Below are 72089 nucleotides of genomic sequence, written 5' to 3'. Positions count from 1 at the left end.
GGTAATATTCTAAAACCAGTGTCAAGCAAACTCTCTATCACGGGTGCGTATTGTCCGTTCGACTTTTGGTCAACATTCTCCAATTACACATCAGAATATCATAACTCCACAGAAAGTCTCCTTTCTGTGTTTCCTTATTAATTAAGTGCAGACAAGTGTTTTTTTTTTTCCCCACTACACTAACCTCTGATACATTGCTGTTTTCATTGGCTGCAAGAATGGAGAAGAATATTGATGAAATAACCCTTACTATCTCCCTTTCCCATGTTGATACCCGCTCTGTAAAAAGTAACACAAAACACTTCGTCTTTAGCTGCAGATATTTCTATCAGATTCAACATTTGTATAGTTGTTTTCCATATCCAACAGTTCTCTATATTCTACGTGAAAGCCAAATCCTTGAACAGACGTCTACCTGAGTTACCTGCAATTGTACATGTCCCTCCTCATATCATTTCCATTGACAGTCGCAAGCAATTCAATATCATTTGTTGATATTAGCATTAAATCGTCAAATTTTCTGCTTCGACTCAGAAAAAAAAAAATCAACGTTTTGGCACTAGTGGAAAAAACATCACCTTCACCACGCCCCCGATATTGTCATGCCACATCGTTAAACTATTGTTTCAAAATTGGGACAGTGTGGAATAACAAGCTAAACAATCGGACCATCTTAAGTGTGAACTCCCGGCTTCCAGAGAGAAAAAAACTACTCTCTTCTCTCATTATTCATTTATTTAAATCCAGATAGTTCACTAGCAAAACTAGTTTTTCACCACTTTCTGTCACACAGTATTTGTTTGGTGTGATAAGGTACTTCCATTTAACTTATGCAACTTACGCGTTGGACCTTCGTTTAGCGAGAAAGCACACGCAACCTTCCGAATATCGCTCTCCCACGAGAGTATTAGTCTTTCCTCATTGAAGTAGTTCATCTGCACAAAGCACATTGTGCAACTGGGACGGCATCCTCGGCTATCTTCCCTTCTGTCTTCCCCAGAAGCCGTCAAACCAGACTTTCTATTCCGGGTTTTCCGTAACCTCCTACAATCCTTCGCATCCTGATAGGCTGATACCACATCCTCAGTTAAACTACAAAGTCTCTTATCGTATTTCAAAGACAAGCAGGCTGAAAGCAGAATCCACTGCTCTTACAGATCTAATAAAATTAAATACCTGGAGCAGAACTGTAAAAATCTTAATCTCTCCCAGCACCTAAAAGAGTCATGTCCTAATGTCTTTTAAATTTATCAACCAATCTTCATCACCACAGATTTCAAAGGAATTTGAATATGCCAGGACTTCCAATGCATTTGTAAATTGAGGTTACACATCTCACCTTGGGGGTAGACGTAGTACTCTGTATCCCCGGGGCGTCAAACGCCAGCCTGAATGTTCCTACCTGCAATTGTGATTTCTTCCTCTCTACTAGAGGGTGCACCTCCCTATCTATCACACATGCCTTCCAGTGTTTCAGATCCCCCCTGCTCGATGACCCCATTTCACTTCTGTCAGTTTAAACCAGCCCAGCCAAACATCCTCATCCTCCGCTGTTGCTAACTGGCGACACCTGTCGAGGAAAGGGATGACCTTGGTCGATCTAGTCGTGTGGCAAGTTTTCCTGGAGTAATCTGCAGCCTACCTGTCAGCAAAAAAACAAAACAAACAAAAAAAAAATCTTAATGTCCCGACGTCTTCTGATTTTTTTTTTCTACTCCTCTGTCGCTTCGTCTGTTCGGGGGGGGGGGGGGGGGGGTTGTCACTCTAGCTAATCTTCCAGAGCGTAACATGCAAGGTTTAGACTTGGTGTGCAACACTGTTCCTCGTTTCTGCTCATCATCCTGCTTGGGAGGATCGTGCATATTATCAAAAGCAGATCTGCACAGAGTGTGAGCGAAGAAGGTTTTCGGATCTTTTTTCTCCATTTCTCTCCCTGCATGCCCTCAGGAGGCTTCTCACACGGCGGTATTTGTTCCTGCAGAATGGAGACTCCATACTTTTGAACCGGATCCGGGCAGACCAACACTAGTGTGCGAATAATCTCAGATATTCCAACATCTGTTTCCGGAGACTCCAGTTTCAACGACAAGTAACCGTCGTATGGGAACTCTTCGGTACGAAGCCACTGAATCTCGAGAGGTCTGAGCGGCATCAATAGTGAATGTGTCAGTTAAGTGCTGTAAACGGATGTATAACACAAAGTAACTTGACAACCCGTGTGAAGTATGGGTCAACATAAACACTTTTAATCCGGAGGAACACAGCAGAGCTTTGTCCCAGTAATCCAACAAAAATAGTGTTCTTTCCTGTAGTGTTCTCCATGATAGAATGATAGAAATCTATCCTGTCCGAAACGTCAGTCCTTTCCTTTACTGGGACCCCTCATAGTCTCCCTATTTTCCTCTCTGTCTGATTAACCGCAGATTGACTTTCAGAAGCATTTACTGCCCTTCGTATTCCAGCTTCAAATGTCCATCTTCTCCACAGATTTAGCAGAAAGTACCCATCACTTCCCAGGTAAAAGGACCCCACTCGGTAGAAGTCATCGCCTTGGTACGTCCCACCAGTGAGTCCGGCTTACTATCCTCCTTATCATGCTTGGTGGTAGCACCAACCAATATCATCCGAAATATAGCGGCCCGACAATCTTTCATAACATCCTGCAAAAGCACCGCTTCTGTTGCATCTGGGGTCGCTTTATCAACAGAATTTCTACCAAAGACTCTCTCTTGTTGACAGAGGACTGCTTGTCCTCCATGGCGTTTTCCTTCTCTGCTTCTTCAACGAGTAACACAGTAAAAGATGGAGTAGGATGCATCTTGTTGGTTATTCAAATATGTAGGAAATCATATCATGTGACAGCGCACCCTTCACAAACTGCTCCACCTCAAGCAATTTCTCTCAGACTGTCGAATTCCCCCCTTTGCAAATCAAACAAAAAATGTTGCTTTTTCTCTCCAACCTAAATAGTTTGGCTGGCCACTGTTCTCCTTCTTCCCGAAATGTGTGTCTGAACTTTATCTGAAGATCGGTCGCACTTCAAACAGTGCCACAAGTACCTACTAGATCTTATACGCAATTAGATATTCTGACTAATGATTTTTTTCACTGTAAGAAAACTCACTATATCAGCCAGCTGTTCCATTAAACTCTTTACCAGGCTTACTTATTTATTTATTTATTCATTCATCTATCTATCTATCTATCTATCTATCTATCTATCTATCTATCTATCTATCTATCTATCTATCTATCTATCTATCTATCTATCTATTTATTTATTATTTTGAAAATAGCAGAGCACTTACAACCATCCATTAACTGCTCAGGCCAAGCCTCGAATTCATTTTCCCCATGACATCGCTGCCTGACCCCTGAGAACTCTCCCAGCCTGCAATAAATTTGGCTCTTCACAAATATACTTCCGCATTAATCAGCCGGCGATGTAATAACCGAAAAGAGGTCAGAATTTATATTAACACCAGTAGGACGAGCATATCACGTAACTTCTTCCGTTCACTCTGCAGAAACGAGAGCAAATGTATATCAAATTCTCCGACGTCAGCTGCGGGAAACTCGGCTTCAAACTCGGCACCCTAGCTAACATTTCCCTCCTCTGTTAAAGTATGGACAGCTCATGGCCCCACCTCTCCGTGTAATCCAATTCTTTGAGGCAGACAGACTACTGTCGCAGCATCGCTAGCCTGAACTATGAAGACATCTTTACCCGCGTCGAAATTCGTTCCTTAGTCGTAACTTTCCCTTGTGCTTTAAGAGTGTTTAAAATCTTAGTCAAGTATACAGATGGACGGTGGATATCTACCCCGCTCAGAACATAAACAGTAGTTAAGATAACCACATTGGATGGAAGCAACGTTTAGTCCCTGCAGAGTCATAACCAAGTATCTTAAGCACATATCACCTTCCGACAGTCGCTCGAAATGCACATTAAATACACGTGTTCTGTCATGGGAGTACTGGTCCTTCGACTTTCAAGCTTTTTTATCTCCACAATTTACCTTTTACAACAGTGACTGCATTCTCAGTCATCACCCCATACCCCAGCCCCTCGTCTTCTCCCAGCTCCTGGCGAGGTAAGCGTCTCGGTCCCGCATTCGCTAGAGCCTCCTCCCAATTCTCCCTTCCTGAATGGCTCACACCACATTCCCAAGTTTCATAGTGTAGACCCTTAGCTTATCTCAAGGTCAAACAAACTGAAAGTACAACAGGTGTAGGGTTCTCAGTAGTATTGATTGTAATGGTAATTGTGAAGGCTGACAAAATAGCTTCTCTGCAATGTCATCTGTTGAGGCAAGGGGTTCTCTGTAGCAGCATGTTTGGGTTATAATTAGTGATAACGGGACATTTGTTCATTTGCCAGCCAATGGAAGTCATGTTATTCTATCTGTATGTTTGGAAACAGGAGAGGATGCGCGGGTTTATCCGCGAGGAGAAGAGAAGCCGTCTGACGTGAGCTGAGCGCTCTGAAAGATCAATGGGAGTGATCCCAGGAAGTGTCGACGAGTTCGGAGGAGATCGATGGGTTTAAAGGATACCGGATTTCATGAGCTTCAACGAATTATTTGTGCACGGAACGGATAAACTTACTGACTTGGTGCCTTTACTGTATGTGTTTCTACTAATCCATCACCGAGTAATAACTATAAAGTATAATAATATAAGTGTATATTGTGTATTCTCTGATATTTTATGTTGTGGGCTTGCACCAGGGTGCATCACAAAGTATTTACACCAACACGATTACAGTGTTGGCGAGGTGAACGCCAGTTTACCCTAGACAAATTGGTGCGAATTGGACAATGGCGTTATATTGTAGGTTGCTCGTCCGGGAATTGGATTTTGACTGACACTATGTATTTCGCCCGGTTTAAATTAGTGGAGATGGACCCAGATACGATTAAGCGTTGGGTGTGAGATCGAGGAAGTACTGGTTAATCATCCTGCTTATTAATTGTGGTGGATGTGCGTCAGACGTTGAGAGTTGAGGGCGAGGACGATTATGAAACATGGTTTGTGAATGTCTCTCAGTTGCTAGGTGAGTGGCAGTGTTCTGAGGATGAAAAGAGACAGCGATTTGTTGAATGTTTGAGGGGGTGGCGGCTGAGGGAGTAGGAGGCGTGAAAGTTAATCAGACTTGTCCCTCTCTGACTGAGTATCTAAAAAAACATTTGAGGAAGCTTTTGGTCTGACGGGGAGCAAAGTGGAGCTCGTAGCGGGGCTTCGGAAACTACGTCAGGAGAAAGGGCAAAAGCTTTCTGTTTATCTTTTCCGGATAGGACGAAGGCTAATATGTTTGAGGCGCCGGGGGGTCATTTCAGGGTCTGAGGTGGATAGGATGAGGATAGATTACTGAGCAAGTGGCGCACAGAGGAATGACACGATTGCTATGGGGCTCCGGCCGACCCGTATAACGCTGTTTGCCCCCGCCCACCCCCCCCCCCCGCACCCCCCGTCCTTCGTTCAGAGAGGTGAGGGAGAAGGAGGACGCATTGGAGTCGGAAGAGGGCTCCGTGAGTACGGTGCAGTCGTCAGTGGTATCCCCTTCTGGTGAAGTGACTGGGGCCAGCTCCACTCGGGAGATAGTAAAGGCGTTCGCGGATTTTTCCGCGTGAAGGGACTAGCAGAGAGAACCCCTCCCAGAGGCGGCGAACTACACAACGGCTTGTGAGAGGCTGGGGTACCGCGAGACTAGGCGTGTGTTATAACTGTGGAGAAGAGAGGCGCTTCAAGCGGGAATGTGAACGGCAGGAGGCCCCTCGGAGCGCGAGTCCATGGTAGTCCGAGCAGGGAGAGGGGTCGGAAAAGTTACAGGAAATCCAGTGAGGGAACGGCCTGGAGTCTCCTGGAAAATACGTTCCCAGCAATGTGTCACTGGATGGCCGGGAACGAATGACCCTACTCAAGAAGGATTCGTAGGACGCCAATCCAGCGTGTCGTTTCGGATAAAGGGAATAGGTGCAAATCTATACTCGAGACTGGGTCGCAGGTCACATCACTGTACCATTCATTTACGATCAGTATTTGCAGCATTTATCCTTGACCCTTGACACCCTTCAGAGCAGTGGAAATTTGAGGTATCAGCGCTGATGATTACCCGTACTACAGTTATTTATCAGTGAAGCTGAAGTTCTTGGAAGACGAGGTGGGAGAATTTGCAGCTCATGAGGCCTTGGTGCTCGTTTGCCCGGACCTAGCTGAGACTGGGGGTGTGTCCATTGTGGTGCAGACCAACACCCCTATTGTACGGAGGCTCCTGGGGGCCTGCAAGGAGCAGGCAGGTGAGGACTTTTTGGAGACCCTGACGGTGCACCCAGCGTTTCAAGTTGCTTTTGATGAAGTATGTGGCCACTGTGGGCTGAACACGGAATTTAAAAGAGGAGCAGTGTGGTGTGCACAGTCGAAGTCCGGGGTGATACGACCCCGGGATGTAGCGAGAGTGATGGGGATCCCCAGGTTCCCCAGTGTGCTTGAGGGTGACGCCCGTTTCGTGGACGCCTTGGAAAGTCTCAAGGGAGAATCGAGGTTTCCGGCTGGGGTTCTGCTGAGACCCGATTTGCAGAAGCCGCTGGTGGGATAAGCACGCAGGCTGGTGGTGATCGTCACGAATACTACGGAAAGGGAGGTGACATGTGTGCAGGTTTAATTATTTGGCACCAAAAAAAGTTGGGAAGCAGGATCTCAAAGGTTTTTCATGTTATCAATTTCTCGTTGTAACATCTGACAGCGCTCCACACTATCCACTACACCCCCAGCCTTTCCTTTATCAGCAAATTTACGAATCCATCCCTCGACTTCTTCATCCAGGTCATTTATAAAAATCACGAAGAGTAGGGATCCCACAACAGATCTCTGAGGTATACTTCTGGTCTCTGACCTCCATGCAGTAATTGACCCATCTACAATCACACGTTGCCTTCTGTGGGCAAGCTAGTTCTGGATTCACAAAGCAATTTCCCCTTGGATCCTATGACTCCTTACTTTCTCAAAAAGCCTTGCATGGCGTACCTTATCAAATGCCTTGCTGAAATTTATATACACTACCTTTACGGCTCCACCTTCATCAATGTTTGTAGACATCGGCGGTTATAATTTTATCAATAGGAAAAGATCACTTACTGTAGTGCGTGTTTTTATAGGTCATCCAATAATAACAGGAACATTGAATAACAAATAGGGGACAGAATTTGGGAATGTGTAATGATAGCAGAGCTATTGTGATGAGAGATTTTAATTTCCCAAATATTGATTGGCATCTCCCTAGAGTGAGGGGCTTAGATGGAGTAGAGTTTGTGAGATGTGTTCAAGAAGGTGTCTTGACCCAGCATGCGGATATGCCTTCAGGCGAGAGGCTGTACTTGATCTTCTATAAGGAAATGCATTTTCCCAGATGTCAAGTCTCAGTGACGGATCATTTTGGAGATATGATCACAATTCTATGTGCTTTACCATTGCATTCGAGGGGGATATGATCAGATAAGTTATGGAAACGTTTAATTGGAGTAAAGGGAAAAATGAGGCTACCAGGCGGGTATTTGAATGCATAAATTGGAAACAGCTTTTCTCCAGGAAACGTGCGGATGGAATGTGGCAAATGTTCAGGGGATATTTGCATGGGACTCTGCATAGCTATGCTTGAATAAGACGGGGAAAGGATAGGGCACAGGAACGGTAGAGTATAACAACTTTTGTAAATATAGTCAAGAAGAAAAGGAAAGCTTGAGAAAGTTTCAAAAATGTAGGTAATGGTAGAGATCTAGAAAATTATAAGGCTAGCAAGAAGGAGGTTAAGAATGAAATTAGGAATAATCACTATGGAAAAGGATGCTGACGACTGTAGGGATGACGTAAAGCGGACTGAAAAACTTGAACAAATAGATATTAATGAATAGGATGTACTGGAGCTTTTGGAAAGCATCAAGTTCGATAAGTCACCGGAAGCAGACGAGATGTACCCCAAGCTCCTGTGGGAAGCGAGGAAGGTGATTGATGAACCTCTGTCGATGATCTTTGCACCATCAATGGAGACGGGAGAGGTTCTGGAGTATTGGATGTTTTCAGATGTTGCTCCCTTATTCAAGAACGGGAGTAGCTATAGCCCAGGAAATTTAGTCCAATGAGTCTTACTTCAATGGTTGTTAATTTTATGGAGAAGATCCTGCAGCCAGGATTAATTAACATTTTGAGAGGCATAATATGATGAGCAATGGTCAGCATGGTTTTGCGAAAGGCAGGTCGAGCCTTACGAACCTGTTTTTTGTTGGGGGGGGGGGAATGACTAAACATATTGATGAAGGTAGAGCCGTTGATGTAGTGTATATGGATCTCTGCAAGGCGTTTGATAAGATACCCCATGCAGGTCTTATTGAGAAAGTAAGGAATCATAGTATCGAACGGGGCATTGCTTTGAAGTTTCCAGAACTTGCTTATTCAGAGAAGCAAACGAGTGGTTGTAAATGGGAGATAATCTGCATGGAAGTCGGTGACCAGTGGTTTGTCTCAGGGATCTTTTCTAGCACCGCTACTCCTCGTGATTTTTATAAATAACCTGGATGAGAAAGTGGAGGGATGGGTTCGTAAATTTACTGATGACGCAAAGGTTAGTGGTGTTGAAGATACTGCTAAGGTCTATCAGAGTTTACAGCAGGACATTGATCGGATACAAAACTAGGCTGAGAAATGACTGATGGAGTTTGCCAGAATAGCATGAGGTGGTTCATTTTCCTAGGTCAAATATGATAGCAGGATATAGTATTAAAGATGGGACGCTTGGCAGTGTGGAGGATCAGAGATATCTTGGGGTCCGAGTCTATAGAGCACCTAAAACTGCTGTGCATGTTAAGAAGGCCTACTTTGCATTGGCCTTCATCAATAGTTGGACTGAGTTTAAGAACCCAAAGGTAATGTTGCAGCTATAAAGGACCCTGGTCAGACCCCACTTGGAATAATGCGCTCATATCTGGTCGCCTCACTACAGGAAGAATGTGGAAACCTTAGAAAGGGTGCAGAGGAGATTTTCAAGGTTGTTGCCTGGATTGGCGTGCATGCCTAATGAGATGAAGTTGAGTGAACTCCGTCTTTTCTCCTTGGTGTGGCGGAGGATGAGAGGTAAACTGATAGAGGTGTACAAGATGATGAGAGGCATTGACGTGTGGATAGTCAGATTTTTTTTTTTTTCCAGGGCTGAAATGGCTAATCCGAGAAGGCATAGTTCTAAAGTGTTTGGAAGTAGGTACAGAGGAGATGTCAGGGGTAAGTTGTTTTCCTTTTACGCAGAGAGTGGTGAGTGCGTGGAATGGACTGCCGGCGACGATTATGGAGGCAGAAACAATAGGATGTTTTAAGAGACTCCTGCTTTGATACATGGAACTTAGAAAAAAATAGATGGCTATGGGTATGCCGAGGTAATTTCCAAGGTAAAGGCATGCTTGCCACAGCTTTGAGGGCCAAAGGGTCTGCCTTGTGATGTAGATTTATTTTCATTTGAAACAGCTGCGTACCTCAGCCTCGGAAATGGCCAAGTTGCGTGTGTCTTCGGCAGCTCTCCTAAGGGGTTCAACCTGGCACCGCAGAATCGAGTGTAAAAAGAAAAAGATTTTGCTCATCTGGGAGAGGGGCATTGATGTTGGAAATCCACCGTGTTTAGCTTTGGAATCTGGGATGGTGTACGGAATTTGCCAAAACCTATGTTGTTGAAGGTTGGCGCAAAGTGATTTAAGTAATGACCAGCTAATTTTGAGTGTATTCTCAGACGATTAGCTATTTATTATGTAAACTGTTACATCTACCAAAGACGTAATCGGTAATCTCGCTATGCAGTGTGTGGGCCGCCTAGTTTAGCTGGTTTGAACATGTTAGAGTTGAAAGAAACAAATACACAATGCTGCAGGGCACAGCTAAAACTACAACGTTGGTTGTAGCCTTGCACTGGAGCTGGCCATAATGTGACCCATTTAGGCCAAATAACATTGAACCAATGTGATGAAGATCTCTCAGTCCAAATTCAAACGATGAAGAACACCGTAAGTATCAGAGTTCCTAATACATAACGGCGATAACTCTACAGCAACAGGACACCACCCAACGCGGATGACGAAGGCACCACGGACACGCAAAGATTAGGATCACGAGGAACGGCTGGCAAGCGTATATCCTTTTCTCTGGAACAACTTATCTCGTCACTGAGTATTCATGGAGATTGAGGGAGTTTTAGTAAGTACGCACGCAGGTAGTTAGTTTGTGACCCAACGTGCTTTTAACTGAGAAAACATTTTTTACTTTTCGGTAAATTCGGATTGTCTGAGTGCTTCACTGATGATTATTACAAGCGTGATCCTTATTAATACAATTTACAATCAAATATATACTTCGATAATGTCTCATTCCGTTGAGTATCTGGAACAGTTATTGGACCCATGAGGTTTTTCATTCGTAATACTACAAGTTTGTAAACATGTTTTCAATATTTCAGAGCAGAAGTTAAATAAAAGATAAGTGAAACAAATGCCGCAATAACAGGTGTTTCCTGCCACACTCGTGAAAAAATAATTTTGCAGAGACTTCGATGTGCTGCTGCAAGATGTTGCAAGCAGTGTTTTTTTTTTAGAAAACGACTGAAATATATACAGATCATGCCCATTTCACCATTATTCCTCTTCAATCATCCCTTGTAAAAACTTTATAAGTAAAACAGGACGTAGTTTACCATGTTGAAAACATTAAATTTCTATGAACAGGGCTCCTGGTGATTACATTTTTGAAATCCATGGCAAATTGACATGTTTTCTGAAAATGGTTATATTTGTCTTGTTCTGAAACTGTTCTATGAGTCCGCCCTCCGGCAAAACAAAAGATGGCAATGGGAATTTTGGATTCACAACAATTCTGCGAATGAGCAGAGCAGATTAAACTCAAGTATACATTCTGGCAAAGTAAAAGGTGTCTCCTTACGGGAACGTTCCAGGAAACTGTCCACAAGCCAAATTAAATGAAGAAGAAAAGAAAAATATCCGATTCACGTTGGTGATATGAAGATTTTTACAAGAAAACAGCGATCAAGGCGTCATCTTATGGATAATGTGGTTTGTTGAAAGGTTTCACATGGAGAGGGGAGACCGAAGTTTGTAAGAGGCTGGAAGTATCCTGGGTCATTGTCAGATATTGTGTAGGCATAGTTCTCATCCTGATTTTAATTGTTCAGACCATTCAAAGAAACTTGTAATCAGGAAGCTTCATCTCTATTATTGCTGTTGTGTAGATGGAAGTAAAACAATACGTAATAGATTTGACAGAAATGACATAGGGTGAGGCAGTGCCAGAAATTGATATAAACTGGCAGAATTAGGCCAGTAAATCAATCTAGTCTGTTCGGCATTCTGTCATAGCGGATCCCATCAACTCAATATACGTACTTTCTCCTGAAATCCTTTGATCCCGTGAACAATCAGGACATTATCAACTTTTGCTTTAAATATATCCACGAATCAGTATTCCACCGCAGTTTGTTACAAAGCATTCTATAAGGACAGTCCAATCAGCCAAAAAATCTCCTCCTTACCTCTGCTCTAAAAAGTCGCCCTTCGGTTTGGAGGGTGTGTCCTCTGGTTCTGGTAATCACAACATAGAAAACAATCGCTCCACATCAACCTTGCGACATTCATTAGGTTCCAATGAGATCTACTCTCCACCCTGCAATCTTCTAAATTTAATGAGTATGGTCCCAAACCTGAATGAACCTGAAGAAAAAAACACTCCGAATAAATATTACCCTCTTCGTTCATAGAATCATCCTTGAACCACCTCTGGACTATCTCCAATGACCTGACATCCTGTCTGTTATATATGACCCAAACTCTTAACATTGCTCCAAGTGCGGCCTGATCAGTGTTTTATAAATCTTCAGTATTTTCCCCTTGCTTTTATATTCTATACCCATTGAAGTGAATCCCAACATTCCATTTGTCTTCTTTACCACAGATTCAACCTGTAAATGATTCCTCTCGTGACCTTGCAAGAGGACAACTGAGGTAATTTCATTTCTGTTTTTTTTTTCCCCTGATTTAGACAATATTCTGCACTGTTATTCCCTTTATTAAAATCTACTATCACATATTTTATGAACTTCTATTCCATCGGCCACTTTTTTGTCCGTTCTTCCAAATTGTCAAGGCACTGATGAAATGATTTTTTTTCCCTCGGTAATACCAACTTCTCCAACTATCACCCGCATTCTTTGCTACAAATTCATTATTTCCATTACCTAGATCATTGATAAACAATATGAGTGTACCTGACACTCACTCGTCACCTGGCCCAATACTAGTGTTTTCCACAGTGAAGGCAGATTTAAGGTACTCATTAAGTGAATGTGACGATTCTTTGCCTCCATAACTACGTCAACAATATCAAGTTCCCGTTGAAAATGTCAACCATCACCACCATCTTAATCTTTATATAAGCGAAAAAGAAAACAATTTTGGTTTGCTGCTTGATTTTATTGGCTTGCTTGATCTCGAATCTCTTCTTTTGCCTTTTTTATCGTTTAGTTTTTTTTTTATTTTAATTTCTTCCCATCATCCAACATCCTACTCAAATTTGCTTCCTTACATGCCCTTTCCATGGTTTGTCTCACATTTTATTTTCCCTTGTCAGAAAGGTTACCTATCCCTACCGTTTGAGAAATTATTCTCCTGTGAGACATATCTCTCCTCGACTTATCAATTGCTGACAGAAAGTTTAGGCATCAGTTTTGCCGTCATCTCCGCCAGTATCCTCCCTCAATCCGTAACTGCATGCTCCTCTCTCGTGCTTCTGTAATCCACAGCGATGCTGATACATGTAACTTTTTGCTTCTCTCTCCCATATTGCTTTATGAATTCAATCATGCTATGATCACTGCCTCATAAGGGTTCCTTAACGATAAGCTCCCTGTTAAGATCCGGGCTAGTACACAATACCCAATCTAAGATATCCTTTCCCCATTCATCTCAAGCACAAATTGATCTAAACAGCCATCCCGTTGGCGTACAGCACATACTCTCTCATGTGTTCCGACACCAACTCGATTTTTCGAATCCCTTGCATTTTGAATTCCCCTGTTACAATTGTAGCATCACCCTTATTACCTGTCTTTCCAACGTCCTTTACAATATCCAACCCACATCTTGACTGCTGCTCAGATGCCTGTATATGATTCTTATAATTCTCCTATGATTCTCTAATCTGTCAATCTGGTGACATAAAATCAACCTCTTATTCAACGTCAGCAGGACTATGGACTTCAGAATTAGAAAACCGAGCTAGTGTTTTTCAGGCGATCAGAAGTGGTTAGAACCAACAACTTTAACTTCCTTTGTGTTATAATTTCGTTCTTGACCCAACATGTATGTATGATGAAAGTACAGCAGAGTCTTTGCTACCTTAGAAGTTTGTTAAGATTTAGCATGACATCTAACTCTTTAACCATCCTCCACAGGGGTTTGGTGAAGTATAAATTAACTGCTTGCATTGTGGCCGAGTATGGAAACACTAATGGGACTGAACGTAAAATCCTTCTATATAATTGGATGTGGCCCATTTTTTCTCTCGTAAAGTTCTCCACAACCTTGAGCATTACTAGGTGGACTGTTCTTCAGTGAGCAGAGAATCCAGTACCGAGGACCTCCATCATCCAGGCCCTGCTCTCTCACGATTATATCATTTGGAAATAAACTGATAGAAGATCAAGACCCATCACTTAGTTATGGAAGAATGTGTTACCCTACAGACTTCCAGTTCTTTAACCACACGGGATAACATCCTTCAACATCACGGAACATCGCTGCACTATTCACACAAACTATGCATTATGTTTATCATCTCATGGTGTTAATATTCATTGTTTGTTTATTCATTTTATTTACTATGTAATTTTACATTCTCGCAATTTGTTGCCTTTTACACATTGGTTGCTTCATGGTCCTGCTGGGTGCAACCTTTCACTGATTACATTATTTATTTTTTTCTTGATTCGCACAGTTCTGGCCAAATGCATATACATAGGAAATTATTTTCATGGAATTCTGAACTTTGAGGAGTATAGCAGATGTATAAGCATTGGAAAATACGATATATAATGTACATAGAAACACAGAAACATAGAAAATGGGTGCAGGAGTAGGCCATTCGGCCCTTCGAGCCTGCACCGCCATTTATTATGATCATGGCTGATCATCCAACTCAGAACCCTGCACCAGCCTTCCCTCCATTCCCCCTGATCCCCGTAGCCACAAGGGCCATATCTAACTCCCTCTTAAATATACCCAATGAACTGGCCTCAACTGTTTCCCCTGGCAGAGAATTCCACAGATTCACCACTCTCTGTGTGAAGAAGTTTTTCCTAATCTCAGTCCTAAAAGGCTTTCCCTCTATCCTCAAACTGTGACCCCTCGTTCTGGACTTCCCGAACATCGGGAACAATCTTACTGCATCTAGCCTGTCCAATCCCTTTAGGATCTTATACGTTTCAATCAGATCCCCCCTCAATCTTCTAAATTCCAACGAGTACAAGCCTAGTTCATCCAGTCTTTCTTCATATGAAAGTCCTGCCATCCCAGGAATCAATCAGGTGAACCTTCTTTGTACTCTCTCTATGGCAAGGATGTCTTTCCTCAGATTAGGGGACCAAAACTGCACACAATATTCCAGTTGTGGTCTCACCAAGGCCTTGTACAACTGCAGTAGTACCTCCCTGCTCCTGTACTCGAAACTTCATGCTATAAATGCCAGCATACCATTCGCCTTTTTCACCGCCTGCTGTACCTGCATGCCCACTTTCAATGACTGGTGTATAATGACACCCAGGTCTCGTTGCACCTCCCCTTTTCCTAATCGGCCGCAATTCAGATAATAATCTGTTTTCCTATTTTTGCCACCAAAGTGGATAACTTCACATTTATCCACATTAAGTTGCATCTGCCATGGATTTGCCCACTCATCCAACCTATTCAAGTCACCCTGCATCCTTTTAGCATCCTCCTCACAGCTAACACTGCCGCCCAGCTTCGTGTCATCCGCAAACTTGGAGATGCTGCATTTAATTCCCTCATCCAAATCATTAATATATATTGTAAACAACTGGGGTCCCAGCACTGAGCCTTGCGGTACCCCACTAGTCACTGCCTGCAATTCTGAAAAGGTCCTGTTTATTCCCACGCTTTGCTTCCTGTCTGCTAACCAATTCTCTATCCACATCAATACCTTACCCCCAATACCGTGTGCTTTAAGTTTGCACACTAATCTCCTGTGTGGGACCTTATCAAAAGCCTTTTGAAAATCCAAATATACCACATCCACTGGTTCTCCCCTATCCACTCTACTAGTTACATCCTCAAAACATTCTATGAGATTCGTCAGACATGATTTTCCTTTCACAAATCCATGCTGACTTTGTCCAATGATTTCATCACTTTCCAAATGTGCTGTTATCACATCTTTGATAACTGACTCCAGCAGTTTCCCCACCATCGACGATAGGTTAACCGGTCTATAATTCCCCGGTTTCTCTCTCCCTCCTTTTTAAAAAGTGGGGTTACATTGGCCACCCTCCAATCCTCAGGAACTAGTCCAGAATCTAACGAGTTTTGAAAAATTATCACTAATGCATCCATTATTTCTTGGGCTACTTCCTTAAGCACTCTGGGATGCAGACCATCTGGCCCTGGGGATTTATCTGCCTTTAATCCCTTCAATTTACCTAACATGACTTCCCTACTAACATGTATTTCGCTCAGTTTCTCCATCTCACTGGATCCTCTGTCCCCTACTCTTTCTGGAAGATTATTTACGTCCTTCTTAGTGAAGCCAGAACCAAAGTAATTATGCAATTGGTCTCCCATGTCCTTGCTCCCCATAATCAATTCACCTGTTTCTGTCTGTGGGGGATCAACATTTGTCTTTACCAGTCTTGTCCTTCTTACATATCTAGAAAAGCTTTTACAGTCAGTTTTTATGTTCCCTGCCAGTTTTCTCTCATAATCTTTTTTCTCCTTTCTAAGTAAGCCCTTTGTCCTCCCCTGCTGAACTCTGAATTTCTCCCAGTCCTCAGGTGAGCCACTTTTTCTGGCTAAATTGTATGCTTCTTCTTTGGAATTGATGCTATCCCTAATTTCTCTTGTCAGCTACGGGTGTGCTACGTTCCTTGATTTATTCTTTCGTACAGAAGAGGGATAGGTCCTTGTGATCATAGGTCAGTTCCGAGCACCGCACCAAATTATGATAATTCCTTCTGCCTTTAATTGTTATTCACTCTAACGCCTGCATGTTCATATCTCCAACTGAGAGACTCTCATGGACGCCTAACATATCTACTTTCACTGCTAGCAAAGGCAAAGTGCGGAATGCTGTTACCCTCGTTGCGTAAACAACCTACCCGGCACAGTCTCCTAAATCATCCCTACCCTTACCTTTAAATTATGTAGCGTCGTACTTGAAGTCTCTAACATGGCAACGAGCCTTCGGCTACTGGGTCGATCTATGTCCCCCATGTTTATAAATTTTATTAGGCCTATCCTTGGAATGATAGCAATTTATCTAAGATGACCTGTGAGGGGATTCGCTATAATCTGGGCAGGCTCCTGGTAAAACTCTTCGACGTCATATATATAAAAGAACCTTTCACGTGTTTCTAAAGTCTTTGACGGTAATGAAACGTTGTATTCCCCGTGCGGCCAAACAAATGACTTCTACAGCTACACCTGTAGAATACATGAAATCCTGACTCTTGCGATCGTTGCCAACAACGATTCTCATATGGATGCCATTTGTGACCCTTTACTCTCTGGCATAACTTTATAACTTTAAGGAAGCCATGGACCCCAAGATCTCCCCTAAAATAATGCAGATAAACATCTGTTATTCTCAAGGTACTGCACACGTACTACTTTCCTCACTGCCTGCAATAATTCATACTTGCCCAGGTTGTTATCGATTTGCCATTTTCCAGCCGTAATTGTAAAAACGTTATGCCCTGTTGAATCATTTGATGATTTTCCTCTTTCTTCAAAACTTCATAATTTTGTGTCACCCACTAAACTGAGAACATAACATCTGTTATATCAAAATGAACGGACGTCCTAGCATGTTAACGATGGACACATACATCTCGCCGGAATATTATTCTTCCACCATTGATGATTGGACAGCTGTTGATTGGTCACAGAATTCCTCGATCATCTCTCTTTTATTTTAAATCATTTCAAGCATATTTCAATCATCTTACTGTGTTCTAATCGCAGGCGCATCTCTGTCATTAAAACAGCAGCATTGTCTGATGCGGGAATTCAAGCTCTAAGTTCACCTACTTTATGCATAATAGGCCTTGAAATCAAATTGACTCTATATTCCTGAAACTGTTCCTGGCTGTCCTCGTTTTATATATACTTCTTAGCAATTCTTAACTGCAACACATCTCTCCAACATGGTATATAGCTATGGTTCCCAACCTCTGGCGTTGTGATTTAATCCCTCCCAAGCAAAACTTGTACAACACTCTACAAGTAAATTACTACCCTTCCTGCAGATCAGCAGTGCATCCATCCTATACTGGTATTCCGCTGCCGAGAATAAGAACACATCTCTGAAGCTTCACTTGCAAGGCCAACTCCTAATTAATGTACAAATCTGCCATTTATTCCAATTACTTACCTCACCAGTACATGGCACAGTTTGTAAGCCTTCAATTAGTAACCTGGAATTCGTTTACTTTTCATTTTTTCAGGCCTGCCGAACTCCCGAAATTTTATTTGATGATGTACAGATGGCGACGCGCTTAGCGCCAAAATGAACAACGACCAACTGCAGAACGCACCCATCAGCATTTATTTATTTATTTATTTTCCCTGCGTCATTGAGCCTCGTAACAATCAGACAAAATTCATTCTGGAATCTGTTTTACGATCACAGAAATAAATAAACAAACAAACAAATAAACAAACAAACAAACAAATAAATAAATAAATAGAACTCGATAGATAAATAGATAGATGGATGGATGGATAGATAGGTAGATAGATAAATAAATGGGAATAGCTTCGTATTCTTCAACATTTCGAATTTCTTATCGCCTTTCTATCCTAGGATACTACAATGACAGTTGTGGATCCTCTGTCGGATTGCTACTGTTATGTTCTGGAGGGAACACTCCCACTCAGTAACGCACAAGTGGTGCATACCTTTCAGAACAGAGCGGATCAGGAGAATACTACCCTTGTCAGTCACCATTCTATATGGCTGCTGCCTCCGCGCAATCGTCTCTACCTCCCTTATGCCGCTCAGGTGCTCTAACTGACATAATCTTTGGATATCATTAACGGCTTCTTCATTTTCCCCATATGGCAGGGGCACATGAAGCGCTCCATATACTGGTCTGATTGTCCATCGTGCAAAAAAATGTCGATAAGACCATAAGATATAGGAACAGAAGTAGGCCATTCGGCCTATCGAGTCTGCCCCGCCATTCAATCATGTGCTGATCCAATTCTTCCAGTTATCACCACTCCGCTGCTTTCACTCCATACCCTTTGATGCCCTGGCTAGTCAAGAAGTTTCCTGCCTTAAACACGCCCAATGACTTAGCCTCCACCGCCGCTCGTGGCAACCAATTCCACAGATTTACCACCCTTTGACTAAAGTAATTGCTCCGCATCTTAGTTCTAAAAAGACGTCTTTCAATCCTGAAGTCGCGCCATCTTGTCCTAGAATCCCGTACCATGGGAAATAACTTTGCAATCTCTCAGCTGTTCAGGTCTTTTAACATTCAGAATGTTTCTATGAGATCCCCCCTCACTCTCCTGAACTCCAAAGAATACAGCGCAAAAGCTGCCAGACGTTACACATACGGTAACACTTTAATTCCTGGAATTATTCCCGTGCATCTTCTCTGAACCCTCACCAATATCGGTATATACTTTCTAAAATAAGAAGGCCAGAACTCTACACAAATCAACAAGTGTAGTCTCACGACTGCATTACAGAGCCTGAATATCACATCACTGCTCTTACATTCTATATCTGCAGAAATGAATGCCAACATTTGCATTCGCCTTCTTCACAACCGATTCAACTGCGAGGGTAAGCTTTAGGGTATCTTGCAGAAGGACTCTCAAGCCCATTGCATCTTGGCATTTTGAATACTGTCCCCATCTAAATAATAGCCTGCCCGTTCATTTCTTCCACCAAAGTGCATGACCATACACTTTCCAGCATTTTATTTAATTTGCCACTTCTTTGCGCATTCCCCTAAAATATTAAGGCTCTCTGCTGGCTCTCTATTTCCTCAACACTAACGGTTCTGATATTTCTCTTTGTATCATCGGTAATTTAACCACAAATCCATTAATAACGTCGTCCAAGTCACTGACATACATCGAAAAAGCAACGGTACCAGCACCGACCACTGTGGAACTCCATTGGTAATTGGTAGCCAGCCAGAATAGGATCCCGTTATTCTCATTCTCTGTTTTCTGTGGACAAGCCAATGTTCCACCCACCCTGGTAATTTTCCCGGAATTCCATGGGCTCTTATTTTTCTTAGCATCCTGCTGTCCGGCACCTTGTCAATGTCCTTCTGAAATCCAAGTTCACCACGCCTACCGCACCTCTTTTGTCTATCCTGTTTGGAATTTCCTCAAGGAACTGAGTAAATATGTCAGTCCGTATTTCCCTTTAAAGGAAACTATGCTGGCTTTGGCCTGTCATGTCATGTACCTCAACTCAGTCTTTAAAGTCATCCCTAACAATTGATTCCAGTAACGTCCCAACCACTGATGTCAGGCTTACAGTTCTATAGATTCCCTTTTGCTTCCCACCCTCTTAAATAGTGGAATAACATTTGCAGAAACTGTCGTTTCCTGAAAGATCATCATTACTGCTTCGTAGTCTCTCCAGCTATTTCCCTCAGAACCCGTTGGTGCATTCCATCAGGTGCCAGAGATTTATCCACCCCCCAGACCATTAAGCTTCCTGAGAACCTTCTGAGTCGTAATTTTCAATGCATAAACTTCACATCCCTCACACTCTTGAATGGCCGGTATACCTCAGACGTCTTCCACTGTCAAAACTAATGTAAACTATGAATTCAGTTCTTTTGCCATCTCTGCATCTCTCATTACAATATTTCCAGCGTCATTTTGTATGGCTAGTATATATACACTCGTCTCATTTTTTTTTTTTTACCCTTTATGTACGCAAAAGAAACTTCCAGTATATTCCTTGATATTAGTCGCCAACTTCCTCCCACTATTTCACTTTTCCTTCCGAATGTCCTTCTTTGTTTCCTGCTCCATGTTTTTAAAAGCTTCCCCAACTTTTATCTTCCCACGATCCGGCTTCCTTGTATGCTTTGTTTTTTTTTTTTTTTTGTTTTGCTTTTTTTTTTTACTTTGGCTTTCACTTCACTTCTCAGCCCCAGTAGTCTCCTTCTACCCTTTGAATATTTCTTCTTATTTAGAATATATCTGTCTTGCATTTCCCTGTTTTTTTTTTCGCAGAAATTTCTGCTAACCTTCCTGCAAATGTCCCTTTCCAGTCAACTTTGGCCAATTCCCCTCTCATGTCATTGTAACATCCATTATTCCACTGAAATACTGACACGTTGGATTTTTATTTCCTTCACAAATTTCAATGTGAACTGGATCATATATTTGATCACTGTTCCATTAGGGTTCTATACCCCTAGCTCTCTTATCAACTACAGATCACTGCACAACACCTAATGCAGCACAGCCCATCCCCTGATGGGTTCAACCGTAACCTTTTCGAAAAAAAAAACATTACTGAGACATTCGACAAATTCTATCTCTGGAGGTCCAAAACTGACTTGTTTTTTTGTGTTTTCCAATCCACTTTCATGTTTAAGTACTCGACGATTACCATGCCATTGCCTTTATAACACCCCTTTTCTATTTCCGGCTGTAATAGTAACCCACATTCCAGCTGCTGTTTGGAGGCTTGTATATAACTGTAATTGTGGTTCTTTTACCGTTGCCATTTGTTAACTCAACACATGCGATCCTACACCTTCCAATCCTATGTCATCACTTTGCACTGAATTAATATATATTTTTTTTATTATACAAAGAGCCACTCCACGCCCTCTGTCAACTAATTTATCTTTCTGATAGACCGTATATCCTTCGACGTGCAGCTCCCAAAAGCAGACATCCTTTAGCCAAGTTTCAGAGATGGCCACCTCCTCATATAAGATTAGATTTGGTTAGATTATGAGGACACTCAGTCCTCGTTTATTGTCATTTAGAAATGCATGCATTAGAAATGATACAATGCTCCTCCACAAAGATATCACAGAAACACAGAACAAAGCAAGACTAAAACTGACACACATGATCATTATAACTTATAGTTACAACAGTGCAAAGTAATACCGTAATTTGATAAAGAGCGGACCAAGGTGCCGTAAGAAAAAAAGAAGTCTCAAATCCCGATAGACCCATCATCTCACGCAGACGGTAGAAGGGAGAAACTCTCGCTGCCATGAATCTCCAAGCGCCGCAAACTTGCCGATTCAGTGGAAGCACAAGACTGCAGCCAACTCTGAGTCCGTCCGAAAACTTCGAGCCTCCGACCAGCCCTCCGACACCGAGCATCGAGCACCATCTCTGCGGAGCGCTTCGACCGCGTCCACTCCACCGAACAACAAGGAAAGTCGAGGACTCTGCGCCTTCCCCTCCGGAGATTCTGAGTCACACAGTAGCAGCGTCAGCGAAACAGGCATTTCAGAAGATTCACCAGAAGTTCCTCCGTGCTCTCACGTCTGTCTTCATCAAGTCAGGATTGTGCACGGCACCGTACTTGACAGATAACAGATATCATTCACCGGAGTGGCCGCTACAAGCTGCGTCGCACCCCCATCTTCTCCTCCTATTTGCTAATCTATAGCTGAATTTCAAGATCGTCCATTTTATTCTTTATACTGCGTGCATTCACATATAACACTTACCGTCCAGTATTTGTTGCTTTCTGTTTTAACTGTTCCACGCCTCTATTTCCCAGTAACTAATGCGACTGGCTGTGATTAAGCCACATCTCCTGCCTATTATTTCTATAATCTCTCTTGAACGCAATCGAAACATTAATGAGGATAAAAAATAAGCAAACAAAGCATAACTTGCGCTTACTTTGAAGCTCCTCGTTCATTTTCTGAAGTCCTATGGGGTCCAAACCCGCACTGAAAACCCGAGCAGGACATCCGCCACAATTTCGTCAGGCTGAAAATGGCTGCAGTGAGACTGCAAGCCTTCCATTATTTTCTCTACAAACAAGGCATAGCTGAGAAGCAAACATCCAAGCCGTTTTAACTCCTGACATCTGCTGTATTTTCTCTCTCAGTCAGCTTTCTACATCATATTAGATTGCCTTTGCCTCCTCGTATATGGATCTCTCTTACTGCACTATAGGAATTGTTGGGATGTATTTATTTATTTATTTGTTTGTTTGTTTGTTTGTCTGTTTGTTTATTCATCCGAGGAATGTGGCTTCAGAAAAAAAAAAAAATCTACCAGATCAGAAACAGTCTTTGGAATGATCTGAACAATCTCTCTCAGCATGGTCAGCTTCTTGGACTGAATGTTTTATAAACTATAATTATCTCGCCAGTGAATCATTCCCTTTGCAGATTCTCGCAGCTGATTGTTTTCTGAGGGGAAGACCAATGGAAAATGATCGCCCAATCAAGGCCATTAATGGGCATGTTATTTCCTATTGGTGCGTTTCAGCTAATTGCAATGTATGCGTCACTGGGTGAAAATCGATTGGATGCTGTGAGAAAAAGTGAATACTCAAAAAACAGAGTTCTTTTCAGAAGATGCTATTCTTTGTCTACGGTGCCTGTTCGTATAATATACTGGAACGATTGCTCTCGGCCATAACGGACCGAATGTTGCGTTTTTTCTTTGTTATCATGTTGCTGTTGAACTGGAATTGTGAGTGTGTTGACAGTATTGAAAGTATTTAACAACCAATTGACATGTTCATTATCATTGATATTTACATTCTCGTAACCGGATAGCATTATTAGTGAAGTTGAATCGAATGAAAGTGATGTGCCTCTCTCCTTTCTACCTTTGTGATAACACAATGTTGAACTAGGAAAACGTGTAACTTTTTTTTTTCTGAAATTAGATGTCAAAATCAATGTTTAATGTCCTTCTATAAATTGAGCATAGTCGTTGAATCGATCAGGGAACACGTACATTTGTATCCAATAAATCATGATGGAAATGTGGCGTTGAAATTGGGAATTTACTTTGCAGTTTATTTGATTGTTCTCGCTTATCTTGTATAACTAAGCTTTCATTGCTATTAGTGGCGACACAAGTGCTTATCTACATTTTATGCACTTCCCATTGATTTTCTGTCCAATAATTTCACCCTTAAATTGCACCTAAATTGAGATGACGTGTTTCACCTTGGAAATACTTCGTCTGAAAATCAGATGTTTCTGTCAAATAATATTCCATAGAAATAACTAATCGGAGTTTCTTATAACTAGAACGTATTTACTTAGGGAACCAGCACAGCAGAATCCGAGGTGCATAAGCCACGGAATGCGAGCAGCAGCCAAAGCTGCAGCTGTTCATGGCTGTATCTTTTTACAGATTCCTATCGCAGGTAAAGATCAGTTACAGCTCTTTCTACTACCATGCTGAACGCACAGTCAAGCGAAAAGTTTGACTAATGTACTTAGACTCTGGCTTGTGAAAGCATTTTCACATTTTACATCATTGATATAATTCTGTAATACAGAAATGCCTAAAGGTAATTTTGGTATTGATCTTTGTTCATTCAATGGATTGCAAAACACAAAATTCTAATCAGAAATGGGTTTGATTTGTTATCAACTATCGGCATTTGAGTGACACTTTATATATAGTTTTTTTAATGCAGAAATTCGTATATTTCTACGCCAGGAATAAAGCAAGCATGCGTTTTTTTTTTCTTTTTCCCATTTCCCGCGTTGCATAGTATAGATGCAAGACTTGGCAGATTTTATCATTTTCAAGTATATATCCATTATTTTTGTCCTGGTGAAACTTGTCGTGTGCAGATTTTATAGACAAATGTATTCTTTATAACCTTCCTCGGACTTCATTTGTATTATCGGGAAATACATGAACAGTGAGTTAAGATGGACGAGTCTGACAAAGTGATAATATCATGTTGTATCATTTCTAATTTTAAATGTATTACGAGAGGCAGAGCCTAAGTCTTCAGGGCCACAAACACAATGAATAAAACGGGGCAAGAGTTCAGAAGTGTGAGGGTGCGGGTTGTAGGCGGCTGAGGTGCGGTGCGTAAATTACAATGCATATATGTATTTTTCTCCTTTTCATTGGAATACGTCATCAAATATATTCAACCAGTTAGATGTGTAGAACAATTTTCCTGGGCTATGTGGAAAAAAGAAGTGAAGTTGTCCTAAATTGGGAAGGCACAAAATATCCCATTCGGCATAGTGGACTTTGGTATAACTTTTCATGAATCTAAGACGGAAGATCAATCACCCGCACGTGAATGTTAACCTATCAGACACCAATCGTGACCATGGACCTGAAATTAACTAATCTGAACAAAAATCATAATTTCAGGAATGAGCAATTCGAATTAACAGCTGCCGTGATATATTTAACGAGTTATTGAAATGGATAAAATTTAATTCACTCTCTCTAATGGTTTATTATACTCCACATCAGTTTACTGTTGAAATATTTCCTTGGTAGATATACAAATTTGATATCCCGCCTACCATTAACTTGTCCCTTCCCAAAACCCACTTCTGAACTTCACAATCACATCTATTCTTGTATTTCTCTTTCCAGGCCGCCGGGTGGATGGTCACCGCGAACCGTCAGGTAAATTTACGAAGTTTTCACTGAAAACACTGTTGTGAGGTTGACACTAATTGTTACCGAAGATGTAGCTGAGAGATGACTGTCCGCCCATGGATCGACAATCAGTAAGCTTCGGCCTGAGCATTTAGCAGAGAAAGAACCTCGTTGCTTTATCCTTGAACACAATTAACCCCCCCCCCCCAACACTTTTATTTATGCCAACTTTTTAGTACTGAGACCGACATAGCGAGAAGGATCAGATTGATCTTTCCCTTATGGTATCCTGTTCCAAAAATATTTGCACACCTACTAAAAATTGTTGGATTCAATTATGGGATTGACGAGAGCTAAGTGCAGTGGAACACTGACAGGGCAGCCATTGGGAGCTTTCCAAAGCATGAAAATAAGCTTCAGTGACAATTCCCTTTGATCTGTGCTGTACAAAGCAGCGTATTCAGCCTTTCCTTGTAAAATGTCTTTATCAGAGCGACGTTTAGTCCTGGAAACTGCAGAAAAGAAGAAAAAAAAAATACAGCTTACGTCCGAAAACTTGTTTTCCTGAGAATCACTATGTTTCTTTCCCAGGTAGAACCGGCTGACTCTCAGTTGTCCAGTCGTTCGCCAAATTGTTAAATGTATTTCCCCCAAATAAGCAGCGCAAACGGGGATTGCACAGCATCTCCGTTGGTTATCACAATGTGCATGTGCAGTGTAAATATTTGAGGCGGCATTCAGCAGAGTCAGCGACTTTGCGAGCGCCGACTGCCTCCAGGCTTAAATCTGTGCTGACCTTCGACATTTTTTTTAATGATATATTCCAGAAAGCGTGAATTTAAGGTTGGTGAATGGGGACCGTCGATGTGCTGGGAGAGTTGAGATTCGCTACAACGGAAAGTGGGGGACAGTGAATCATCATAATTGGGACATGCCCGATGCGATGGTGGTGTGTCGAGAGCTGGGCTGCGGTGCCGCACTGAAAGCCCTGGCATGGGCTCACTTTGGGCCAGGATCCGGACCCGTTTTGATAACGGATGTTCAGTGCCAGGGGACGGAGTCTACCTTGAAGGATTGCAAATCACCTCCATGGGGAAACACTGGAAACAGCCACGCTTGGGATGCCAGTGTTATCTGCAATGGTAAGAATCAGGTTTTTGTTGCTGCGATCCCACGGCTTTGATATCTTCAGCTAAGTACTCGATAATAAAAAAAAATAAAATCCAGCGTTTCCAACCGTTAATTAATACAGCACAGAAACGGTACTCCCTCCAACAACTCCCCCAACCCACCTGATACTCATCCATGATGACAAAATATTAATCTACATTAGTTTCGTCAAATGGCTGCACAAAAGCTCCAAAATATTTCCTTCCGTTTACCTGGCTAAATGGTTTACAAATATTGTTATCACCGCGTCAACGACCGACTTTCTCCGTCATTGTCCATTCATATACTATTTTTTCTTGTGTGTGAGTAAGTCGCTCTCCAAATCCTTTTCAAATAGTTCCTATCTCTGCTAACCGAAGTTGTTTTTTTTTTGGTTTTCATTGCTACTCTGGGAAAAAAAAAAAAACAGAATGCGTCTACTCATCAATTTACACCGTTCATATTTTGTATACCTCTCCAACAGCACACTCCCATGTGACCGTATAATAATAGAACAGATACCAGTTATGCATAACCTGTGAATTTAGCATGACGACGAATAGGGTTCTTGGTTTTCAGCAGAAATTGCGTCCCTGGTTAAAGGAAAAAGGGCATTTATAAGGCATATGCTGGTAGGAACAAATGAGGTACTTATAGAATGTAAGGAAAGCAATTGAGCACCTTTAAAACCCGGAGCACAGTAACTTATTTGGTTGCTCTGCCAGACAAAGTAAAAATAATCAATTTAGAAAGATGTTAAGAGCATGAGGATTGCAAATGGCAACAATGGTCTCTGGATTCCATGCGTGGAGCCAAACGAGAAGGGTTACGTCTAAAATAGTTTCTTTTTCTTTTGAGTTTGGATTTGTATTTATTCATGGGATGGACACAGAGTTCATGTATGTGTGTCAAATCAACAACGAGGCCAGGGCTTCTATACCGAATAGAGAGAACGGGATGTTTACTGCCTTAAGTTCAGTAAAAGTGGATAAATCCCCAGGACCTGACGAAGGCAGTAGATGTTATCTTTATGGACTGTAGCAAGGCATTTGACAAGGTCCCTCGTGGGAGTTTGGTCAATAAGGTTAGATGGTTCTGCATTTAAAATAAAGACATAAGATAGGCTAGACATTGGCTTTGTGAGAGAAGCCAGTGAGTGACAGCACAGAGTTGCTTCTTTGACTGGAAGCTTGTAACTACTGCAGTGCTAGGGGGATCGGTTCCAACTTGTTATTATTTGTCTGCTATATCGATTACCAGGATGATAGTGTAGCTAACTGTATCTGCAAATTTGCGAATATTACAGAGTTCGGAGGTACAGTGAAAAACAAAACACAAACATCTATTTGAGTTTGCAGCGGATTCTGTTCAGGTTGCAAAAATGAACTGAAGTTTGACATATGGAACTTAATGTGCACAACCCTGTGGTGTTGCTCTTCAGCAGGACCAGTCAGTGAAAGTCTTATACAGTGAACTGTAGGTCACTGAGGAGTGCAGCAGAGCAAACGGATCTCGGAATGGAGTTCTGTAATTCATTAATTGTACGGTACAGATAGTTATGTTCATAAAGAAAGCTGTTGGCCCATTGGCATTCGTATATTATTGTATTGAGTACAGGAGATAAGATGAAATAATGGAGTTGCTTAAGAGGGGTGTAAAATGAGGGTACAAGCAAAAAGTAGTAAGGTGAAAAGTAAAAGTGGCAGGCGGGCAAATCCAGGGCAAAAATCAGAAAGGACTACTTTTCAACATAATTGTATAAGATCTAAGAGTGTTGTAAAAGCGAGCCTGAAGGCTTTGTGTGTCAATGCAAGGAGCATTGGTAACAAGGTGGATTAATAAAAAGTGCAGATTGTTATTAGTGAATATGATATAGTTGGGATCACAGAGACATGGCTCCAGGTTGATCAAGGATGGGAGCTCAACATTCAGGAATATTCAATATTCAGGAGGGATACACATGAAAGAAAAGGAGGTGGGGCAGCATTGCTGGTTAGAGAGATATTAACGCAATAGAAAGGAAGGACATTAGCTGGGGGGATGTGGAATCGATATGGGCAGAGCTGCATAACAATAAGCGGCAGAAAACGCTGGTGGGAGTTATGTACAGGCCACCTAACAGTAGTAGAGAGGTTGGGGATGACATTAAACAGCAAATTAGAAATACGTGCAAATAAGAAACAGCAGTTATAATGGGTGACTTCAATCTACATATAGATTGGGTGAACAAAATTAGTAAGGGTGCTGAGGAAGACGATTTCTTGGAATGCATGCAGGATGGTTTTTTGAACCAACATGTAGTGGAACCAGCTGGAGAGCAGGCTATCCCAGACTGGGTATTGAGCAGTGAGGAAGGGTTAATTAGCAATCTTGTCGTGAAAGTCCCCTTGGGTAAGAATGACCATAATATGGTGGAATTCTTCATTAAGATGGAGAGTGACATAGTTAATTCAGAAACAAAGGTTCTGAACTTAAAGAAGGGTTACTTTCAAGGTATGAGACGTGAATTAGCTAAGATAGACTGGCAAATGACATTAAAGGGTTGACGGTGGATACGCAATAGCAAGCATTTAAAGACCGCATGGATGAACTACAACAATTGTTCATCCCAGTTTGCCAAAAGAATAAATCTGGGAAGGCAGTGCACCCGTGGCTGACGAGGGAAATTAGGGATAGTATCAATTCCAAAGAGGAAGCATACAAATGAGCCAGGAAAAAATGTGGTTCACCTGAGGACTGGGAGAAATTCAGAGTGCAGCAGACGAGGACAAAGGGCTTAATTAGGAAAGGGAGAAAAAAAGATTATGTGGGACAACTGGCAGGGAACATTAAAAAATGACTGTAAAAGCTTTTATGGATATGTGAAAAAAAAAGGATTGGTAAAGACACATGCAGGTGCCCTACAGACAGAAACAGGTGATTTGATTTTGCGGAACAAGGGCATGGCAGACCAATTGAATAACTACTTTGGCTCTGTCTTCACTAAGGAGGACATAAATAATCTTCCGGAAATAGTAGGGGACAGAGGGTCCAGTGAGATGGAGGAACTGAGGGAAATACATGTTAGTAGGGGAGTGTTGTTAGGTAAATTGAAGGGATTAAAGGCAGATAAATCCCTAGGGTCAGATGGTCTGCATCCCTGCTTAAGGAAGTAGCCCAAGAAATACTGGATGTATTAGTGATAGTTTTTCAAAACTCGTTAGATTCTGGACTAGTTCCTGAGAATTGGAGGGTGGCTAATGTAACCCCACTTTTTAAAAAAAAGGAGGGAGAGAGAAACTGGGGAATTATAGACCGGTTAGCCTAATATCGGTGGTGGGGAAAATGCTAGAGTCAGTTATCAAAGATGTGATAACAGCAAAACTGGAAAGCGGTGAAATGATTGGACAAAGTCAGCATAGATTTTGAAAGGAAAATGATGTCTGACGAATGTCAGAGAATAGTTTGAGGACGTAACTAGTAGAGTGGATACTGGAGAACCAGTGGATGTGGTATATTTGGATTTTCAAAAGGCATTTGACAAGGTCCCACACAGGAGATTAGTGTGCAAACTTAAAGCACACGGTATTGGGGGTAAGGTATTGATGTGGATAGAGAATTGGTTGTCAGAGAGGAAGCAAAGAGAGGAAATAAAGGGAAACATTTCAGAATGGCAGGCAGTGACTAGTGGGGTACCGCAAGGCTCAGTGCTGGGCCCCCAGTTGTTTACAATATATATTAATGACTTAGATGAGGGAATTAAATGCAGCATCTCCAAGTTTGCGGATGACACGAAGCTGGGCGGCAGTGTTAGCTGTGAGGAGGATGCTAAGAGGATGCAGGGTGACTTGGATAGGTTAGGTGAGTGGGCAAATTCATGGCAGATGCAAATTAATGTGGATAAATGTGAGTTTATCCACTTTGGTGGCAAAAACAGGAAAACAGATTATTATCTGAATGGTTGCCGATTAGGAAAAGGGAGGGTGCAACGAGACCTGGGTGTCTTTATACACCAGTCATTGAAAGTGAGAATGTAGGTATAACAGGCGGTGATAAAGGCGAATGGTATGCTGGCATTCATAGCAAGCCGATTCGAGTACAGGAGCAGGGAGGTACTACTGCAGTTGTACAAGGCCTTGTTGAGACCATGCCTGGAGTATTGTGTGCAATTTTGGCTCCCTAATCTGAGGAAAGACATCCTTGCCATAGAGGGAGTACAAAGAAGGTTCACCAGATTGATTCCTGGGATGGCAGGACTTTCATATGATGAAAGACTGGATCGACTATGCTTATACTCGTAGGAATTTAGAAGATTGAGGGGGGATCGTATTGAAACGTATAAAATCCGAAAGGGACTTGACATGCTTGATGCAGAAAGATTGTCCTCGATGTTGGGGAAGTCCAGAACGAGGGGTCACAGTTTGAGGATAAAGGCGAAGCCTTTTAGGACCGAGATTAGGAAAAACTTCTTCACACGGAGAGTGGTGAATCTGTGGAAATCTCTGGCACAGGAAACAGTTGAGGCCAGTTCATTGGCTATATTTAACAGGGAGTTAGATATGGCCCTTGTGGCTAAAGGGATCGGGGGAATGGTGGGAAGGGTGGTACAGAGTTCTGAGTTGAATGATCAACCATGATCATACTGAATGGCAGTGCAGGCTCAAAGGGCCGAATGGCCTACTCCTGCACCTATTTTCTATGTTTCTATGTTTCTAAGACGTTACAGATACATAATGTGGAGTGTTGCATGCAATCATGGTACGTTCTTACAGGAAGTATGTATATGTTTGAAAGTGCACGGAAAATTTGCAAGAATGTTGCCTGGATTGGATGCCGTGAGTAATAAGGAAAGATTGAATATGTATTTTTCTTTGCAACGTGGAAGGCTAAGGTGAGATTTTATAGACGCCTACAGAATAAATTGAATGCATTCGGGTTTTATTTTCGTTGAGTTCATATGGGACTGCCAGCAGAAGCCATTTCTTAAGTGTGAAAGGTAAAACTATTAAGTGTAACATAAGCAGAAAGGTATTCTCTCACAGAATTCGGCGAGTGTGGGATGATTGTAGAGAAGAAGTGGTGTATGTAAATTCGATTTCAACATTTAAGAGAAATTTGAATAGGTACATGGATGATTCGGGTTTTGGAGGGCTGCGGTCCGCGTGCAAGTCGATGGGGGTAGGCTGTTTATATGGTACGGCGTTGATTACATGGACCGGAAAGCCTGTTTCGCTGGTTTAATTTTCTATCACTCTGCGAGAGTTTACAAAATATACAAACAGTAAATCTGCATTCTCGCCTATAGTGGCGGCTGACATGTGGAATATTTCCAACAAATTGATCTTCGAACCGAAATTATACTACCTGCGGTTTGGGGTAATATGTGGACAGAACACAAGCAGCGTACCACCGGTTCGCAGACGCCACGAGCATGCGTCCAGCATTTTTTTCGCGAGGTTGACGGATGATATTCGTCAATCTCCCTTTACAAACTGCTATAGTGGTATATCACCTTCAGCAATATAATTCCGGGATTCCTGAAGAGTAAAAAATAATGTGAAAAAAATAGATATTTGCACGTCAGGGTGGCATATGAGTTAGGGGCGGAGATGATTCTGTTCCCTCACTATATTTCTTTACCTCTGAACCGAAAGGATATATCCTCAAATCTTTTGCTCAACAAGTTTCCATGCAGTTAGTGCAGGTTGCATACTGTTGTCAACTGTAACGGTGATAATGAGATTAACTTTATAACATGGTGCAAAGAATTGTTAAATTTTGGATAAGGAGTCAGACAGATGAGTTAACTTGTCCCACGATATTAAGTTTCCTGAATATTATCAGAGGCATTGATATGTATTGTCCGATATTCCATCGTCCTGACACTTCAGTGAAAGCATGGTCAGGTGGAATCAACTGCAACATATGTGTTTATTTATTTATTTATTTATTTTGGTCATTTTAGTTTAATGACACGGTATGTGATGCCCAAGGAGCCCCATCGCCTGCAAACCACTCTTTGGACCCGAGCATAATCACAAGAAAATTTACAATGACAGTTAAGCTACTAATCACTATGCCATTTGAATGTATGAAGAAACCCACCCGTTCAAAGTGAGGACCAAAAATCTACATACACTTGGAGCCTGAATTCTTTTCTGACGTCCCAAACTGTAATAGCGTCGCCCTCACTGCTGCAGGTCCTTGGCGCTCCGGAAAGGCTAATCAGAAATTGTAGCCAAAACATTTATGACAGATAGTCCTGACTCTGGGCATTTTAATTGCGATTTTACACATGGCATAATGGGGAGGCTGAACGTGTGCAGCATATCCGCTGAAAGCAAGCACACTCTCATTTAGGCGTTACACTATTAAAACAAAAACGCAATATTAGCATTACGGATATTAGCAGTGACGTTAGCTGCGTGTAAATAATAAAGAAAACACGTAATTAATTCTGCCAGTATCAAAGTCTTAGAAAACTGACTGTATATCCCTCAAAGTCTCCCCGACGTTATTTTAGGCAAGATGTGATAATGTCATTCTGCAATGTTCAATACGAGGCCGATGAAAAAGACTACAAATTCTGCAGTTACTCAGAATGGAAATTTGCCTCCGCATCAGATGTCCCTTTTACTTCAGCAGCGAATGCTATGTGATTTCAGACCGATCCTATCCTTTGCGATCTTTGGAACTAACACGTTTTCTCTTCTCGACTTCAACAAAAAGCTTTCGACCTCAGGCATTATTTATTTATTTATTTATTTTCTGTTCCCTAAACTACATAGTGGCCTCTGTGTACTACCGTTCTGTTTTCTATTTTCTTGACACTTCTGTCATCGATTTATATTTCGGTGTCAAGATTTATACGAGTCGGATGCATCCGGTATATCTCCCAATATCTCAGAAAAAAAAAAACAACAGCTTAAAACATCATGTATAAAAGTAACAGTAGACAGCACTTTTATAGAAAGTATTTCTTCATCAGATTTTTTTCTGTGTTTATGATGGACGGATTGAAGTTGAAACGTATATGATTTCACATTAGAATCATGTCGAAATCTGGATTTTTTTTATGTTAAATTGCACAATGTGTTGACGCTTTGCAATTCTTCTACTAAGCTAATAATGTTTCGTAGATATTCTCATTTACGCTGAGTCTCAGAAGTAACTTGCACACGTGTCTAGCAATAATCAACCAGCGAAATAGACTCTAATTGCTCCGCTTTCCGCACGTCCGGGTGAATACTCAACTTATTCTCATAACGTACGCCCTGTAAATCAGGCAACGTCCTTGTACAAATTCCCTACACTCGCTCTATATTATCCACATCCTCACTTCACTAAGGTGACAGAATTGAACACAACTCTCGAAGGTGGGTCTGCCCAGGGTCTTAAAAAGCTGTAACATTACCTGACGGCTCTTGAAAGGTTGATGAATGCCAACACACAATGCGTCTTCTTAACAGCAGTTGATATAGACTGTTTAGTATAGTTAGAAACAAACTGTGAAATGTGAAGTTTGATATTGAAACAAAGTTGATCGGAGCACGTCATAATCCATTGCTGCTGGATAACTCAGTGGTTCAACAAACCCATTTATAAACGTTAGTATATCATTTATCAATATCCACAACAATATGCAGACATAAGTTAACTCTGCCATACCTGAGTAAAGAGACTGGAAAGCAGGTTCATTTAGAGCAGAGTAACTTCACGAATCTGCATTCGATTTGTATTGTACGCAGGAGAGTATTGTGCAGATCTCGTAGAGTGAATAGCAACTCGTCATTGCTAATATCCGAAAATACAGTGGCATGCAAAGTTTTGGGTACCGTTGGTCAAAATTTCAGTTACTTTGAATAGTCAGGTAAGTAGAAGATGAATTGATCTCCAAAAGTCATAAAGTTAAAGATGAAACATACTTTCAAATGTTTTAAGCAAGGTCATTGTATTACTTTGTTTCTACAATTTTAGAGAGAAAAAAATGAAAGGAGCATTATGCAAAAGTTTGGGCACCCCAAGATATTTGTGTTCGCAGACAGCGTTTAATGATGTCTCGGAATTTAAATCGCTTGTTAGTGCTAAGGCTTGTTCACAGTCATCGTCAGGAACGGCCAGGTGATGCAAATATAAAAACTTTATAAATACCCCGCCTCTTCAAACGTTGTTTTAACAATCAGCAGACATGGACTCCTCTAAGCAGCTGCCTAGCACTGTCAAAATTAAAATAATTGATGCCCACAAAGCAGGAGAAGGCTAAAAGAAGATAGCAACGTGTTTTCAGGTAGCCGTTTCCTCAGTTCGTAAACTAATTACGAATTACAGTTAATAGGAACGATGGGAGTCAAGTTGAGGTCTGGAAGACCAAGAAGACGTTCCGAAAGAACTGCTCGTGGGGTTGCTAGAAAGGCAAATAAAAACGCTCGGTTAACTGCAAAAGACCTTCAGGAAGATTTAGCAGACTCTGGAGTGATGGTGCACTGTTCTATTGTGCAGCGACAACTGAACAAATATGACCATCATGGAAGTGTAATCAGAAGAAAACTTTTCTTACCCCCTCACCGCAAAATTCAGCGTCAGAAGTTTGCAAAGGAACATCTAAACAAGTTTGATGCATTTTAGAAACAAATCCTGTGGACAGATGAGGTTACAATAGAACTTTTTGGCCATAATGAGGTAAGGTATGTTTGGAGAAAAATAGGTGCAGAATTTCATGAAAAGAACATCTCTCTAACTGTTAAGTACGGGGATATATAAATTAAGCTTTGGGCTTTTGTCGCAGCCAGTGGCACGGGGACAATTTCACTGGTAGAAGGAAGAACGAATTTAATTAGATACCACCGAATTCTGGAAGAAAACATCACACCGTCTGTCTCAAAGATGAAGATGAAAAGAGGATGGCTTCTACAACAGTATAGTGATCCTAAACACATCTCAAAATCCACAATGGACTACCTCAAAGGGTGCAAGCTGAAGGTTTTGCAATGGCCCTCAAAGTCCAACGACCTAAACATAATCGAAAGCCTGTGCATAGACATCATAAGAGCAGTGCATTGAAGACGGCCCGAGATCTGACAGATCCAGAAGCGTTTTGCAAGGAAGAGTGGGCGAAATTCCCCCAAACAAGAATTGAAAGACTCTTAGCTGGCTACAGAAAGCGTTTACAAGCTGCAATACTTGTCAAAGGGGGTGTTACGAAGTACTGACTGTGCAGGGTTCCCAAACCTTTGCTTCGGGCTCTTTTCTTTTTTTGTTATTTTGAAACTGTAAAAGACGGAGAAAAAAAATCTTCCTAAAATATTAAAGAAATGTGTAATTCTTAACGTTATGCCTTCAGGAAATCAGGTCATCTTTTACTCGCTTAGCTATTCACAATAACAGATATTTTGACCAGGAGCGCCCAGACATTTGCATGTCACTGGATTTTTCTCTCTCTCTCCACAAAATCATCCTAACTTTGTTGTTGTTGTTTTTTTGTTGCTGTTTCTCTGACGTATATCAGTTTTGTTCAAATGACTGTAATTTGCTGGATTTAATTTCGCTTTTGCATCCTATCAAATATTCTGGCTATCTATTTCACAATGTCCTAGAAATAAAAAAAAGGAAAGTAGGAAAAATCGAAATGGGTGAATACGGGATTAAATATGCCATATTTTAAGGTACGTCGTATAGTGAATAATGCAGATGCAGTTGTAACACTGTTAATGATTATTATGTATGACGTTATGGGAATTACTGAATCGGGGCAGAAAGATTATAGATGGAAACTTAATGTCCAAAGATACATATTGCATAGATAGGACGGACAGGTAGACAGAGGAGGTGATGAACAGGAGAAGCTAAAGACCGATGTCTGAGTATTGCAGCGGAGTAAATGGAACTACGGAAGGCGGAAGGTGGACAAAATTAATTTGAAAGGATCAGTAGCAGAGATGTCGACAGAGCAGCAATAGCTTTGCCGAAAATACAGGTTACATGCATCCCAAACAGGAAGTATTCCGAAGGGAGAGTTACAAAGCAGTGGCTGACAAGGCAACAAAAGTAAGTGAAAAGTCCGATGACTGCGAAGCTTTTCGAAACCATCAAAAAACAACTAAAAAACCATTAAGCAGAAATATAGAAGGAATACGAAGTTGAGCCAGCTAATAATATTAAAGAAAGCAAGAAAAGTTTATTCAGGTATATAAAGTGTACAATAGAGACGTGATTACATATCAGACTACTAGAAAATGATGCTGGAGAGGTAATAATGGGGGACAAGAAAATAGCGGACGAACTGAGTAAGGATCTGGCATCAGTCTTCACTGTGGAAGGCACTAACAGTATGATGGATGTTCGAGAATCTCAGCTGGTAGAAGTATGTGAAATTACCATTGTTATGGTAATATTTTTGGTAAACCAAAAGGTCCGAAGATAAATTATTGACGTGGAACAGATAACATGCACCCAAGAGTTTTGAGAGATCTGTGGAATAGATTGAGAACGAATTAGTAACAATCTTATAAGAATCAATTAATTGGGACATGGTTCCCGAGGAACAGAAAATTGCAAATATCACCTCATCATTAAAAGGGAATATGGCAGAACAAAATAATATATAGGCCAGTTACTTCGACCTAACGAGCTAGGAATAATGTGTAATTCATTGTTAAGGATAATGTTACAGGGTTCTTGGAGGCCCATGATTCAATAGTCTGCAGTCAGCATGATTTTCTTCAGAAAATTCCTTGAAGAAATAGGAAGCAGCATAGACAAATGAGGATCAGTGGATGCTATGCTCTTGAATATTCAGAAGGTAATGGCGAGGGTGCCACACATAAGACTCTACAAGTTATGATCCATACTGTTACAGTAAAGAAACCAGCATGGATACAACATTGGCCGATTGGCAGGAGGCAAGCTGTAGGAATGAAGTGACTGTTTTCTACTTGGCTGCTGGAGTCAAATTGCTTTTCCTTATATGTCAATGTTTTGGACGACGGAAGTCGTGGCTTTGTGTTCACGTTTACAGACAATATGAAAATAGTTCAGGGGCAGGTAATTTTCAAGAAGTAGGTAAGCTACAGGTTGATCCAGACAGATTAGGAGAGTGAGATGTCAGCATTCATTTTGAGAGAACTGGAATATAAAAGCAACAATGCTATTTTGAGGCCTTGTAAATCACTGAGAGTATTATGGATAGTTTTTGTCCTTATCTAGGAAAGGATGTTCTGACATTGGACGCGGATCACAGGAGGTGCACGAAGATTACTTAGGACTTGAAAAGCTCGTCGTATGAGCGACGAATGAACTACTTCACTGTGCCACACATGAGGCTACTTATCAAGATAAGAGCCCATGGAATTACGGGAAAGTTGTATACAAGGAGAGAGCGTTGGCTGATTGGCAAGAAACAGAGAGTGGGAATAAAGGGATCCTATTCTTGTTGGCTGACGGTTACCAGTGGTGCTCCACAGGGGTCCGTGCTGGGGCCGCTTCTTTTAACATTGTACATCAACGATTTGGTTTATGGAATAGATGGCTTTGTGGCTAAGTTTACTGACGATACGAAGACAGGTGGAGGGGCCGGTAGTGCTGAGGAAACGGAGAGTCTGCAGAGAGACTTGGATAATTTGGAAGAATAGGCAGAGAAGTGGCAAATGAAGTACAATGTTGTAAAGTGTATGGTTATGCACTTTGGCAGAAAAAAAGAAAAAAAAACAGGCAGACTCTTATTTAAGTGGGGAAATAATTCAAAGTTCTGAGATGCAACGGAACTTGGGAGTCCTCGTACAGGACACCCTTAAAGTTAACCTCCAGGTTGAGTCAGTAGTGAAGAAGGCGAATGCAATGTTGGCATTCATTTCTACAGGAATAGCGTATAGGAGCAGGGATGTGATGTTCAGGTTCTATAAGGCGCTGGTGAGACCTCACTTGGAGTACTGTGGGCAGTTTTGCTCTCCTTATTTAAGAAAGGATGTGCTGACTTTGGAGACGGTACAGAGAAGATTCACTAGAATGATTCCGGGAATGAAAGGGTTAACATATGAGGAACGTTTCTCCGCTCTTGGACTGTATTCCTTGGAGCTTAGGAGAATGAAGGGAGACCTCATAGAAACATTTCGAATGTTGTAAGGCATGGACATAGTGGACGTGGCAAAGTTGTTTCCCATGATGGGGGAATCTAGTACGAGAGGGCATGACTTAAGGATTGAAGGGCGCCCATTCAGAACAGAATGCGAAGATTTTTTTTTAGTCAGAGGGTGGTGAATCTATGGAATTTGTTGCCACGGGCAGCAGTGGAGGCCAGGTCATTGGGTGTATTTAAGGCAGAGTTTGATAGGTATCTGAGTAGCCAGGGCATCAGAGGTTATGGTGAGAAGGCGGGGGAGTAGGACTAAATGGGAGAATGGATCAGCTCATCATAAAATGGCGGAGCAGACTCGATGGGCCGAATGGCCTACTTCTGCTCCTTTGTCTTATAGTCGTATGGTCTTACTTGTTTGAATTCAGAAGAATGAAGGGTGTCCTCACTGGAAACTGGAATGTTGAGAAATTTCGAGAGGGTGGATGTGAAGAGGATGTTTCCTATGGGGAAGGAATCTTAAGAGCAGAGTACTCAACCTCAGAATGGAGGGCCACGATGGGATACGAGGAAAAGGCGGTAGATTGGAGCGCAGAAGGAAAACGCATCACAGATGGCGAAATGGTGAAGCAGACTCGATGAGCCAAGTAACCTGATTCTCATCCGATACGTTATGTTGTTATGGTGGAATACCAGATTCCAATATGCGAACAATACTTGAACAGAATTTATGTTTCATAGAATTTGGAAAGGTTTTTTTTCGTGGAAGCTGCATTGTAAATAAGACAGCTGTCTCTATAAAATATTTCACAGTCAGTATCAATAAGTTGTTTTCAAGGGAAGAGTTGCGTCATGTTGCGAAACGTTGTCAGGTTGAACCTCCTGGCAGTCGCCAAATGTTTTTATTTCCCCTCCAGCATTTATTATTGCAGAACGCCACGATTACAAAGCAGCAGGTGCTAGATCTTCGCTGCATTTTGAGTTGAAAAGTGCAGTGTGTTCTGCAGTGGTTTGGAAGTATTTGATGAGCAAATACTTACTCATATTTAATATCCAGAAGAAAGAGCAAATAGAATAATGGAAAATGCAGGTTATAAACAGGCCTGTCGCCCCAGCTAGTCCCTGTCAGACCATTTCAATTTCCTACTCCCATCGACGTGTACCGGTACCTTTCCACTACCACCCATGCATCCGTCGAATCTCTTCCGAAAAGTTTAAATCTAGTTCGAATGCACAACTTGCTCTGGTAGCCCGTTCCACACTCTGTAGCTGAAGAACTTTCAATCATGCTCCTCTTAAACTTTTCACTTTTCACCCACACCACATAACCTCCAGTCTCACCCAATCTCACTGGAAAAAAAAAACTGTTTACATTTATATTTTCTATACCCCTCATAATTCTGTATACCTCTATCAAATCTCCACTCAATCATCTAAGTTCCGCGGGCTAGACTTGGAATCTATTCATTCTTTCCTTATAACTCACTTCAACAAACTTCTATTTTCTTCCGTACACTTTCAAATTAATTACATCTGCCCTATAGTTAGGTGACCAAAACAGCACACAATCCACTAAATTAGACCTCACCAACGTTTTATACATCAACATACCATTTGTTCTCCTTTATTCAAAACTCTGTTTTATGAAGGCCAATGTACCAAAGGATTTCATTACGTCTCTACTACCCGTGACGCCAGTTTCAGTGATTATGCAACCGTTTTCCCAAATGGTTTTGTTCTACAGAATTCCACAGTGTGCTACTGTTCACTGTAAGAATTACCTGGTCGCATATCGCACTTCTCTGCATTAAATGACTTTGCCATTTTCAGCCTATTTTTAGCTTTTCCAGATCCAACTCTTAGCTCTGATCATCGTCATTGTTGTACACTGCAACCCTAAACATTGTGTCATCTGCAAATGTGCTAATCAGGTTAGCTACAGTCTCATCCAGATAACTGACATATGTGAAAAACAACAACCGACCTAGCACTGATTACTGAAGCATTGCACTTGTCTTAGATCTACAATCAGAGAAGCAACCTAGTTCCTTTCTCTGGCTTCCCCCACGTTGTTAATGTCTGGTCGAATTTACTACCTCATTTAGAATGCTGAGCGAATGAACCTCCATGGCCAAACTCTCATGCATGACCTTAACATATGTCTTGCTGAAGGCCATGTGTACAACTTCCACGGCCTTTACTTCATACACATTCCTGCTGATTACCTCGAAAACAAACTACATCACTTTGATTAGACACGATTTACCACGATGAAAGACTTGCCGACTATCCCGAATAAGTTCAAGTCTATTCAAATACTGATATAACCGGCCCCGGAGAGTACCTTGTAATAACTTTCCCACTACTGATATCCGGCTCATTGTCCTATAATTTCCTGGATTATTTTTATTGCCTATTATAAATGCCAGAAAAAAAAAAGTTTTCCTCCAATCCTCCGGTACATCACCTGCAGCTAAGGATAATTGAAATGTCTCTGCTAGAACATTGCAACTTATTCATTTGCCGCACAGAAGGTCCGATGAATCACCTTGTCAGGTCCTGGAGATCTGCACAAATCAGCAAGCACTTCCTCTTCTGTAATCTGTATCGGGTTCATTAAGTCGAAGCTGATTTGCATCTCATCTGTCGACTCTGTTTCCATCTTCTGAGTACATAGCGATGCAAACATCGGTTTAAGATCTCCACCATCCATTTTGGTTCCACGCATCGATTATTATTCCGAACTTCTGGAGGTCCAATGCTGTCCTTTGCAATCCTTTTGCTCTGAACTTATCTGTAGATTGTTTTAGGATTCTCTTCAGCTTGCCTACTAGTGCAAAAGAATGACTTCGTTCAGCCCTCCTAATTTATTTCTTATGTGTTGTCTTCAATCTCTTAAACCCCATATCTACTTAATCTGTTCCTACCGGCCTGTCCCTGCTGTGCACCATTTGTTTTTCTTATATAGAGACTCAGTCTGTTTTTTTTAAAATCAATGTTCTCTAAGGAACCTTGCTAAAGGGTCTCGGCCCGAAACGTCAGCGGTAGATTTTCCATGGATGCCGCCTGGCCTGATTAGCTCCTCAAGCATTTTTTGTTTGTTGCTTGGATTTCCAACGTCTGCAGATTTCATCTTCTCCCTAAACCTGTTATACTTACCTTTTTTTTTTTTTGAACTATTTGTACTATTAAAATTTCTCCTTTGAAGCCCTGCCACTTAAATAGTACACCGTTACCAGAAACCTGACTGTCTCAATCTACAACTGCCAGATCCTTCCTGATAACATCAAATGTTGCCTTTCTCTCAGTCAACCGAAATGTTTCTTTATGTGGTCAACGTTAATTAGCCTATATTAATTTCCTTTCATGGCTCCCAAATATAAAATTAGTTTTACTAATGCCGTTAACGTAATTGAGTTTTGTGGGCAACCATGCACTGGCTCCATCCCTGCAGATTGTGAGAGTCTGCAAAGGCAGAGACTTGGAGCGGACAACATTTGTATTCACCTGACTGGGAGTGGAGGATATCGGAAGCATGCCAGCAGAGGCAAATGTTAGAATCTAACGGGTTTTCTGCTTTACAACATTAATTCCCCGCGCCACTGCCAAGATAACTATTTGTCCTGTACCCCTAATATTATTCGTTATGAAAACATGTTTTGTAAGTTTTTGAATTCTACCCCTGTACGTTGTGGGTAACGTGAAAAATTTGCAAACTCCCGGGAAGTATCTGTATATCTCGTTTGCCTCTTCTGAGGGAGCAGAAGATTGCAGGCTGTCCAATAATGTCTCCTTATTACAAAGGACTCATGTATAAACCAAGGAAATAAGGACTAGTGATCCTAATATCAGTAAGAGCTACGTTACTGGGAAATGAATGCATAACTGTGTACATTTGGGATAATCGGATTGGCTTTGTCTGCTGGAAATCCGTGTGCCATGCATTGAGCTTTTTCTGTTGGAAAATCTAATCAAATCGATTGAGTAGTACACAGCGCTAAACGTATTCTGCACGGACTCTACTGAAGTCTTCGGCAAAGAGCCCCCTGGCAGTATGGTCCAGGAGGTTAAAGACAGTGATAGGTATGTGGTCCAAACTTTTATTGGCTATAAGACAGAGAGGGTGGTGATGGAGACAGGATTATCAAGAAGCCATGTGACATATTTAACTTCAATTGCCGAGGATTTGATCGCAGTTATGGGGCACCATGTTAAGGGTCTGCGTCATGTTGTTGCGAATGCTCTTTTATTGTTCAGTGCAGTTCTGATCTCCATTCTACAGGACGAAAAACCTTAATCTGCAGAAAGTGCGGAGGAGACACAAGCGGATTTCTAATCGGACTAGACAACCTGACGTATAAGAAATATTGCAACACACATCAAAGTTGCCGGTGAACGCAGCAGGCCAGGCAGCAGCTATAGGAAGAGGTACAGTCGACGTTTCGGGCCGAGGCCCTTCGTCCTGACAAAGGGTCCCGGCCCCAAACGTCGACTGTAACTGTACCTCTTCCTACAGATGCTGCCTGGCCTGCTGCATTCACCAGCAACTTTGATGTCCGTTGCTTGAATTTCCAGCATCTGCAGAATTCCTCGTGTTTGCATATAAGAAATATTGGACTAGATGGAAATATTTTAGCGAAGATGATGGAGATATCAGCTTATAGCAGTTTATAAAATTATTAGATGCTGAGGTAGCATATGGCGTCACAATCTGAGAAAAAATTAGTGCGGCAATACACGGAGTATTTTCCCTATATTAAAACAGAACGGGGTTCAACTTGGAAATGGACCATATTAAACGGTAATCAGGAACATGCATATTTATTCTTGCAGGGACTCCAGTCTTAGGATAGCAAAGGATCTAAAGAAACTCAAGCGGACTAGTTTATTTAATGTTCATTATCTGACCACTATTAATTTGGCAGAAGAGAAATAAGACTGCCAACTGAATATTGATATACTGATGGAAAGTATTTAAAGTCGACAAATCAGTCAATCAATCGGACAATCAGTAAATATATACGAACAGGAAAAATGCAATTATCATTGGAAATTTTCATGAACATCTATGGTAGGTAATTCAAAACTGTTACTACGAAACAGAGAACTCATGTTCCCCGAAAAAGATAAGATGAATTTATTTTGTTTCTACCTTGATGAAGTATCAACAATATTTCAAGAAGAAGAATGCTCTTAACTTCGAGTGGAGTCATCGGATCGCCGTCATGACGGCTTTTTTTTTTTTTTTTTTTAAGCAGGCTTGCTTATTTTCATGAGGCCGAGTTGTTCGCTTGAACCTCGACCCAGCACGGATGGAAAGCGTGCAAGGGAGATTGTTGGATTCGAACTCGGGAGCCTTCGCTCCGAAGTACGGCTCTGTTGCCACTACACAACCAGCCGGGCATCAGTCATAATTTATCTTACTTTTGGAATAGGATCATTCGGAAATACTGTCATCCATTCATTCTATTAATTGCTATATTCTGTCAAAATATTTATCATATTAACAATTAATATATACGAGTCCTGAAATAAAATTTATTGAACCTTTCCCCTTCATAGAAATATATATTTTCTTTGCTTGAAGATATCCCAGATACTGAAATGTGTCATATTCATCCATAGGTTGTGTTGTCTCTTACTACTTGGTTTTGTATTGTATTGTGACACTATTGTCCGTGCATGGAATCTCGAATGCAACGGACAGAGCAAGCCTCACTCTGCTAGATTACACACCAGACAGGTGGTGGCTGTAAATTAAACCTCACACTGGGTCCCCCTGGAATTCCACCTGCAGTGGCTGAACACGTGAATACGTGCGTGCCGTGCCTTCGAACCCAGACAGAGGGATTGTAGAGTTTGATAGCTGGAAACTATTTTCCGATAATATTTCCTGATCGAGAATGAATGTGGTTGCATCTGTATCAATCATAAACGGAATTAAAATTGGGCCAATCTACAATATTACCTTAGGGTTTTCCTGAGAGGTGGTACTCACGGTTGGAAGTATCCTTGCTTGTCAATTTCTAAACGGGTGTTGTCCCTGCCTGTCCCTTGGAAGGTTTTTGTTCCTATTTCTGATCGACAGATATTCTCTTTCGCTTCCCTCTTCCCGCTGAACATACTCACCTTTAGAATTAGTTCCCTTGGGGAATTGTCGGGATTCGAAAACCGGGTCCCAGTAATATGTAAAAGCTGGTCCCATTCGATTTCAGCCATTGTCAGGACAGTCCATATTATTAGTTTTAATAATGTTGGCTAACTTAAATGGTAAACATTGGAACAGTAGACCATTAAACTAGGGGGGGGGGGGACTTCCCATTAATTGAAGGCTTGGTCTCCTGCGAAAGTGCCGTAGTAGGCCTCAAATCGCTCCCGATAGTCTGGTCCCAATTTTCCAGGCTTAGGTGTGCATTCACGTACTTTAGTGATGTTTACAGGCTGTTGGAGAGCCCTCTGAATAATCTGGTCTTTCTGTTATATTCTCATTATGGATTCCGGCCTGTAAATCCTGATAGGTTCCCTATCTTAATTCCGCCTTCCATTTCCGCCCCTCATCAGCTGGTAGAATCATGCAGCAGAGACCGAATAAATCTTGTAAGGTCGCATTAAACAGTTGAAAGATACTGCAGACACACTGAGCAAACTGTGCTGTTCTGTTTTATTTTTTTTCTTTTCTATCTGGTGCCTGATTCATGATCATTATCATTTCCTGAGTTTTCCATGGTGCATACACAGGAATTACTGAGGGCTGTCCCTCATCGGCTGCTCGTGGACTGAGAAGAATTTGAGTGGGCTCATTGTCTTTGTGGTGCCATTAGCTCAGGGGTTTCCTTGGATTCTTGACTCCATGTCTCGGAATGATCCTCGGTATTTCCTTCCTGGACCGCAGGGTATAGAGAGCCTCCCCTTCCGTGCCGCCGCTGTTTTACCCAGTGGCCACCGCACCTGAGTACTGCAAGGATTGGGGTTCGGGAGCACTAGTGTCACTCGGTCCCAAGTAAGATGGGGGATACGGTGGGTGCCCAATCCTTATCGCGGTCACTACACTCAAACAGGGTCGGTATGCCAGATGTAGGTTCGGGATGCCGTATTGGCCCTGGATCTCGCGCGCGGCACTGCCGATGTAAACCTTCCTGCCTGTCCATATCAGCCGTTGCCTCTTTTATTTGCCTTTCTCTCGTTCTCTTTTTCTTCTCCCATCTACCGATTCGCACTCTTTAATGTTTCATAAATCTTGGGATTTCCTTCTGACGTACACACGTCTACACCCCTTTAGCACAGGCATTGTTCCTCCGACTGGTCGGTAAGGTAACTTTCGATTTAGTATCGGCTGTATCTTTCCATTCTTTGATTAGTAAGTTCCACATTTTACTGCAATTGTTAATTTTCAAATTAATTGTACTTTTTGCTCGCAAGAGATTATATCCCAAGTTCCACCCAGGGGCCATTACTGTTTCCCTATCGTTTAGTTAGTACAGTGCCTAACATCCGAAGATCCTTTTCCTTATCTGGCATTTGTTCACAAATACCCTGCGGGGGGCTCCTCCCTTCTTTCTCCTGAACTTGTCCCATTTTGCTGCCGAGGTGAGAAATTTACCAAGCTGCCAGTCTCGTATCCTTGTCATCAAATTTCAACCGACCATATTTGGAGGCATGCACAACCCTTTACCGAATTCGTTGGGCAGTGGCGACCACTTCTCCCGACCTGGTCTCAGAATCCGGTTCCGAGCGTACTACAGAGTAGTCAATGCCTCCCGCAGCAACCTGTCTATTACGCTTAAATACAACTCTTAACTGATGTTTCCTCCTGGGCTTAGTCGTTGGATCCCGTCAAGGTACAGGTTTCGATGGGCGAGGGGCAGATCGACTGACCGGACACAAGGAGTGAGGAGAAATAAAACACAGCGGGGCGCCCTATCACTTGGTTGTATCCGACCCAAACCCTCGGTCGCTTTCTCAGCCCAGAGAAACGTTTCCTATGTTTGTATTAGTGTAAAGCACTAAATGTAAACTTAAATTCACCGGACCAACACCCACACCACATGCAGTTCTTTATTTTATCCTTTTAATCAGTTTATTTGTTCGAGCTCAGCCAGTGAGAGGCTCAGAGCTAAACATCAGAGAGACAGATTTCCTCTCTTTCTGGCGACCTGTGACGAGCCTCTGTCTTACATACAGAAACGCTACTGTTTAAGTATAAGGGGTTTCTTCTTTTATGTTACTGCGTAGGCTAATCAAAATGACTTTTTTATGTTAACTGCTGAGAAAGTTCTCTCGCTATCAGCTTGTTTGGGTTACCGAGAGAGTTACATTCAGTTGCTAACCAATTGGGACATATTTATACTTTCTTGTGTGTCTGTAAGCTATCGTGATGCGCGGGTTTTTGGCAGAAGGCGCAATAGGGAGATAGAGAGTGGGCGCGATGCTGTCAACTGGCCGACGGGACGTACCCCAAGCTGGAGTCTGAGGTCCAGGGTCTTGGGCGAGGAGAGCAGACGATGACAAACTCGTGTGGAACGTCTGGGCAACCACCGTGGTTGGTCCAAGGCGGCGGGTCAAGGTGCCGGAGGGAATTGAATGGTGGAAAAATGACCCCGTTACTAGAAATCCAACTGTTGTGCACGAAGAGGTTGAACTTTGATAAGTTTGGCACCTTTTACTTTACTTTTATATTTTATCTCTATTAATTACATAGTTCCAGTAATATCTATAAATTGTAATCATTTATTCGTATATGGTGCATTGTCTGTTATTTGGCGGGGTGGGCACATCTCATAGCATCCATACAAATTTGATTACCCAGTTTGGCGGGGCCGAAGGCTGCTTCCCCTCGAAGACAGTGTGTTGAGAGAGCCTAATGCTTACCAGGGCGGCCACATTTGGGAGCTTTGTCCGAAGTTGAAATCACTGGTGTGCTGAAGAGTTGGTGGTGAGACCAGGGGCTGTCGATAATACTAGCAGAGAGAGGAAAGAGTGGTCTGATTCGGAGACACTGTCTGCGAATAAATGTTGAAGCTATGGCAGGCTCCGCCTGGCTTTTGTGATATTGTCCACCCCTAAAGTGGCGGAGGCGTTCGGCACGTGGGCGGAACGGATCGCTCAGTTGTTAGATGAATGGCAGTGCTCGGTTGAGGGAGAGCGACCGGGATTGTTCAAAGTTTGAGTAGGCAGGCTGTTGACTGTGTTAGAACTATCAGGTTCAATTTCCCAGTATGACAGCTGCCAGTTATCTGAAAGCGGGGCGGGGGGGAGTGGGGGATGCGTCTGGTTCGACTGGAAGTAAAGTGCAGAGCCTGCGGGGCTTTCCATAACTGTGTCAGCAGATTGGGGAAAAGCTTTCAGTGTATCTTCTCTGGCTAGGAGGACAGCTAAATTGCTTGCAGTGTCAGGGGATCATTTCAGGAGACCAGCACCTCCCTCAGTTGTTCAGCAGAACAGAGAGGTGTCGGGGAACTTAGTGGAGTCCCAGTTGGAGAACGGCTTGGGGTCTGTGGGGGAGCACGTTCCCAGCAAAGTACCAAGGAAATTCTGAAAGGAAAAGACCATATTCCTCAAGGCTTAGAGGGACTACGCCCCAGTTTGTCGTTTCGGATAGATGGAACTTATGCTAAAGCCATCCTCGACACCGGGGCGCAGATCAAGCTGTTATACTGCTCGTTTTACAACCGGTATCTGAAGCATTTACCCTTGAAAACCGGTATCTGAAGCATTTACCCTTGAAAATCGGTATCTGAAGCACTTACCCTTGAAAATATTAAGGGCACTTGGGATTTGGGGTACCAGTGCCAATGATTATACAAAATACAATGATTCGTTAGTGAAACTGGAGTTCATGGCGGCATTGTCTCTGCACCTAGCGTTTCCAGCTGCTTGTGAGGACGTGTGTAGCAGCCTAGGGCCGATACCGAATTTAAACGAGAGTCGGTTGTTGTACGGCCTGAGGGAAGTATCTGAGAGTGATACCCTCTTAGTAGAGAGGCGGTGGACACGATGCTGTCATCTGGCCGACGAGACGGACACCAAGCCGGAGTCCGAGGTCCAGGGTCTTCGGCGAGGAGCGGAGACGAAGACAGACTCGTGTAGAGCGTCTGGTCGTCCACCGTGGTTGGTCCCGGCGGCGGGTCGAGGTGGTCAGAAGGATCGAATGGTGAAGAGATGACCCCGTTATTAGAGGGCCAACTGTTTTGCCCGAAGAGGTTGAACTTTGATAAACTTGGCGCCTTTTACTTTCCTTTTTATATTTTATCTCTATTAATTACGTAGTCCCAGTAATATTTATAAATTGTAATCATTTATTCGTATATGGTGTATTGTCTGTTAATTGGCGGAGTAGGATATATCAAACAGCGTCCACCCAAACTTGATTACCAGTTTGGCGGGGCCGAAGGCTGCTTCCCCTCGACGACAGCGGGTTGAGCAAGCCTGAGGCTTACCAGGGAGGCTACATATGGAACGAGCGAGTCAAAGATCATTCAGTTCAACAGATACTCCCGCCAGTCAGTTAGAGTAAAATTAATTACTTAGTAAGAGAGTCCACTAAATCAAAGTTTTAATTACAAATGATAATCTGTCCAGACCTTATCAGTTATTCCCTTCCGTTAGACACAGGAGGGAACTTAGTGGAACTCGTGACCCATGAGAACTCAACTCTGCATAACATTCCCAAGAGCTAGTGTGGGTCCTTTATCTACACAAGCTGCAAGAAAATTCCTCAGTGAAGGGCACGGAGCACACATAAGTTCGCACTTAATTTTAAGCCTTTATTTAAAAGAGTACAATAATCCTTTCTTACGTCCCCCAATACTCATAAAACATCACCGGGAGGAGGGTGAGTTAGTGGAGAAAAAGACGTGCTTTGTTGTGGGCTCCTGTTGGAGATGGCGGAAGTTCCAGAGAATTATGTGCTGGATTCCGAGGCTAGTTGAGTGGTAGCTGAGGACAAGAGGGAACCTATCGCTGGTGGGCTGGCAGGAAGATGAGGTAAGAGCAGATGTGTGTTACATTAAATAACATTTCCTCGGCTTTTGTGCAGTCTTTAGGTCCTCCAGTCAGCAACGGTTTCATACCACTGCCATTTCAGAACTTCCTACTCTGCGGGGCATATCCTCCTGCAGATTGTGAACTATTCTCAGAAACTTCAGCCATCTCCACTCTGCCATCATTCCCGACAGTAAACCTCTCCAATCCATCTGGGAAAGCTCCTCTCTCATGTTTCTGTAATTTCCTTTATTCCACTCATACATGAGAGTTCTGCTTCTCCTACTTAAATTGCTGTATGAATTCAATCATACTTGTTCGTCCGAGTGAGTCCTTTACCTGAAGCCCCCCAATAAAATAGTAACAGGGATATCGAGGAGCAGAAAGGGAAACAGATCCCGAAAACCTGTAATAAAAACAGAGTTGTCGTGATGGGAGATTTTATATTCCTAAATATCGATTGGCATCTCGCTGGAGCAAGAGGTTTAGACAGGGAAGAGTTTGTTAGACGTGTTCAGGAAGGTTGTTTGACACATTATGTACATAAGCCTTCAAGACGAGCGACTGTACTTTATTTGGTATTGGGAAATGAACCTGGTGAGGTGTCCGATTTCACAGTGGGAGAGCATATTTCACAAAGAGATCGCAATTCTATCTACTATACTGTAGCACTGGAGAGAGATCGGAACAGACACGTTACCAAAGCGTTTAAATTGAGCAAGGGGAATTATGAGTCTATCAGGCAGGAAACTAGAAGCTTAAATTGGGATCAGATGTTCTCAGATAAAAGTACGGAAGAAATGTGACAAATGTTCAGGGGATACTTGTGTGGAGTTTGGCATAGGTACGTTCCAATGAGACAGGGAATTTGTGTTACCGTACCTAAACCGCGGTGTACAAAGGCTGTAATAAAACTAGTCTTGAAGAAAAGAAAAGCTTAAAGAAGCTTCAGAGAGTTAGGTAATGTTAGGAATCTAGAAGATTAAAAGGATAACAGGAAGGAGCTGAAAAAGGATATCAGGAGATCCAGAAGGAGTCATGAGAAGGCCTTGGCGGACAGTATTAAGGAAAACCCCAAAGCATTCTACAAGTATGTGAAGAGCAAGAGAATAAGACGTGAAAGAATAGGACCTATCAAGCGTGATAGTGGGAACATGTGCATGGAAACGGAGGAAATAGCAGGGGTAATTAATGAATACTTTACTTCAGTATTCACGATGGAAAAGGATATTGGTGATTGTCATGCAGACTTGCAGCAGACTGAAAAGCTTGAGCATGTAGATATTAAGAAAGAGGTTGTGCCGGAGCTTTTGAAAAGCATCAAGTTGCCCCCCCCCCCCCGGAACTGGATGAGACGTACCCCAGGCTACTGTGAGTGGCTAGGGAGGAGAGGGCTGAGCCCCTTGCGATAATCTTTGAATCATCAACGGGGTCGGGAGAGGTTCCGGAGGATTTGAAGGTTGCAGATGTTGTTACTTCATTCAAGAAAGGGAGTAGAGGTAGCCCAGAAAATTTTAGACCAGTGAGTTTTTCTTCAGTGGTTGGTAAGTTGATGGAAAGGATCCTGAGAGTCAGGATTTCTGAACATTTGGATAGGTGTAATATTATTAGGAATGCTCAGCATGGCTTTGTCAGGGGCAAATCCTGCCTTACGAGCCGTATTGACTTTTTTGAGGATGTGACTAAACACGTTGATGAAGGAAGAGCCGTAGATGTAGTACATATGGATTTCAGCAAGGCATTTCATACGGTACCCTTCGCAAGGCTTAATGAGAAAGTAAGGAGGGATGGGATCCAAGGGAACATTGTTTTGTCGATCTAGAATTGGCTTGCCCACAGAAGGCAAACACTGGTTGTAGATGGGTCATTTTCTGCATGGAGTTCGGTGACCAGCGGTGTGACTCAGGGATTTGTTCTGGGACGCTTACTCTTCGTGATTTTTATAAATGACCAGGATCAGGAAGTGGAGGGATGAGTTAGTAAGTTTGCTGATGACACAAAGGTTGGACGTGTTGTGGATAGTGTAGAGAACTGTCAGAGGTTACAGCGGGACATTGATAGGATGCAAAACTGTCAACTCAGATCAGTGTGAAGTGCTTCATGCTGGTAGGTCAAATATGATGGCAGAATATAGCATTAATGGTAAGACATTTGGCTCTGTGGATGATCAGAGGGATCTTGGGGTCCGAGTATATAGTTCGCTCAAAGCTGCTGCGGAGTTTGACGCTGTGGTTGAGAATGCATGCGGTGAATTGGCCTTCATTAATCGTGAAATTGAATTCAGGAGCCGAAACGTAATGTTGCAGCTATATAGGACCCTGGTTAGACACAACTTGGAATACCGTCCTTAGTTCTGGCACCTCACTACAGGAAGAGTGTGGAAGCCATAGAGAGAGTGCAGAAGAGATTTGCAAGGATGTTGCCTGAATTGGGGAGCATATCTTATGAAAACGGGATGAGTGAATTCGGCCTTTTCTCCTTGGAGCGACGGAGGATGAGAGGTGACCAGATAGAGGTGTACACGATGATGAGAGGCATTAATCGTGTGGATAGTCAGAGGCTTTTTTTTCCCAGGGTTGAAATGTTTACCACAAGAGGACACGAGTTTAAGGTGCTCGAGTGTAGGTACAGATGTGATGTTAAGTTTAAGTTTTTTTTTACTCAGAGAATGTTGCATGCGTGGAATGGGCTACCGGAAACGTTAGTGGAGGAAGGTACGGTAACGTATGTTAAGAGACTTTTTGATAGGTTCATGGATCTTAGAAAAATAGAGGTCTATGGGTAAATCTATTTATTTCTATGAGAAGGACATGTTCGCCATAACATTGTGGGCCGAAGGGCCTGTATTGTGCGATAGATTTTCTATGTCCCTATGTAAAATCTGGATTATTGTATGACACCCAATCTAAAACCTATTTTCCCTGAGTAGGCTCAAGCACAGTCTGCTCTGAAAACCCAGCTTCTTGGCGGCGGAGCGAAGCAGCGCGCGTGGCCTCTCCGGAGAAATGATATCGTATTTGTTATGTAGGGGCCATAAACAATTCTGATTTAATGGAAATTGACGTGAGAAGCACCGAGGAACACCTGGAGAAACTTCTGATTGCCCTGTTCGCTGCCGCTGCTACTGTGCGATCGACAATATCCGGGGGGAAGGCCCCAAATCCTCGGTTTTGCCTGTTGCCGGCGGCCGGCGGTGGAGTCGAGGCGTTCGGTAGAGATAGTGCTCTGTGCTCGGTGTCGGAGGGCTGGTCAGATGCTCGAAGTTTTGGCAAGTACTCAGAGTCGGACTGTGGTCGGGTGCTTCCAGGATGCTGCATTGGCAAGTTTGCGGCGCTGGAAGCTCACGGCATGGAGAGTTTACTTCCTTCTCCCGTCTGCGTGAGATAATGGGTCTTTCGAGGGACTTTGCAGTTTTTATTTCCCGTGCCCATGGCCTGTTCTGCATCAAGTTACGCTATTGCTTGCGCTGTTGTAACTATATGCTATAATTATGTGTTTTTTTGTCATTTTTGAGTCTTGGTCTGTCTTGTGTTTCTGTGATAGCACACCGGAGGAACATTGTATCATTTCTTAATGCATGCATTACTAAATGACAATAAAAGAGGACTGTGTGTGCTCATAATCATAATCATAATGATTCAACAAATGCCCTTTCTTTTGATCTGACACCAACCTAAATTTCCCAATCTCATTTCCTACTGAGGTTCCCAATTAGAGTTGTAACATTGCACATATCTCATGTCCTTTCCTGCTCTTTTTTGAAATCTCAACAGCATACCTTGTCTACTATTTTGAGTCCTATATGTGATTGCCATAATGTATTTTTTTTTCTTTTACCTTTTCCGTTCGTTAACTTCACCCACAAAGATTCAACATTATCGGACCCTGGCAGATCATTTTGAAGATGAAATTGCATAGCTTTCCAACACCACTTATGCATTCCTGCCTGTTTTTTTCGGTATAAAGTATATCTTTTGATATTATGCTGCCAACTGCGACCTTCTTTCAGCTTTCGCTCAGTAATGCCAACAACGCAAGATTAATAAATCTCTAATTGTGCCACAAACAAATCCACCACCCAGTTCCGAATACTTCATGTAATTAACTGCAGCGCATTCTGTCCTTCTGTCTTCGCCCTTTTTGATTTTCGCCCCTGTGGTACAATTTGTATTGGTACAATGTGGTACAATTGGTATAAACTACCTCTTTGACTGATAACAAGATGAAGATCTGTGTGCACGTACAGTATCTACCACTGGGGAAGAAGGTTGGGGAGAATACCGTGAATAAAATACTTAGGCTATTCGTAGCAGCCTGCAGAAGAGCTTGCTGACATTTCAGAAGGAACGAAACTCAAGATAATATGAAAGCAATATGCATCATACAGATTGCCCACAAAGAAACAGAAAGCAGAATATCCAATTCACTCTGAGATTGGCACAGTCATTCCTGAAAAACAACTTCACAGACACAGTCAACAATCATTGTTTCAGAGAGGGAAACAAAGCACAGGATTGATGGGAAATACATGAATATTAAATTTCAAAGTCTAAAATTTAAAGCAGATTTATTTCCAAAGTACATGCATGACAATTACAATACATGGATTTTGTATTCACATGATGCCGCTAACAGTAAATAATTCTACTCCTGTTACTACTACTCCGTTATCAAAATAAACTGAAGCATTTTCGAAGGCGGCTGTCGAAAACCACTAAGGTTATGTCTAGCTACAATCATGTTCTCTAATTTATTGAATCCGATGAAAATTTAGTATCAGAACAGAAACAATGAAACCAGCTATACCTTAACACTCATTTTATACATGGATGTTTTGAAATCACATATTCTTTCATCAGTAAAGCTATAACAATTAATTGAAACAGTAGATGTTGTTTTTTCGAAAGATATAAACATGGACTTTGGACTGGATAAGTGCTTAATATTAAAAATAAGGAAATGTGCAATGGACCTTACGGAATAGAAAACAGAACAGCACGATACAATAAAACTGATGAATAAATATGAAACATGTAAGCCTCTGGGATATCGACGAGGAAAGAAAATATATCAAACACGATAAAGGTAAAATAAAAAGACAGAATTTACTTCAAGGCTTCAGAAAATCTGCCAAACAGAGAACAAGAGAAAAATTATAGCAAAGACAATAAACGGTATACTAATATTAATGTATTCATTTTTGCGTAATATTTTGTTCCAACACCGATCTGGAATAGTTATGAAGAAAATAATAACTGAAATGACGCATTCATGTACATCTGAATGCAATTAGATTAATTTTATCTGTGGCAGAAGGGGAAAGAGGAAAAACAGACATTACAAAGCTACACAATAGTCAGATCAAACTTCAAGGGTATAATTTCCTCAACGAAAACAGGAATCAGCACTCCACGCCATTATACGCCATTCTGATAATACGTATACACCACTACACGTAAATAAATATACCCAGAAAAATAGGCATATTCACGATTGAAAAAAAAATACTTTAGCCAATTGGGCAGCATTTGGTAGACATCCGCACGAACTGAGCAAATTAGATGTCGATCGCCTCGATCAGAGTTTGAGACCTCTTCCCAGAAACAGAAGCATTCCCTGTGGCAAGACAGGATCCACTGTTTAACAAAAAAAAAATCAAAGATACATAATAAAAGACCAACAGAAACAAGATGGCAAATGTAGAAAATGCCAAGAAAACACAGACATTATCCAGTACGTAATGGTATTTCGTAGCTGTTTAATACAAACTGATGACTTGAACAGGCACAATCAAGTGGCAAACACCAATTATCAACATCTTAATTTAATATAGAAATTTATAAATGCAATTGCACCATAATTCATATCCCAGCCTAGTCCAGTTTTAAATCAGAATCCACAAAGGACGTTCAATAGAAAATAATATACATTTTTATCAAAGATTGTAAATGTAAGGACCAACAATTAAAGGAAGTGTGATTAATAAAGTACATGCAAGGAGCCATTCTTGCCACGCATATTATCTAATGTTTGCAGCAAAAGTCGTTATTGCGTTAAGGCCTTGAAAAGGACCAGATTCCAGGCAGAACCTCAGCGGATTTATAGTGCAATTAAAATTCATTTATTGAAAATAGATGGCCCAGAGCTAAAGAAGTGAAAACCTAGGCTGCATTCACTTCCGTTCACTTACAGTGGCATGCAAAGGTCTGGGCACCCCTGGTCATTTTTTTTTTACTGTAAATAGATAAGCGAATTAAAAGATGGACTGATTTCTAAAAGAAATACAGTTAAAGATTACACCTTGTCTTTAATGCTAAGCAATATTTTTTTAAATTAATATATTTTACAGTTTCAAAATAACAAAGAAGGAAAACGGGCCGAAGCTAACGTTTGGACACTTCCCATGGCAGTACTTAGTAATAACCCCTTCGGCAAGTACCACACGTTGTAGATGCTTTTTCGTAACCAACTAAGAGTCTATCAATTCTGTTTGGGGGATTTTTGCCCATTCTTCTTGCAAAAGGCTTCAAGTTCTTTGAGATTCTTGGGCAGTTGTGCATGCACTGCTCTTTTGAGTCCTATCCACAGATACTCGATGATGCTTAGGTCAGGGCACTGTGAGGGCCATGGCAAATCCTTCAGCTTGAGCCTGTTGAGGTCGTTTATCGTGGATTTTGAGGTGCGCTTAGGATCATTATCCTGTTGTAAAGGCTATCCTCTTTTCATCTTCGGCTTTTTTACAGACGGTGTGATGTTTGCTTCCAGAATCTGCTGGCAGTTCATTGAATTCATTCTTCCCTCTACCAGTGAAAAGTTGTCCGTGCCACTAGCTGCAACACAAGCCCAAAGCATTAAAGATCCAGCCCGTGCTGAACAGTTGGAGAGGTGTTCTTTTCATGAAATTCTGCACCCTTTTTTCTCCAAACATGCCTTTGCTCATTGTGGCCAGAAAGTTCCATTTTAACTTCATCAGGCCACAGGAATTGTTTCCAAATACTTCATTCTTGTTTAGATGTTCCTTTGAACCCTTTGAATAGAACATGAAGAACTCTCAGATGGCTACAAAAAGCGCTTACAAGCTGTGATACTTGTCAAAGGGGGTGTTACTAAATACTGCAATGCAGGGTACCCAAACTTTTGCTTCGGGCCCTTTTCTTTTTTTTTTTGTTGTTATTTTGAAAGTGTAGAAGTTGGAAATAAATAAACTTTTTTGCTTGAAATATTAAAGGAATGTGTCATCTTTAACTTTATTCCTTTTGGAAATCAGCTCATTTTTTACTCACTTAGCTATTCACAGTAACAGAAATTTTGACCAGGGGTGTCTAAACTTTCACATACCACTGTATGCTGCACAGTCACAGCTGGAAAGGGGTCCAGTCATGAATAAGGCGAAACATGATACACTTTTTTTTTTTTTTTCTGTTGTATTAGTGCACTCTGTTTTGTTATTGGGAAAAAATTAAATTTCTTCAAATATTAATATACAGTAACAGGGAATCATGAAGCACGACTGGTTCGGGGGGAGAACAGATGCTCTGGCCGTGTGGAAGTCCTGCATGCAGACGAGTGGGGGACGCTTTGTGATGAATACTTCAGCCTCGAAGTTGCAAGCGTGGTCTGCGAACAGTTACAGTGCGGTGCAGTAAAAACGACTCCCAAAAATGCTTCCTTTGGCGAAGGAAAAGGACCGTTGTGGAAGGACAACTACCGCTGTCTGGGAAACGAGTCCCGATTAGCTGATTGTCCAGTCTCAGCCTGGAGTCAGAATATCTGCTCACATGAGAATGACGCCAGTCTCATCTGCACTGGTGAGTCACAGAGAATTTATGACTGAAGCAAACTGCCCTTTAGTTGAAGAGATATTCACAACTGTGACCTTTTAACCAATTAAACGTCTCTGCCATTTAGTGGCGATCATGTATGATTGTGATTTGAAGCAGATGGTTGGCGTGCCTTTGTTTTCCACCGGTAGTCTACCAAGCCATTTCAGTTATCTTACAAATAGGCGAAACTTGAGTATAAAGAAAATGTATTCTGATGTTTGGAGAATAAATGCATAAGAGGAAGGAGGATGTTGACAATTGATATAGCAAGATAGTAGCTTTGGCGCGATGTAAATATCAGTAAATACAGAAATGTAATATTTGCATAGAGAATACTGAAGTCATAGATTTTATTTAAAATGTGATGAGAGGCGATATTAAAAGAAGGGCCGCATTTAAACTGGTTGAATAAGAAGAAAAAACTATATTGTTACCTAGAACATAGCATACTGCGGTATGGCACTCTCCCATTGGCCCACAATATGTTCCCGACTTTTTTAAACTAGTCTAAATTCAGTCTAATCTTTCCTTGCTGCACAATCGTCCATTTTGTTTCTATCATCCATGTGCCTATTTAATTGTTTCTTAAATGTCCTTTATCTATCGGTCTCCATCAACACGAGTTCCACGCCCACGCCACCCTCTGTGTGAAGAATTTAACTTTGAACACCACACCCCCATGCGTTCATCTAACCACATTAAAATTAGGTTTGCGTGTACTTGCCATTTTGTCCCATGTACTAAGTCCCTATGCATCCACTGTATAAAATACCATTGCCATCCTGTACACCTCTATCAATTAACATCTTATTCTACTTCGCTGCAAATAGAAAATCAGTGGATTTTTTTTTTTTTTTGGTGTGATTTTTTTTTCCCGTAACAACAGCGCAACACGCCCCGCTCCATTTCCCACCCGACCCAACGCAGGGAGAAGTAACTAATCCCTAAAATCCCTTTTAGGGTACATGGCTTTGCTGTTGGGTAACAAAGAAAATAAACTTACGAAAGACCCCGCTCATGTCAACAGAGATGTGTCGGTCAGGTATCAGACTACTTAATGCATACAGCATTTATCAGTAATTTCAAAGTTTAGCCAGTGTGCCACATGTTTTCAATCCAGTTTCCTGCGATAAACTGCAGAAATTGTTCTTATAGCTCCAATATTGACTGTTGAACTTCACTAATGCTCTTCGCATTCGAAGTAACATGCGGGAAGTTTATGTTTAAAACATGCCTTGCAGGTAATAGCTAAAAATGTGCAGAATGACTTGATATAATATATTTTTACCGCATTTCTTTCGATATCGTAGATGAAATTTGGTCCTTGAGACTAAACGATGGGGGAAGCCGCTGCGATGGACGAGTGGAGGTGTTTGATAAAGGGATTTGGCGTAGAGTGCATGATAAATTTTGGACCATCAATGAAGCATATGTTGTCTGTAGACAACTACGTTGCGGCTCCGCGATATCTACCTACAACTCCTCAAAGTACAGGGAGAATGATCGACCTGTGTTAGTGACCGACGTTCAATGTGAAGGAAAAGAGTCGCACCTTCGAAACTGCAAGAGCTCCATATCGAAATCGTCGTCTTCTGGCATCACGGGCGTTGGTGTCATGTGTTCAGGTGAATATTGTTAAAAGGTGGCAATGGAAATTTCTAAACTGGCGTCGTCATTAAGAATATGTCGAGAAATGCAGCGTAATTAAGTCATACGGATATGTATTTGGCTAGCTGGTCATGAAGGCAGTGAGAATCACATCCACTTTTGTAGTATTTCCATCTTATACTACACCTGCACACCACTATACACACTCAAATTCATCAGGTACACCGCCTCGCAGACTCTACAATTTATTTGGATATCAGAGGGAATTTACAACGTACAACTTTGGGAGGTGAATAAAAACCTAAGAACAGATTAAAGCCACATCTTTCGGATTAGAATATGGAAATTTCGCACAGATTTGACATTGAATCTTCTTCACTGGATCTATGTTGTATCAGATTTGGATGCTGCGTACAGGCTATTGCACACCCATTCACCATTGGGTTGTACGGCAACAGTGTGACAGAATGAGGGTTTTGATTTATCTGCTATCTTAGATGTAACCAGGCATCGCTACGGGATTTATATTATCTATCGGAGAGCTTTTAAGCAAGGTCTTATTATGTGATGTTGAAATGATAGGATATGCACGTTGAAATTGAAAGTGGAAATCAAGCATTTAAGTGAGCACAGGAGGACTTCAGATATGTGAGTTTGCAATGTGGTGGTTAGAAGGGGAATATATTGTGAACCTTATAGAGCTGCTGATTAATCACATTTATGACTGCTGAAATATATGAATCAGGCGAATGCATGCTGCAGTTCGCTGGAATATGTCAAAATGTGACTTTTGTTTTAGATACTGAAGAACGGTAAATCTCTGGTGAGTTGTTTATACTCGGGAGTTTAAAAAAATGACAGATTAATGCAGGGGGAATGTTAATTGAAGGAGTTGCACAACTAGAAGGAAAGGGAAAGAAAACACATAGTTTGAGGTCAGACAAGTAAATAAAATCAATGCAATTCAAAATCAGATGATCCGAGTAAGGAGCAACAGAATGCGATGGCACTGAGGCATAGAATCATTTATGATCTGATACGTAATATATTCGATAATTGAATAAAGGGGCACTGCGATGTTCAGCGATGTTATAGATTACCACGTAATTGCTAGTGGATGTTTAATTGCATGTTTAGGTTATTTGTGTCCGTTTGCACTGATGTATAATAATGAACTTTTTTTATTTGGGCATCAGATTGTATCGCAGGCAGTGTCGGAATTGTATTGTCGTATTAATCTAGAAACAGAAAGAATTGATTGATAAGTTCTGAAGTTTTCTCTGGACATACAGTCTTGCTGAAGACATGCAGTCATTCAGAACTTGCATGCAGGTGAAAACATTGTTATTATTTTTTTAATATATTATAAATATGTTGAATATAAAATTGTACGTTAAGAGACTGTGAACTATGAACGAATGCCTGATTGACAGGAAACATCAGCTGCCATAGTCTTGCCAATGCAAAGTCTATAGTTTTTGTTTTCTCAAAACTACTAAACTACCAGAATATATCCCCGCAAACAACAGTTCTATTCCAGTGCAGGATTCAGGGTGTGGGAGGTGCAGAAAGAACATGCCAAAAGTACATTTAAATATAATCTCATGCAGATGAAATTCTTGTTATTAAAAATCAACAACAACAACTAAGTATAGTTGGGTACATAATTATGTTGAATATAAAAAGTGTATTGTAAGAGAACGTAAACGATGAACAAAGAGCATTGTTCTGGAGCTGATTCGGCCTATGGTCAGGCCAAACTTAGATCCCCTCCAGTACACCTACCAGCCCCGAATAGGAGTTGAGGATGCCATCGTTACCTGTTGAACCGCGTCTACGCCCAGCTTGACGAACCCGCGAGCACTGTGATGGTCATGACTTTGACTTCTCCAGTGCGTTCAACACCATCCTCCCTGCTCTTCTGGGGGGGGGGGGCGGGGGAAGCTGACAGATATGCAGGTGGATGCTTTCCCGGTGTCATGCATTCTTGATTACCTGATTGGCAGACACAGTACGTGTGCTTGCAACACGGTTTGTCCGACAGAGTGATCAACAGAACAGGGGACTGTCTTGTCTCCCTTTCTCTTCACCATTTACACCTCGGACTTCAACTACTGCGCAGAATCTTGTCGTCTTCAGAAGTTTTCTGATGACTATGCCAGAGTTGGATGCATGGGATGCAGAGTTGGGAGATGAGGCTGAATACAGGGCTACTGTAGGAAAGTTTGTCACATGGTGTGAGCAGAATTATCTGCAGCTTGATGTGAAAAAGACTTAGGATCTGGTGGTAACCGGAGGAGAGCTAAGGTACCGATGACCCCTGTTTCCATCCAGAGGTTCAGTATGGGCATGATGGAGGATTACAAATGCCAGGGGATACGAATTGACAACAAACTGGACTGGTCAAAGAACACTGAGGCTGTCTACAAGAAGGGTCAGAGCCGTCGTTATTTCCTGAGGAGACTGAGGTTCTTTAACATCTGCCGGACGATGCTGAGGATGTTCTACGAGTCTGTGCTGGCCAGTGCGATCATGTTTGCTGTTGTGTGCTGGGGCAGCAGACACCAACAGAATCAACAAACCCATTCGTAAGGAGAGTGACTTTGTGGGGATGGAACTTTACTCTCTCAAGGTGGTGTCTGAAAAGAGGACGCTGTCCATGTTGCATGCAATCTTAGACAATGTCTCCCACCCACTACATAATGTACTGGTTGGGCACAGGAGTACATTCAGCCAGAGAATCATTCCACCGAAATGCAACACAGAACGTCACAGGAAGTCATTCCTGCCCGTGGCCATCAAACTGTACACATCCTCCCTTGGACGGTCAGACACCCTGAGCCAATAGGTCGGTCCTGGACTTATTTCCGGCATAATTTACATATTACTATTTAACTATGTATGGTTTTATTGCTATTTAATTATTTATGGTGCAACTGTAACGAAAACCAATTCCCCCCGGGATAAATACAGTATGCCTATGCCTATGACTCTGACTATATCAAATTGACAGGGAAAATCAGCTGCAATTGCCTTGCCAAATTCAAAGTCTTTTATTTTTTTTTTCTCACACGTGTACTTAAACTACTTGAGAATACATCCCCACAACAGCAGTTTTATTGCAGTGCAGTATGCAGGATGTGGGAGGAACAGAAAGAGCAAGCCAAAACAAAATACAAACAAACTCATTTTAAATCAGAGCTGATGCCAGGCTTCTTGTTGAATGCAGCTGCCTTATTGATATTTCTCTTGTCTTCACATATAAGTATCTTACCCATCGACGACGTCAAATGAAAGCTGCCGATTGAAATTGAAAACAGCATTTATACTCAACCGGAGTATAGATATATTACATCATTAATAGCTATTTTTTTTATTTTTCGAGAAAAACTATGAGAATAAGTCTGAAAATTATGAACAATTGAAACTGACATCAGTAGTGTGTATTTAATTGAAAGGTGTTCCAAGAGATTACATCTATAAATAATTGAAAAGACTGCGACGGATTATTTAGTGGACATCTCATTCTGCGGGACAGGCCTTGTCTAAACAAACTGACTGTTTTTTTTCTTTCGCGAGAGGTTACCAAGATCGTTGATGAATGGAAGACAGTGAATGTGTGCTAGATGGTCTTTAGCAAAGCGATTAATAAAGTTCGCATGGGAGTTCATCAAGACAGTTGAAGCTCTTGACGTTTAGAATGAGGCAGTAAATTGTGTGTGACACTGGATTCGCAAGAGCCGCCAGAAAATAACAGTTGCCTCTCCGACTGGAGGCCTATAGTTAGCGTTGTACCGCAGGAATCAGTGCTGGATCCGTTGTTGTTTGTCGTATGTGTATGTTCTATGCATATAAATCGACAGTCTGGATGATAATCAGGTAACTGGATCTACAAATTTGCGGATTGAGAATAAGTAGACAGCGTGGAAGGAATCAAGCTTGCAGAGGAATATAGAGTAGCCAGAAAAGAATGCGCTGACAACAACAGGTTGGTTGGAGTGTTGCACGTTTGGCGAAAAACAAGTGAACAACTTACATAGTGAAGGACAGGCAAAGAATGACCTGGGAACACATATCTCCAATTTCTTAAAAGTGGAGTCACAGTTATTTACGGTCGTAAAGTGAGACTTGGGTTTTCATAAATCAAAGTATTTAGCACAGCAATTGTGACGCTACATTGAAGTCGGATAAAAGTAATTATATATGACAACGCTTTTTTTTTCCCATGGTAGGGGAACTAGGACAAGAGGGCACAAAATCAGGATTGAAGGACATCATTTTAGAAGTGAGATGCAGAAAATTACTTTAGTCAGAGGCTAGTAAATCTGTGGAATTTGTTGTCACAAGCGGCCGTGAAGGCCAAGTGGTTGGGTATATTTAAGGCAGAAATAGATAGGTTTTTGATTAGGCAGGGCATCAAAAAGTTCGACATGATTCGATTTTAATGCAAGGTGTATAATAAGCAAGACGGATAAACTTAGAACACGGATCAATACGTGGAACTATTACAGAGACGTGGATTTTCAGAGACAGGAATGGCTACTGAGTGTGTTGGTCTTTAGAAACAGGGCATGGAAGAAGGCAAAAGAGGTAGCGGTGTGTCACTGCTAATCAAGGATAGTAACGTGGCTGCAGCAAAGTAGGAAGTCATGGAAAGATTGCCTACTGGGTCATTGTGGAATGATGGCAGAACAGAATGGGGATAAAAACTCCGCTGGATGTTTTTATATTCCACCCCGATAGTGACATGGACATCGAGGAGCAGATAGGAAGGTGGTTTCTGGAATGGTGTATAACAGGGTTGTTGTGATGGGCGACTTTAACTTTCCTATAATTGACTGGCACCTCTTTAAAACAAGGGATTTAGATCGGTTGGAGTGTGTTAGGTGTATTCAGGAAGGTTTTCTTACGAAATATGTAGATACGCCAACTAGAGGAGATGCTGTACCTGATCTAGTTTTGGGAAGTGAACCTGATCAGGTGTCAGAGCTCTCGGTGGGAGAGCATTCTGAAGGTATTGATTACAACTCTATCTCTTTTACCATGGCGCTGGACAGAGAGATAGGAATCGACAGTTTGGGAAAAAAAATAATTGGGATTGGGGGAAATATGATTGTATTAGGCAGGAACTTGGTAACATAAATTGAGAGGAAATGTTTTCAGGGAAATGCACGTCAGAAATGTGGCAAATGTTCAGGGCGTTCTGCATTGATATGTTCCATTGATACACGGAAGGATGGTAGGGTAAAACAACTATGGAGTACAAAAGATGTAGAAAATCTAGTTAAGAAGAAAAGAAAAGCCTACGGAAGGTTCAAGAAAGTGGGTACTGTTAGAGCTGTAGAAAATTATAGGGGTGTCAGTAAGGAGCACAAGAATGAATTTGGGAAACCTAGAAAGGACCATGAGAAAGCCTTGACAAGCAGAATTAAAGAAAACCCAAGGAATTCTACAAGTATGTGAATACCAAGAGGATGAGCCGTGTGAAAATAGGACCAATTAAGAATGAGGGCGAAATGTGTACATTGTGTCAGAAGAGGAAGCGGAGAAACTGAATGAATACTTTGCTTCAGTATTCACCAGTGAAAAGTAACTTGGGAATTGTGGAAATTATTTATAGCAGAGATAAACTCTTGATTTTATCATACGGTATGGCTTTATCAAGTGCAGGCTATGTGTTATGATCCTGATGATTTTTTGTGGCTGTAACAAAACACATTGATGAAACTAGAGCAATGGATCTAGAAAATTAGGTTCCCCATGAGAGGCTCATTCAAAACAAGTAATGAGGAATGGGATCTAAGGAGACATTGCTTTGTAGATCCAGAAATGGCTTTCCCACAGAAAGCAAAGTGAGGTTGTAGTTGGTTCGCTTTCTGCATGTTGGACGGTGCCAGTGGTGTTCCACGGGGATCTGTTCTGGGACCCCACCAATTTGTGAGATTTATAATTGATCTGGGTGAGGAGGTAGAACAGTGGGTTAGTAAATTTGCTGCTGACACAAAAGTTGGCGGTGTTGTTGGTATTCTGAAGGGTTTTCAGAGGTTACATTGTGATATCGATAGGATGCAGAACTGAGCTGAAAAAATAGCAGATGCTGTTCAACCTAGTTAACTGTGAAGTGGTTCATTTTGGAGATCAAATTTGAAGACAGAATATAATGTTAATGGTAAGACTCTTGGCAGTGTGGAGGATCAGAGAGATCTTGGGGTCCATGTCCGTTGGACACTCAAAGCTGCTGCGCAGATGGGCAGTACTGTTTAAAGGGTGTATGGTGTGTTGCCTTCATCAACGGTGGGGTTGTGTTCAAAAGCCGTGAGGTAAGACTACAGATATATAACAATTTTGTTAGATCCCCCTCGGGGTACTGTATTCTATTCTCGTCACCTCACTACAGGAAGGATGTGGATACTATAGAGAGAGTGCAACGGAGATTTACAAGGATATTCCCTGGATTAGAGAGCAAGCCCTATGAGAATAAATTGAGTGAAGGAGCCGTTTCTTATTGTAGGGACAGAAGGTGGGACGTGACCTGATAGAGGTGTATAAGATGATAAGAGACATTGATCGTGCGGATAGCCAGAGGCTTTATCCCAGGGCTGGAATGACTAACACTTGGGGGCATAGTTTTAAGAAAGTTGGAAGTAGGTATAAGGTGGATGACAGAAGTAACTTTTTCAAACTGCCACTGCCAGGGACGTGGCAGAAGAGGATACAGTAGCGTCTTTTAAGAGAGTACATGGAGCTTAGGAAAATAGAGGGTGTGCGGTAGGGAAACTCTAGGCAGCTTCTAGAGTAGATCACATGGTCGGCACAAACTTGTGGGCGGAAGGGCTTGCAATGTACTGTAGATTTCTATGTTTTCATGTTTCTATTAAACTCTTTTGTTTGCTATCTTAACAACTGGTTCTTCAAAGTCCGACCTAGTTTAGGTTAGGGTGTCGCCGTTATTCTCGTTGGGCTCGATCTACATAGCATGGGCATCAACATCGCTGGCCGCCGTTCCTCTGCCTGTTCTTCCTTCTCCGACAGTCGAATGGCGAACTGGACCAGGTCAACAAGTCAATGCCCAAGCACCTCCACGCCGTAGGCTTCACGAGGTCCATCAATTCGGGCAGGATCTCGATATTCAACCTAGTTCATTACCAGTGACTGATTAATCGGTGTGTAGTGGCAGACAGGTGGTCAAATGTTGATGAGATAAGACATTGATGAGAATTGACTTGCAGTATGATGTTCATTTCTGGCCACCGGCTAACATGAAATATTTTAACAGGACTGGAAAAGTGCAGAGAACATTTACAATCATGTTGCGAGGACTTGAGGCGTTTTAGGGAAACATCGAATATCTCTGAACTTCACGACCTGGACCGCTGGAGAATGGCAAGAGATTGTGCAAAGCCAAATATATTTATGAGGAGTGTAGATAGACTATATGCGAGCAGTCGGTTCCCGCGGATATTGGGTGAGGCTAAAACTGTATGCCAGAGATAAACGGTAAAAGCTGAAATATTTAAGCGGACTCAGAGGCATATCTTCAAAGCTCAAAAGGTGTTGACACTGTGGGAAAACTGTCCACTGTGGACTCGGTGTTCGATTTTAGCCTTTAAGAGAAATTTTAATACATATCTGGATTAGAAGTGTAAGGAGGGCAATGATCCAAATGCAGTTCGTGTGATTTAGCATAATAATAGTTAAGCTAAGAACAAATGGGCCGAAGGGTATCTTTCTATGCTGTGGATCTGCAGGAATATTTGACTCTATAATAGATCGGGCAGAGTAGGCAAACCGCCGCAGAACTGAGTACGTAGACAGCATTGATCGTCGGGGAACAGCAAGAAGTCCGACAAAATATAAATCCCATTTGTATGATGTTCACTCTGTAAAGTTTGCTTATCTGAACGGGTGACTAAAAAGGCTACCGTATAAAATGTATACTTCAACACCTTCTTCGTAACAGTGGAATAAATCTGTACAACTTCTCTTCTCAGTGGAAATCCAGAAACAAACTGTAGTATCTGGCTCGGCAGACTGAAATTTTCTTGGAGATGTGAAACGCCGTGATTATTCAAACATATAATATCCACTGAGAACCAACCACAGTAATTGGAGTTTAATTTTAACTAATAAGAGTAATGCATCAATTGGTATGGCCAAAAGATATGGGAAAATCAACTACTGCTGGGATCATATAATTTATTCTATAGTAAAACGTAGATTTCGCTGATATATAGAGTGAAGGAGTCTGTGTGATTACATATTTTTAACGGGGAAGTACATAAATGTTTTCTGCGGAGGTAATTAAATATTTGAATTGAGAGTTAAAGGGAATGGGAACGAATGAAAATGTTGCGGGTTGTATAGATTAGCCATCATCGAGTTTTGTACAGGAACAGTCTTGAGGTGCAAGGTGAAATAATGTCATGGCTTTTTATTCGTGTGTTGTGTTTTTAACCGACTTAGTGTCAGAAAAGAGAAAAAGAGGGTATCCTAAATGACTGCATTCTACGTTTATTTTAGATGAACATGAAGGACGATGGCAAGTAAAGTAAAAGCCATACACTTAAAGAGTCTTTGGTTGGTTGAGTTTCCACGAATTCGCTGCGTCCACGAGGTCCTTCCAGGGCGCAGTCCTTGCTTTTCTGTGAAATACAGATCATGGGCATTCTGATACAAAAAATCTGCCTCTTGTGCAGAAGGGCAAGATGAGAAAAGAGGCATGGTCAATTTCATGGATGTGTGAGAGGAAAAATGGAGTGAGAGCAGGATGAGAACAGCTGAATGCATTTCTGAGACAGGGCTAATTCCAATTTTGCCTACTGTGTCATCAGAGTCCATATCACCCCAGGATGAGAAACAAAAACAAAAACATCCATGTATCAGTATGTTTCACATTGATATCGCAATTTCTGGTCTTCAATGAGAGTGATGTAACATGTTTTCTGTGCTAACAAAACATTCCAGTATTGTGGAACTGTAGATCTGTTTTGTATGAATTCTTGTTGCAGTATTTAAACCAGATTTTTTTGGGAATTCATCGTGCATGGCAGTGCAGTAATGGTACTGCAGTGACAAGACATTGAATTAGTTTGGCTTTGTAACTGCAAGCTTTCAACTCTGTGCACATCACCGGAGTAAATAGATAAGTGCTTATCACCCCAGAAAATAGAAGTCAGTTTGACTATAGTTGGGAAGTATGTGAAGAAGGGGCAAGCATTTGTCTATTCATTAAAGAAACACATTCAACACCGGCGGACTTCTCCAGTAGGGTACAAAACTCCTGGTTTATACTATCAGCTGGAACTAACAACACTGGCGCTCCAACTCTGATCTTACAGCGTCGTAATTTTACTTCTTTGACAGTATCACGTTATTTTCTTCCTCATGTTCCCTTCTTTATTTGACACAAAGCATCGGGGGCCAGTACTGCAGTGTAAGTATGTACGTGTTGGATAATGACGCAAGAGCACAGAAATGCAAGCTGAAATATATAAAGGGTTGAAGATGAATGAAACTGATATGACTCTGACCTCTGACAGCACACCATCGATGAAGTGGAAAGAGAAGTGACCCCAGATGACGTTGATTATTGGCAGAGGAGGAGAGAAAGGATCCTAAAGGGGAAGTGGAGAAAGAGAGCATAGGAAGGGTATTGTGTTGATATGACGGGAAGGGAGATGTGCTTGTTACAGAAACTGGCAGAATAAATGTTGATCGCCGTAAAGTTAATTATGATTGCAGTTCATTAATCAATCAGGATACTTTCAGATATTTACGTCTGGTGCGGTAAATGCAGGATTGCCCTTGGAATGAGAAATGAAAGAATAAATACTGGCAGAGATATTGTAGTGTCGCTTTACTTTTACGAACAATTATTTTGACTGGTTACTCAAAGCATGGGTGAAATATGATTGCAAGTGTTTTCAGTGTTGATCCAACAATTAGCATTGGATATACTCGCGAAATGCTCTGGGAAGGTGTTTTAATTGTTTGTGTTTGTGTGCACTTATGTTTTAAGATGAAATAATTTCATCTATCATTTGTTCTTCAGAATGTTCATTAACAGTGGTGGAACGAGTTCAAATGTCTTAATTTATGCAACATTAATATTATTTTCACAATTGTTTTTATAAGAAAATCCGACATTTCAGTCATGCAATGGTGATAGGAAGGAGTGAGCAGCTTTGCATGCTGGTAAATACGGGATTAATCTATTAAACCAAAGGGAGTATGTTGTGTTTGTGTATATTTTGTACAGGTATAAATCCTGTTAAAAGAATCTGAACTTGGAATTAATTATACTTCGCAGGAAGGAAAGAAGTCAAGTTAAATGGAGTTCCAATTGGAACTTCCGTCTTCCCACGTTTCCGCAAGCAAAATTTAATATTTCTGCTGTTATAGATTGGGAGTGGGACATGTAGAAAGATCAACCGGAAATCATAATAATCTTTTTTTTTCATAAATCAGCGTCTAGCTCCGTTCGTTGGTGAAGCCTACGAGCTGACTGTCAATATCTGATTTATGTATGCTTTACTTCGTCCTCTTAAGCTCCTTCAACCCTTCTGGAGCGTAGGCCGCTGGTAGCAATACTCCAGTGTTCGCTATCCTAGAACAATCTGGTGTGGGCCTTATGATCGAAATTTGACCGTTCCTGTGGACTTCACCACCTGACTTCGTACGTTTTCTGAGTGAAGATTCTTCCTCTCCCAGGGATGAGGTCTTCTCTTGGCGTTTCTGTAACAATGTTTCTTTTTTTCCCCTCGGGATGTTGTGGCTAATACTCCCACCTTCGCAGGAAGGGTTGGGTCTGTCCATGGCAGTGTTACGTTTGCTTGAAAAGAGTGATAAAATGCTACACAATGACAGCCCAGTCAGCAAGCTGAAATTGGAAACGTTACTGATGTTCATCCCGATTAATCAGATAATGCGTTTGCAAACTAGCTAACGGGCAGGTCATGCACATGGTAAAACAATCAGTAAGAACAAACACACTAATTTTATTTGGGTAAAACACAACAACAACAACAACAACAACAACAACAACATGTTTAAATGTTTTGTGAAAATTTGCTGTTGTCCAGTCCGGAATCTGAACAGAGGTGACGACAAAGGATGGAGGGTAAGATTGACACGTCAAGCTATATTTTACACCATTTTTTCAGGAAAAGAAATATGCACAATATTTCCAACTGCAAGTTTGTGAATTATTAAGGTAACTGTCTGGAAAGATTGAGATTTCCACAGAAGGGGAACGGAATTCTTCGCACGAATAATTAGGAAAGAGAATTATGCGTAACCACTGTTCCTATTATATATAAATATTGAATCAGAGGAAGAGTCAGGTGAAATATTCGCGATGATTCGGTCATTCAAAGATGATATTCAAAGATGACACAGCTACCACTCTCTGAGTAAAGAAGTTCCCCCTCATGTTACCCCTAAACTTTTACCCTTTAACTCTCAATTCATGTCCTCTTGTTTAAATCTCCCCCACTCTCAATCGAAAAAGCCTATCCACGTCAACTCTATTTATCCTTCTCATAATTTTAAATACCTCTATCAAGTCCCCCATCAACCTTCTACATTCCAAAGAATAAAGACCCAACTTGTTTAACCTTTCTCTGTAACTTATGTGATGAAACCCAGGTAACATTCTAGTAAATCTCCTCTGCACTCTCTCTATTTTGTTGATATCTCTCCTATAATTTGGTGGCCAAAACTGTACACAATACTCCAAATTTGGCCTCACCAATGCCTTGTACAGTTTCAACATTGCATCCCAACTCCTATACTCAATTCTCTGATTCAGAAAGGCCAGCATACCAAAAGATATTTTCACCATCCTATCCACATGAGATTCCACCTTCAGAGAACTATGCACCATTATTCCTGTGTTCTACTGCATCCTTCAATGCCCTACCATTTACCATGTGTGTCCTATTTTGATTAGTCTTACCAAAATGTAACAGCTCACATTTATCAGCATTAAACTCCATCTGCCATCTTTCGGCCCACTCTTCTAACTGGCCTAAATCTCTCTGCAAGCCTTGAAAACCTACTTCATTTCCCACAACTCCACCTATCTTAGTATCATCTGTATACGTACTCATCGAATTTACTGACGTATCATCCAGATCATTAATTTATATGACAAATAAAATTGGACGCAGTACAGATCGCTGAAGCACACCACTAGTCACCGACCTCCAATCTGACAAACAGTTATCCACCATCACTCTCTAGCGTCTCTCTTGATCCACTGCTCAATCCATTTTACTACTTCAATATTAGTACCTAACGATTGAACCTTCCTAACCAATCTTCCGTGTGTGACCTTGTCAAAGGCCTTACTGAAGTCCATATAGAAAACATCCACCGCTTTACCCTCGTCAACTTTCCCAGTAACCTTTTCAAAAAATTCAATAAGATTTATCAAACATGACCTTCCATGCACAAATCCATGTTAACTGTTCCTAATCAGACATTGTCTCTCCAGATAATTGTATACACCATCACTAAGAATATTTTCCATCAATTTACCCACGTCAAACTAGCTTCCCGATAATTGCTAGGTTTATTCTTAGGACCCTTTTATAAACAATGGAATAACATGAGCCCTACGGCAATCTTACGGCTCCATCCCCGTTTCTAATGACATTTCAAATATTTCTGTCAGAGCCCCTGCTATTTCTACACTAACTTCTTTCGAAGTCCTAGGGAATATCCTTCAGGACTCGGAGACTTATCCACTTTTATATTCCTTAAAAGCTCCAGTACTTCCTCTTATTTAATCATCATAGTTTCCATAACTTCCCTACCTGTTTCCCTTATCTTACCCAATTCAATATCCTTTTCCTCAGTAAATACAGAAGAAAATAAATTGTTCAGAATCTCCCCCATGTCTTTTGGCTCCACACAGAGCTGTCCCCTCTGATTCTCTAAGGGACCGAGTTTATCCCTCAGTATCGTTTTGCTATTAATATAACGGTAGAAACCATTGAGATTTATTTTCACCTTACTTGGCAAAGCAACCGCATATCTTCTTTTAACATTTCCAATTTCTTTCTTAAGATTCTTTTTACATTATTTATATTCCTCGAGCAGCTCATATTCTCCATGCTGCCTATATGTATTGTAGATATCTCTCTTTTTTCCGAACCAAGTTTCCAATATCCCTTGACAACCATGGCTCTATCAAACGGTTAACCTTTCCTTTCAACCTAACAAGAACATAAAGATTCTGCACTCTCAAAATTTCACCTTTAAATGACCTACATTTTTCCATTACATTCTTCCCATAAAACAAATTGACCCAATCCACTCCTTCTAAATCCTTTTGCATCTCCTCAAAGTTAGCCTTCACCAATCAAAAGTTTCAACCCTGGGTACAAACTCATCCTTCTCCATAATTATATTGAAACTAATAGCATTGTGATCACTGGACACGAAGTGCTCCCCAGCACAAACATCCGTCACTTGACCTATCTCATTCCCTAAGAGGAGATCCAACACTGCTCCGTCTCTACTTGGTACCACTGTGTATTGCTGAAAAAAAAACTATCCTGCACACATTTTACAAACTCCAAA

The 72089-nt window shown here is 41.6% G+C and overlaps 1 protein-coding gene across 1 annotated transcript; it reads left to right on the top strand.

The window, feature by feature from the left end:
• The first annotated feature begins 22876 nt into the window (after positions 1-22876).
• LOC140202092 (scavenger receptor cysteine-rich type 1 protein M130-like) lies at positions 22877-58533 on the top strand. The gene is made up of 5 exons (XM_072266951.1): positions 22877-22994; positions 24891-24923; positions 25724-26038; positions 56559-56879; positions 58205-58533. The coding sequence occupies exons 1-5, from the start codon at positions 22877-22879 to the stop codon at positions 58531-58533; spliced, it is 1116 nt and encodes a 371-aa protein (XP_072123052.1).
• Positions 58534-72089: the final 13556 nt, after the last annotated feature.

The sequence above is a fragment of the Mobula birostris genome, chromosome 8, assembly GCF_030028105.1.
Source record: "Mobula birostris isolate sMobBir1 chromosome 8, sMobBir1.hap1, whole genome shotgun sequence".
In the NCBI taxonomy this organism is placed as follows: Eukaryota; Metazoa; Chordata; class Chondrichthyes; order Myliobatiformes; family Myliobatidae; genus Mobula; species Mobula birostris.
The sequence above is the reverse complement of the archived record's forward strand: the minus strand, read 5'-3'. Positions and strand labels throughout refer to the sequence as shown.

What these genes read in the sequence shown, in the direction of transcription:
- LOC140202092 (XM_072266951.1), top strand. Translation starts at nt 22,877, where the DNA reads ATGCTATTCTTTGTCTACGGTGCCTGTTCGTATAATATACTGGAACGA. An exon ending in GTTGCTGTTGAACTGGAATT is followed by an intron (nt 22,995 to 24,890) that starts GTGAGTGTGTTG and finishes TTCTCTTTCCAG; the next exon opens with GCCGCCGGGTGGATGGTCAC. An exon ending in TGGTCACCGCGAACCGTCAG is followed by an intron (nt 24,924 to 25,723) that starts GTAAATTTACGA and finishes GATATATTCCAG; the next exon opens with AAAGCGTGAATTTAAGGTTG.